This window comes from Amblyomma maculatum, chromosome 5, assembly GCF_055883805.1.
Source record: "Amblyomma maculatum isolate TAMU_Amacu chromosome 5, ASM5588380v1, whole genome shotgun sequence".
Lineage (NCBI taxonomy): Eukaryota > Metazoa > Arthropoda > Arachnida > Ixodida > Ixodidae > Amblyomma > Amblyomma maculatum.
The window spans coordinates 69036222-69094933 of NC_139348.1; the positions used below are offsets into that span (position 1 = coordinate 69036222).

Sequence of the window (58712 nt, forward strand, 5' to 3'; positions counted from 1 at the left end):
AATATCAGCTTTCATTCCGTGAATGAATTTTCTAGACTGTTAAAGTGATAAAACGCTGTCGCTCAAGCAATTATAAGGACCTTCAGTGGGATCTGTGGTGATTTAGTCATCGGATGATATCTGAAGTCAATTTATATATGAGGTGCACCATTTTTACACATACTTTTTGTCCAAACAAATTTTATCCAAGGGATAAAAAAAAACATTTCGGAGGCAGGCAAAGGAAACCAGATACATATTGCTGGAAGCTACCTTGAGTGCCAAAGAAAAGGTTTTGTTTGGAATCCTTAATTGACATTATTCACCCTAATTACTGATTGATGACTTACACAATAAATGGTGTTGCTACTTTGAAGAGTACCGGCACAAACCACGTTTGATTATTTGCGATAAAGAACCCTCACGTCTGCATTTTGAGATACAATAGAAAACCACGAAAATACAAAAATCAGATTCCCGGACAATACAATTGAGGACTTGGCTCGACAGCCCTGTGTAGCGTTAGACCTACAAGTTGCCAATGGTTTCTTCGTCCGCGCCAGCACATTTCTCCAACAAAACTGTATTTGTATTTTACAGATGAAAAATAGTGTTCCACTCATTTGTATCCTTACCGCTTTGTAGTCATTATCCGCATTCCAAAGGTCGGCGCGCTCATTATATCTCGAGACTTCATGTGCGCCAAAGGGCCGACGGGAAGCAACAATCGCCAGGATGTCACCCTTACTCATGCATGGGGCTAGCCATCATAGCGGCAGGTTGTTTTGTACGCTCAAAATCATGTTATGAGCAGCACAATTGAGGTGCGCGAATGGGCTGGTAACGGTTTCGGTATCTACATAACCCCGAATTTATAATTTACCTGCCGCTGGCAAAAAAGGCACAGATCAGGTTTCTAACCGCAAATATTGAAACAGGGGTTTCCGAACGTGCTCACCGACTCTGTAAGTCCTATTTATTGTCTAAAGTGAATATTTAGTACTTAAAGCGAATGCCCTTACTTCCCTACGTACAAAATAAAAATTTTCTGCGCTGTCCTAAGAGGCTGCCAGCAATGCGCCACCGGTTTCTATCGTCTCTTTCTAATCGTTTATTTATAACCCTTGGCTCAAGCTATGAGGCGCAGCATGTGTAATATCGTTTGAATAAAACCTGCAAGAGATCATATATATGGATAGATTTGTAAGGTTTACAGATTTCACTTTCAAATTCTACGGGAATCGCGTCACTGCGGCCTTTCTTGAAAATTGGCACCTAAGAGCGCTATATTCGTGGCTAAAATAAAGTACTCAACGTATTGATTCAGCTTAGCAATTGCAGCTGTAACAGAAAGTGAGGGCTGGCGACACCTATGGTGTGCCTAGCTTTAAAATTTTTTTAGATGGCACAACCGTTCGAAATAAGGAATATTAAAAAAAGGCCCTTGATATTGGCTTTCTCACAGCGTATTAGATAAGAAAGATAATTGAGGTCCCATGGCCATCTTTCCTTTCAAATGAAATTCTTATATGTGGTGGCCGAATATCTAGACACAAAAGAATTAACCTTAGCTTTTCAATATATGCGTAGTTTCCTCGAAAAAATTTTTTATGGTATATCTCTACAGGTAGAAAACGCTGTTTTTGCCATTTCAAAATGTTGCAAATTTGGATACCATGATTTTGTCATCTATTTTTTACTCACTAAATATATGCAGGTTTTACATTTACAAACACTGTTAGAAACCTGTTTTCTTTTTGCAGTTGAGTTATTAAAAAATCGCAAACTTTGCTTCAGGAGCGATACGCTGCAAAAATATTCATTTTTAACCTTATGTACTGGCATATGATGCTTTAGGTTGGTTGCACTAAATATGTTTTCACTTTCTGACGCATGTTCTTAATTCCAGGCAGTATCTGGAGCTCCGACCACTAGGTGTGTTCTCCACAACGCATCAAAATTGCCCAGAATTCGAAAACAGCAGTAAAGGGCAAATTTGCTGCAATTAAAAAAAGATCCTCTTCAAGTTTCTTTCAAATTCCTCTAAAAAATCTTCAGTGCCTCAAAAATATCACAGAGTAAAAAGTGTTGCGTTGTACTGTTTAAAAATATAACATTAGATATTAAACCGAGTGCTTGTGGTGTTAATGGCCAAATTCAGCCTGCATTCTTGCAAGATCCAATAATATCTTGGAATAGAAACTATTTCTCTACATTATATAGGTTCCATTCTTTATTTCTGAAAAAAATTGAAGCTCTAGATTTGTGTGTGTTTCTGCATATTTTTTTTGAAATTGGACAAAGGTAAGAAAATGGTACAATAAGGAAAACTAATTACAATGAAAGAAACAGCCGCAACACCAATTTTTATCAAAATCTGTGGAAGCAATGCAAAGTACTTTGTCAATATGAGTCAGTAAATATACACCCTTTTTCTGCTTCTGGGCAAATACTTAATATAGCTTAAAATGGTATTAATTCACTATTTCTGTCAATTTCATGGCAGAACGCAAGTGAAGGTTGAACGTTTTCTCTGTCCTGCATTCTCTTTTATTGCTAGGTGCAATAGTATTCTATCTAATTTATTAATATATTATTCCATTTCTCAGCTTTGACCACAAGGAAAAATACCATATTTTTGAAGCTGATTTTTCATTGTGTAATATTTATAATTACGATCATAAGCAAATCGTTTTGCAGCATAATAATTTTGGTGGCGTTGCAGAGAACACACATAGCAGCTTAGAGCTCCAAATTCTTCTTAAATTAACAATATGACCGGCAAAATAAACACAGAATGTTTTAGTGCAAACAACGTAACGCATCACGCCAGTATGTAAGGTTGAACATTAACATTTTTGTAGCTCGTTCTTGAAGCAAAGTTTGTGATTTTTTACTAAATCAACTGAATCAATGAAACACACTTTTAATACTTCTTATACAAGTAGACGTTACGCAAATGCGGTGAGTAAAAAACAATGGATGACAAAATTTTACGCAACCAGCCGGCCTCCAAACGCGCAACTTTTTGAAACTACAAAAACGGCGTTTTCCAGCTTTAGTGATAGACGTTTTTTTTTAGAGAATACTATGCCGCATCTTGCAAACCTAAGAGTCATTCCTTTGTGTCGAGACATTAGCCCACGACATATGAAATTTTAATTGAAAAAAAAATGGTCATGGCACCCCGATTACTGTTCCTGTCCGAAGACATCCATAGTTGTTTTCATTTCCTCTCTTCAAACAGGCAGGTTTAGCCAATGCAGCGAATAAAAATATCATCGCATATATTAAAGATTTGCGCGCTATACGTTATACCTAAAGCCACCTATATTGTCAAAACTGTCATCCGTTATTTGTAGCTGAAACAACATCACAAAATGGATTCGATTGCAAATTGTTCGCTAGTAAATAGACGTACGAGATGACACACGTATACTTTGGAGAATACAATTTAGGAAAGAGCAGATACAAACTACAGGCGAATAATGCTATGATATGGAGCATATGTATAACTCCGGTTAACAGTAAAAAAATCAACTTTTAACATATTGATATATTCGACAAACTATTGCATGTTCACATAGGAACACAATTAATGAGCTCATCCACGCATCTAATGTCTATGGGCATTAGATGTGTGGATGACTTCGTTTTATTCCAAGTCGTGCGTCACTCAAAATAACTGAACCAGGAAAAATGTATTATCTACACAATTTTAGTGAGTATACCACAAAATATAATAAGGTGCTTCATATATATCACATCACCTAGCAAGTGAAATGGGATAACAGAAGTAATCAGACTAACTCTGATCAGTATTTCGCTTTTGCGCAAACTTTTGCGCTATATTCGTGGCTAAAATAAAGTACTCAACGTATTGATTCAGCTTAGCAATTGCAGCTGTAACAGAAAGTGAGGGCTGGCGACACCTATGGTGTGCCTAGCTTTAAAATTTTTTTAGATGGCACAACCGTTCGAAATAAGGAATATTAAAAAAAGGCCCTTGATATTGGCTTTCTCACAGCGTATTAGATAAGAAAGATAATTGAGGTCCCATGGCCATCTTTCCTTTCAAATGAAATTCTTATATGTGGTGGCCGAATATCTAGACACAAAAGAATTAACCTTAGCTTTTCAATATATGCGTAGTTTCCTCGAAAAAATTTTTTATGGTATATCTCTACAGGTAGAAAACGCTGTTTTTGCCATTTCAAAATGTTGCAAATTTGGATACCATGATTTTGTCATCTATTTTTTACTCACTAAATATATGCAGGTTTTACATTTACAAACACTGTTAGAAACCTGTTTTCTTTTTGCAGTTGAGTTATTAAAAAATCGCAAACTTTGCTTCAGGAGCGATACGCTGCAAAAATATTCATTTTTAACCTTATGTACTGGCATATGATGCTTTAGGTTGGTTGCACTAAATATGTTTTCACTTTCTGACGCATGTTCTTAATTCCAGGCAGTATCTGGAGCTCCGACCACTAGGTGTGTTCTCCACAACGCATCAAAATTGCCCAGAATTCGAAAACAGCAGTAAAGGGCAAATTTGCTGCAATTAAAAAAAGATCCTCTTCAAGTTTCTTTCAAATTCCTCTAAAAAATCTTCAGTGCCTCAAAAATATCACAGAGTAAAAAGTGTTGCGTTGTACTGTTTAAAAATATAACATTAGATATTAAACCGAGTGCTTGTGGTGTTAATGGCCAAATTCAGCCTGCATTCTTGCAAGATCCAATAATATCTTGGAATAGAAACTATTTCTCTACATTATATAGGTTCCATTCTTTATTTCTGAAAAAAATTGAAGCTCTAGATTTGTGTGTGTTTCTGCATATTTTTTTTGAAATTGGACAAAGGTAAGAAAATGGTACAATAAGGAAAACTAATTACAATGAAAGAAACAGCCGCAACACCAATTTTTATCAAAATCTGTGGAAGCAATGCAAAGTACTTTGTCAATATGAGTCAGTAAATATACACCCTTTTTCTGCTTCTGGGCAAATACTTAATATAGCTTAAAATGGTATTAATTCACTATTTCTGTCAATTTCATGGCAGAACGCAAGTGAAGGTTGAACGTTTTCTCTGTCCTGCATTCTCTTTTATTGCTAGGTGCAATAGTATTCTATCTAATTTATTAATATATTATTCCATTTCTCAGCTTTGACCACAAGGAAAAATACCATATTTTTGAAGCTGATTTTTCATTGTGTAATATTTATAATTACGATCATAAGCAAATCGTTTTGCAGCATAATAATTTTGGTGGCGTTGCAGAGAACACACATAGCAGCTTAGAGCTCCAAATTCTTCTTAAATTAACAATATGACCGGCAAAATAAACACAGAATGTTTTAGTGCAAACAACGTAACGCATCACGCCAGTATGTAAGGTTGAACATTAACATTTTTGTAGCTCGTTCTTGAAGCAAAGTTTGTGATTTTTTACTAAATCAACTGAATCAATGAAACACACTTTTAATACTTCTTATACAAGTAGACGTTACGCAAATGCGGTGAGTAAAAAACAATGGATGACAAAATTTTACGCAACCAGCCGGCCTCCAAACGCGCAACTTTTTGAAACTACAAAAACGGCGTTTTCCAGCTTTAGTGATAGACGTTTTTTTTTAGAGAATACTATGCCGCATCTTGCAAACCTAAGAGTCATTCCTTTGTGTCGAGACATTAGCCCACGACATATGAAATTTTAATTGAAAAAAAAATGGTCATGGCACCCCGATTACTGTTCCTGTCCGAAGACATCCATAGTTGTTTTCATTTCCTCTCTTCAAACAGGCAGGTTTAGCCAATGCAGCGAATAAAAATATCATCGCATATATTAAAGATTTGCGCGCTATACGTTATACCTAAAGCCACCTATATTGTCAAAACTGTCATCCGTTATTTGTAGCTGAAACAACATCACAAAATGGATTCGATTGCAAATTGTTCGCTAGTAAATAGACGTACGAGATGACACACGTATACTTTGGAGAATACAATTTAGGAAAGAGCAGATACAAACTACAGGCGAATAATGCTATGATATGGAGCATATGTATAACTCCGGTTAACAGTAAAAAAATCAACTTTTAACATATTGATATATTCGACAAACTATTGCATGTTCACATAGGAACACAATTAATGAGCTCATCCACGCATCTAATGTCTATGGGCATTAGATGTGTGGATGACTTCGTTTTATTCCAAGTCGTGCGTCACTCAAAATAACTGAACCAGGAAAAATGTATTATCTACACAATTTTAGTGAGTATACCACAAAATATAATAAGGTGCTTCATATATATCACATCACCTAGCAAGTGAAATGGGATAACAGAAGTAATCAGACTAACTCTGATCAGTATTTCGCTTTTGCGCAAACTTTGTAAGTTTTTAGGCAGGCTTTTCCACCTATTATCCTCTTCTTAATACCCCTGCCACCCACAGGACACACATCTTCTGGGGGTTGTCGGTTTTCGCACCAGTAATACAACTCAATTGATCCATTTCTACGTAGAAATCGCTCCCAATGCGCATCTAAAAAAATGAAAGCATGTATGTGCAGGCTAAATCATTCACGCATGATAAAACAATATGATTTGAACAATAAAATCAAATGATCACACCCAGAGCAACAAGAAACTGGTGGAGAGATAGAAATTGAAGCAATGAAAGAAGGTTGCTTACTGAACAAAGCCTATCGCAAGAGGTCCTGCGTCTATAAGAATAGGCATAAAATTAAGGCACGTTTAAAGGTGCATGCAGCAGATGAAGTGATGCAGCGTTACCTTTCTTCTTCAATGCAGTGATAGGTATAAATATTACAGCAATTGCTAGGCATCTCAGGTAACCCCATTGAAAACCTCATCCAAGGTGCCGAGCAGCAGTGGCGTGTTATTTGCAGCTGTTAACGGAAAGACAGGCTATCCTATGAATGCATGCGCATTTCCTCCTTTTTGTACCTTGAATAAAAGCAACTGAACATTGAGTGTTGTAAGAGGTGCAGCGTCCCTAGGAATGGGGAACCAAATTAAGTTTTAGTAAACAGAGGTACAAAAAGGAGCAAATATGCCTGCAATAATAGCATGATGGCCTACGTTTTGATCAACAGTTGTAAACAACCTGTCACTGCCAGTCGGTTCTTCAGATAGGCTTATCAATGCCAGAGCTTAAGGCTAAGAGCAATATGAGTAATATTTATTGCGGTCACGGCCGTAAACAATTGTAGCGGAACACTCCATTACAGTAGCTATTCAACCGTCCATTTATACATATCGTTCATTAAAGAACCATGCACATCATATTAAGTTGCTCTTTTCTACTCCCAAATCATTTTCTATAGAATACGTAGATAGCTGCTTCGGTTTCAACATTTTCGCACGATGGCTATGGCGCGCACTTCATGCATACGGTACGGTACGTGAGATACGAAGAGCTGTAATTGCCGAACAGGCGGACCTGACGTCCTGTCCCATTTCGCCTGAAAGTGCGCGCCGTGATCGAGCGCTTCGCGAGCAATATATTGCGGACAATATGGTCGCCTCATACCGGCCGTCAATGTTTTGTACAATGTGTCCCGCGTACACGTTGTTTACTTTGCAGTGACAGGGACGCAGTGCACACAAGGCTTATGTGCCTTTTTGCTTGTACTGTTATTTTCCCCCGCTTTCGAAGCGCGTCTGCGAAATCGCTCTCCTATTGTCGCGCTTTCTGATAACGCCCTCACCTGAAGGCGGATGCTCAGAAGGGGGGCTTCGATTAAGAAAATTTTGAAAAGGGGCTGACTTTCTCTGTTCACGGCTTTCAATTCCTCAATATGATATTAGCCATTATAAAAGTGGAGGTTCATTATAACTCAATTATAGCCTAATCATCAAGCGGCATCACGCACATAATGTCCGCCCCACTGTAACATTCGCATGCACAGACGGCACGAACAGATTTCAAAACTTGGTCTGTACATCTCAAAACTAAAAAAAACTTCCCTTAACTCTTACCAAACTCCAAGCGAACATGGCTTCCTTCGCGCAGCAGAGACGCTGCCCAAAATATATGTACAAAGCCGGGCGCATAGTATCAAGTTACTAATTGATTGCGGCGCGCTAGACAGTCAAAAAGCTGCGCAAATGGCTGCCTGCAGTGTTCTGTCGCACGTTGGTGGCACACACACCTGTTATGCACGGCTCCTCTATTTAAGCGCAAAAGCCAAAAAGTTAGAACCCGTTTGGAGGAGAATGTGCGCATCTAAAAATACTGCCGCAGTGCTAACGTCCATGCACAATCGAACTGCAGACATTTTAATGGGTAAACCATAGGCCATGGATGAGTAGACTCCTAATCATACCTGGATAAACCACCGGGTAGCGTGTACTGCCGAAGTGGTTGGCCATATGTGGGTAAGCCATGGCAGCGGAGTGATAAGCATTGACTTCAATAGCTGCAGTGTTTTTTATGAACTTATAGATTGTAACGATCAAGTGGCTAGATTTCCGTGTTCACACTTCAGCACTCAAGAGTTGTAAATAAACGCTTATGCGTGATAAGAATGCAGACGGATCTAGTGATTTCGGCATGTGTGGAAAGCGACATTCACCCGTTTAAGTGAGCTACCCACAAAATCAGTCGAAAGCGTATATCAGCTAACTAGCGGCCAGTGCAGCAGTCGTGGGCTTAGATCGCTTGTGTATATTATATCTAGTCCTTTCAAAAAAATGCAAATGGTCGCCGAACATTCTCTTGGTAACGATATTTAGTATAAACTGTTTGCACATCGTAGAAAGCTTAGGAGCGGCAAAAAATTTGCGCGCCAGTCATATGCGAAGACAGCCGACAATCAAGCACTGATTCCTAGTGTGGGATGGAACACTGGCTTTCTCAGCCGTATTGCTATGGAGGCGATCAAAATGCAACAGGGCACATGCTATGCAATGTATGTGCGTCTTTCATCCTAATAAACCCAAGGCAGCTGAAACTAGTCTGGAACCCATCAGTATAGTGTTTCTCATTGACCATGAATTTCGGTACATGAATCCTGGAATTTTCTACATCTTCCTAAAATAATGCGCGCGATTTTATATGCCTCGTAATAATGTTGTAAATTTTGTTTCCTCATTGTTTTTGTGCAGGTGCCGTTAGCGAAAAAGTTGGGGTCGACGCTTTGGAGGCACACGCCTTTATTCGCAGCTGGCTGCCTGGTTCCTGTGACAGAATGGGTGAAGAAAAAAGGCATTATGCTGAAACCTCCCCAGACGAACCAAGCATGCCACCTGTGAATGCAATTGCAGGGTCAGCCCCCTCACTACGCCTATGAGTGTGCCCTCCCGCTCCCTGGCTCCTTCCACTTCCACAGAGCCCGCCCTGCACTGCCCAACTCTGCCCCTGCCCTGCACGCTCTGCTGCCACTCTGCCTGCCACTGCCCCGCCAGCTGCGGCTGTGTGTGCCCTCAGCGCTGGCTAGTAACACCTGCCGTCTAGTAACAATTGCAATAAATATCATCTTTTTGTGAACCCTGCCATTTTTTCGTGAATATCTACTGGTTGCTCATGAGCGGGAATTTGAATTATTATCGCCTCTCCTATTTGAAAGGCCATTATTGTCCCAGCAATAAGTTCGATGTGCGGTCACGAATATGGCTTGAATGCAAAAGGCTGCATTTTGTGGCCTGAACAGGCAGTGCCACAAAATGTGTAATCTTGACATCATCAATGGTACATGAATCGAGTAGCCGGTGTACCCATGAACCATTGGATCAATATTGGTATCGACAATATGCGGCATGAATGGAGTAGCCAGTGCACCTGCAATGGCTAACCATTGGTGTGATATTGGCATTGACAATGGGTCATCAATGGAATAGCTGGTATTATACAAATATTGGTAATACAATGATGGTATAATGCTGGACAGTATTGGCAAGAATCATTGTGCATGAATGGAAAGTCTAATATTGTGCCTACATTGGTGGCTCCAGCTTGTTTGAACGCTGGACCAGTCTTGGAACGAAAGATGGGCCAAGAATGGAGAATGTAGTAAAATGCCCAAATGCCAATAACAATCCAATATTGATGCCATTCTTTCCCAGTGATGAACTATTGTTGGACCAATGCTGGTGTGCTGCTTGGGTAGTGCGACAGATACTGCACCTTTCAATACTGTGCATCAAATATTACTTGCCCTCACATCGCACAGCACACGGACGCCTTTCCTTAGCACCTCCATCTATGCGCAGCCGCCAGCTGTCGAGAACCTACCCGGGAAATTCGGCACATTAGTCCAGCATCTTAAAATACGGACCACCACGGCTGGGCAGATATTGTTCCTGTTAGCACTCCTAGTTGTTTTCGTGATGTAGTCTATTTGAGCCATACTAACATTTATATATTAGGTATCCAATAATTACGTGCCTTGTAGCGGTAATATACAGCGTGTTTATTTTTTGCACGGGTGCATGCAACCGAATATTCCTTTTCCGTTGTCGACTATGGGAGCTCCTTTTCCATAGAAATTTTGTGACACCACTAAACAACGACTACTACAGTTCAGGTTCTGACACCCTGAAAATGTCCCTGAATTAAGCTGTATATGCAGATGCCGCGAGTAACGAAGATGATCCGTATAGGTGTGCGATTTGCAGGATACGCAAGCCAAGATAGGAAGACCAGCCAGGCTAACCTTGCCTGGGACTATGTAAATCATCGCCAGCCATAGACGCGACAATCTTTGGTTGCATGACAGACAGCTAAGCTCTGAAAAGTATGGTGATATGCACGCATTACTCGATCATTCTCTTCTCTGCCAGAGCAAGTGCACGTTACTGACTTCAACATTTTTTTACTCTTGCTACGCCGAGGATATCATAATTAGGCGTCCATTGGGACAGATGGCTTTGAACATTGCTACATTGGCGGGTATGTATCATAATTATGCGTCCATTGGGACAGATGGCTTTGAACATTGCTACATTGGCGGCTATGTGCCGTGCTGAAGGAAAGTATCGTTGTGCAAGCACTCCTGCAGACAGAATTCGAAGCGCACTGGTCAGAGGTATATGGGAACATGTACGCATCGAAATCTGCGACGCTCCACTGCCAAAGAAAGTACCATCCATTGTGGGTGCGGCTCCTTCAGCGCTCTTTCAGCCACGGCTTTTGTGAGCGAAATTAAGCAAGCCATACACACCTATATAAAATGATGAACCTCTGGCACCGCCAGAAGTATTCTACTCAACTTTGACCCCAATGGTAACACGAGAAATAGTTACACTCTGGGGTGCAACAAACGCTGTTAACCCAGGCAGCCCATACATACTCCAATACGAGGCTGTGGGCGCCGTGAACGCCTTGGAATACATACTGTGGACGCCGTCTTAGACAGAGCATGTGGGCAAAATACCCACACCGCACAGCTGACTTTACGGAGAGCACAAGGTGGTGCAGAAAAACCCTGAAACCGTATATATGAAACAATAACCTTCCAGATTCCTCAAGTCAGAAATCAACTCGAACTGCCTCTTCTGTGAGGTGGAAAGTTGGGCGAGTTGGTAATTAGACATGATTGAAAAAATACACTGAGGCAAAAAGGACGACGGCTAAACAATTAAAGCTTGTAAACTTTTAAAGCGCTTGTCCAGTTCTTTAAGTGTTTAGTAGTCGCCTTTTCTTGCGCAGCAACTTTTTTTTTTCAAATATGCCACTTATCTTGGCAAAAGGTAAATGTAAATCACTAAATGTACGACAGTTGGGCTACACTACTTGCACTACCTCTGATCTCTCCTTGATGCGTCATGTAATATAAAGGCCAGCGACGACCCGGATGTAAAGATCCGAGCCATGGCGTGGGGCGTGTCGCCCGGTGTCATCATCGGCGGGGTCGCGCCTACTGGCCACCTTCTAGCACTACCTACATTTTGCCCATGAAATTATAGCTGACTTATTTCTCGCTTAAAACATTGACGGCAAATTCGGCATTTTTTTTTTGTTTACCTAAGGGCCTTGCTTAAAATGTGGCAATATTGAAAATCGCTAGTGATTTTGTGTACTGTTTCTAGAGCTTCTTTATTACGACGAAGATGGCCTCAAATATCTTCAGTAACCGATATCACTCCGGCCTTGGTGAAATTATAATCAGGATGATATTTGCCTATTCCTTTTATAATATTTATTATATATTGAGCGTATATTTGCAATTAGAATATAATAGCGAAGATCGGTGCGTCTGTTTCCGAATTTGATATGCGACGATATTCAACTTGCTTATGTGGCACGATGCTCAAAGCTACCTTCTCTAGAAACAAAACGACTCACGCTTATGGATTTAAAGTGCCCATAGAAAGCCCACCTTCCCCCCACCCCTTTTTCTGCCAGCTGAACAGAATCATAGCATGCCGGGGCTCAAGGGGGGGGGAGAAACCTTAAAAAGGTGTTAGAGTTGATGGCTGCCATGAGGCTATTTCATCCTTCTCGACGGTCACAAATAATGCTGCAAGTGCGTCATCTGTAATCTCTTTTTCCACGTTCAATTTCTCTTGGATGACCTGGAGATTAAGGTAATATAGTTCTCTAACTATCAATAGATCTCTGTCTCATAGTTTGAAAATAATTAGATGATTACATTTACTTGCGCAAAAAATTGCTTATCGCAATTGTTTTTTTTTCCACTTTACAAAACAAAGCCACTGTGTGAGAATCCCTATTTACGTAGGTCAAGGAGTGTAAATTCACTACACCATGCAAAGCTCTAGATGTAAAAGCGGCAAGAAAATATTCCCAGAATTCGATTCCACGCGTGCTGCTGCTTGTCTTTTATGTGATTTCATTTGTCTCTGAAGAATTCTTAAACAGCTCGCTTTCCGAGTTGTTCTCTGGATTTTCCGAGAGAATAGTACGTAAAATTTCACCGTGTTCATGGAATGGTATTCAAACCTTTGTAGCATCGCTGTAAAAATAATTTTAAAGAGAACCGAAAGCTTTTGAATTCTCCCTGAAAGAGAAAGAAGTAATGTACAACTCTTTATTTCTAGAGCACGCTGTACGAAGGCTATCTTGCGCAAAAAATTGCTTATCGCAATTAATTTTTTTTCCATTTTACAAAACAAAGCCACTGTGTAAGAAACCATATTTACGTAGGTCAAGGAGTGTAAAATTCACTACACCATGCAAAGCTCTAGATGTAAAAGGGCAAGAAATTATTTGCAGAATTCGATTCCACACGTGCTGCAGCTTGTCTTTTATGTGATTTCATTTGTCTCTGAAGAATTCGTAAACAGCTTGCTTTCCGAGTCGTTCTCTGGATTTTCCAAAAGAATAGTACGTAAAATTTCACCGTGTTCATGGATGGTATTCAAACCTTTGCAGCATCGCTGTAGAAATAATTTTAGAGAAATCCGATAGCTTTTGAATTCTCCCTCAAAGAGAAAGAAGTAACGCACAACTCTTTATTTCCAGAGCACGCTGTGAGAAGGCTATCTTCGGTAGAAAACTCCCTGCACACATCTTCAGGAAGATTGTCCATGGTAGAGTGTCTGCCGGCATTCAGTTCTTGTATTTGGTAGTTCAATCCGAAGAATTATCTAAGCTTTCCTCCCTTCACTGGGGAGGCGGGCCCGGTTTCACTAAATGACCCAAGATAGGAGTACCGCCTCCTGCTGATAGAGTTACTGGAAAAAAATGAAAAGCATATATTAGTTCACTTGTTCTTCTACATTCTAATTCAACAGTGATTGGAAATATATTTACGGTGACTCGACTATGCTTACACAATGATTAAAACTGTACCAAAGCATTACAGCTGGAGGAAACAGAAGCCATTATTTTGAGCATTTTATTCGTTTTCTCAAAGTATTTCTGTACTCTGTTCCCATGAATATAGAAATAATGAGGAAAATATACGGTTGCATTTACAGAAAAACATTCAATGTCTAACTATACTTCGGGCTATAAAAGGGTGTGCTTAATGATTTCAATCACTCTATTTTCGATAAACGAGAGTTTACTCAGCGAATAGAGCCGCTTTCATTCGTACGGCCTGAATGTGGAGAGGCGATCATACCGGAGAGGTCGCTGGGGACAATGTTGAACGTAATCGATGGGACCTGCATAGCCGTATTCAGTGCGCAATAACATACAGCATGCCAGTACCTTCTGCTATAACACAGCAGCATAAGCAAGTTCCGGTAGGTATCTATTCATTCTTTTTGAAGTTTAGAAAGTAAAAACGTCTCGACAAAGCGTTTTAGCACACAGTTTTTCAAAAATTTGGAGCGGTTGCTTTAAGCTTACCAGCCGCACAATATGGCTTGCAGTGAATTCCCAGAACTCCAAATCTTCTGGAAATAATTCTTTGGTCCTATACTCTCAAATAGCTAGGACTTTCAGGAGTGTAGAAAAAAACAACTGGCAACATTAGTAAGAAGAAAACCTCCTGGGCTCCTAAGAAGAAGAAACCTACAAAACATTGGGCATACTACTTCAATGCCGTCTGCAAATATTCATTGGGTACTGATGTGTCCACTGCTTGTCGTCAAGATCAACACGGACTTGACAAAAGTGTTTCCTTGAATTGCCCCGTTGGTAAGACACCCGACTACTGTCCGGAGTGCCCGTGTTCGAACCCGACCTCGGCGGCTGCGTGTCGGTGGAGGCGAAACGAAGAGGCGTCCGTGTGCAGTGCGTTGTCAGCGCACGTTAAAGATCTCCAGGTGGTCGAAATTACTCCGCAGCCCTAGACTACGGCTCCTCTTTCTCTCTTTCTCTTTCCACTTTCACTCCCACCTTCCTTCCTTCCCTTACGGCGTAGTTCAGGTGTCCACAAAATTAAGTGTGACAGTACTGCGCCTTCCCCTTCCTGTGAACCAACAATTATTATTATTTGGTTTGGTTTGGTTTGTGCGGTTTAACGTCCCAAAGCAACTCAGGCTATGAGAGACGCCGTAGTGGAGGACTCCGGAAATTTCGACCACCTGGGGTTCTTTAACGTGCACTGACATCGCACAGCACACGAGTGCCTTGCTTTTCGCCTCCATCGAAAAGCTGCCGTCGAGGCCGGGATTCGATCCCGCGTCCTTGGGAACAGTAGTCGAGCGCCGTAACCACTGCGCCACCCCGGCGGGGTAATTATTATTATTTGAATTTCCCCGTCTGAGACGATTTCCTATGAAGGCGGAGCCTTTAATGCCTGAACGTTATAAGTAACAGTTGTCAACAGAAATGTCGCGCTTTTCAGTTGGTAGAAATGATCGCGACTTAACAGTGCTCGAATTTCAAACGGGGCCAATTGTACTTAGGGTAGGAACCATGCAACCAATTAAAAATATATGGTGTAGTGATGCTGCAAGTAATTGGGACACCATTTAGTTAACGGTTATGTAGCCATACAGCTTATTTACCTAATTAAAATATTTATTCAAAAATTAGTTTCCTAAATATACACTTAGTCAAGCGAGCCTGTACTTACAACTGAGCGAAGTGATAGTCAATTACATTATTGGGCGAATTGTCAGAGTAGTGGTAATTAGGTTATTAGCGCTAGTTTATGCTTGCTGAATCTGAACTATGCCATACTGATAGGTATGCTTCGTACTGACAATTGACTGAAGTATAATACACCAATTAGCTAATTAGCGTGTCTGTGCTAATAAGCAAGGTTATAGGCAACTAGTGAAAGTTTATGCTTAGAGAATTGGGCCTTTTTGTTGCCGGTAATTACGTCCTACGGCAAAATTGCACCAGTCTCTCATTACTGCATCCGCCTTGAAGCACTTCAGTGAGCCAAAGTGTCCCCTGAATTTTATGACACCATCGAACTCGACACCTAATAGAACCAGGCCATGCTTACAAGTTTCGCACGTTATAGTGTTGCTATCGCTTTGAATAGTTTCATATTTGGCGCGGTTTCTGTTCAAGTAAAAAACAGTAATCTGTAACGCACATTAACATGAAAGTTTATGAATCACACATCCCGCAACCAAAATTTCAAATTGACGCTAGAATGCTGCCAGATTTGCAATGGGTAAAATAAAAAAATTTATTCCATTGAAAAAGAGATTCGAATATAAAAGAGTAACAATATCATGAGTTGCTAGCCGGTAGCGCAATTGCTGAGGTGTTAGATTTAGTCACTGCAAGTATAAAAATCTTCCGTATAAGGACATAGTCAGAGTGGCTGAAATCAGTCAATAAGGTCAAAGCTGCTTCTTACTCGTCGTGCCGCTGTGAGATTTGATCCTTGGCTCAAAATGTCACATTCAGCGAATTATATGCAAATCTGTTGCGAGATGCCGTTCAAAAAGATTGGATTACTCAGCAGAACTCGCTCGATTTCGAAGCCTATATGTGCTCATGAACAGCTGTCTTGAAAGAAGCAATACCGCAGCTGATTTACATTGTTTACGTACGCGTCGCCATTGACTTATTTCAGTCACAGAAAGTAAATCGTTTGCAATCCCAATTGGCGACCCTGCCCTAAAGTCAATAACTGACTGTACGATTTGCTGCAAAGAAGCTCAAACTCCCAGCAGCTGACCGCCGATTTTATTCCCGTCAGCGGCCCAGAAAACACGAAATGCGCTTTTCTAAACAATCAAACATTTTAAATGGGTGTGGCTGCGTTTAAGGAGCTTTACATGAAAAGCCCCAATGTTTATTTGATTATTCCTGTTGTGCTATCTCCCCCCTTCACCAAATACCTGAATTTAAACCACGCCTTATTGCGAAAGGCAATTGCTCGGGGAAATGCGACGTATCATAAGCATCCAGGATGTTTCAGCAGGATATAACAGAAATTCAACGTGACTTTTCTATTTACCCTAAATCGTACACTCAATGCCTGGCAATTCCGACAACCTTACGTAAAAAGATAACAATTCGCTATTGAACAAGTACTTTCAGATTGAACGTGTTGTAATACATGAGCAGCATAGAATATTTGACTTTCCTCTGCTACGTACCTTTGTATGTCTCTAACATCGATCTATTACATACGCCAATAGACTTTGTGTTCTGGCGTTATTTGAAAATGCTTTTATTTCCGGCATAATTCACACGCAGAGATGTTGAGACGATGCTTCCTAGGCTTCTGCTATCACTGGCGTTAGTGGTGGTAATAACGTCGTACTTTCCATGCGAAGACCGGACGTTGAAGGACAAACATTACAGTTAGTCTAAAGCGTCTCTGACGTCACAGTCGGCAATATGAACTAGAAAATTACTCGTTATCATTACGGAGTAAATCTGAGCAACCGTGCTCGGAAGAAAATCAGCTTGGAGTTGAAAATTCGTGACGCAAATTCGTTGGCGGGTATCACAGAAAGCACGCTGTGTATTTCCAATGTGGGAGTTTTTACATCGTACATGGTGTTCCTTGCAGACAGGCGTTATATACAAAGAACATTAAAGTGAACTCAGATAATCGCTTCATTTCCTTAGCTTGACTGAGAACATAGCACACTAAAAAAGGCTGTAACGATAAAGCCGCATCAACAGAGGACGCTGCCCGACGGATCTTAAATGTTCTCGATCTCGCTGAGACAAAATACTTAGACTAAATTGGCTTCTAGCTCGCGTATATTGCATAGGCTGTGAATTAAAGTGAGAAAAGGTTTCATGGAGTCCGCCATCAGGTTCAGTAAACAGAAGGTAAATTAAAATTCAGGATTTTAACAACACTTTTTTTCTTGATTACTAGTAACTCCTGTCCTAGCCCGAAACATATAACGGCTTTGGAGTTTCCACGCCCAAGTTTAATGAATTCAAAAACGGTAGTAAATAGATAACACAACATATTTTAATGTTGTCCAATATAAAACAGTCAGGGCCCCAATATAACGTTTTTGTGGTGAGGAGAAATTGACATTTTGTGCACCTGTGATGCCATATGATGGGCCTTAAGGCCAGACTACTAATAATTACGCAAAGATGGCGCAAAAACAAGGTTTGCAGGATAAGTTTTATGATGTCTTCGACTCTTGGCACTCATGGAGCACGCATGTAGTACCTGACAAACCAACACCACTACAATCGCATCATGTTGCTGCATGCGCCGGCGTCTCTAGTTAGCAATAGCTCTAGACACCATTTGTGGGCACGTTGAATAGCCTCAGAGACAGATAACAGTCTTGGAGCTGTACAGGAGTGTACATAAAACTCCACGAGTACCGTCAGCCAAAGCCACTATTAGATTGTTAGCGGGGAACAAAATATAAGTGCACATTGAGGAACCGAACACCTAAAAGGTGCAAAAAGCTGGTCCTCACACGACAAACCTTGAGCTCCCTCATGGTGCTTTCTAACCGTTATTAAAAATGCATTCACGAATGTTGTACTGTAGATTTCCCGTCAGTCGCTTGCAGCTGTGAGTGACCACGGTTCTTAGTTGTAGGTTATACTGTGCGCAGCTTTTGACAGATAAAATAACTTATCAGGAACATTTTTGCAGCAGAGAATAATATACTGCCCCAGGTAGAGTAGGGCGCTGTGATTGCTCTTGCTCTGCACTCGGTGCCCTAATATCTCCTTCAACACAATTGTCTGTAATTGAAACGTATTTTTCTTACGCACCTATAACAACCATCGCCAGCGATAACATGAATCCTGAAAGGTTTTCCATGGCTATTCGGTCCTGCAACAAAAGAAGAAATGTTAATTTGCGTGCTGGTTTTTTGCGTACACTACAATAGGGATACATATTGCCTTCTTCATAGTATGATTCGATTTTAATCGGTTTATGGGTTAACGGTTTAACGAAGAGAAGTAACACAGCACACGACAGACGATGTATTTGATGCCTCCGAGACTATCGACCACCTGCGGTTATTTAACATGCACTAACATCATATAGCTCACAGCTGCCTTGCATTTCACCTCCACTGGAAAGGGGGCGCTGTTGTCCGGATTCGATCTTCCATGTCTGCGTACACCGGACAGTCGCTCTAACCACTCTGACAGCGCAACAAGGGAATCTTCCGATTTGAAAAGGTTATCAGGGCATAGTAATAGTGCACTCACTATCAAATAGTAGGCGTATGTAAGATCAAACATATATGATCATACTCTAGCGGGCACTGCTTATTTTGATGCCTCTGCACCAATTTCTCCGTCGTCTCAATAAAGTAAAAGGGGGGAAGCCTCAGTGCGCAGGTCGACACAATGTTTCGCTAGAATAGCGCTTGTTGTGTCGTCCTCTAACCTTGTGCTCCCGTCCACGTTCCGCGCTGTTACCTCAAGATACAATGTATCGACAAATGAACTTGGCTTCGTATGCTCAGACGAAGACAAGTCCACTTGTCGAAACATCGGTTCGACCTGCGAAATGAGGCTTCCGCCCTCTACCCATGTTCAGTGCTCTGTCATATGTGTTATCCATCTCCCACCTCTCGTAATACCTAGGCGATATGAAAACACTTAACTCCAGATTGTGGATACAAAATAGTTTCTTCCTCTCAGTTTTCTTATACAGAATCCTTATATTAAGAATTATCTGCGAAAGCGATAGCGTTAGTGTGTATGGAAAAGGGCTCTAAAACCAACTGCAAATCGTGTGGGCACATATCTGAAGCCGGCTTGGCAAGTAGAAATATTTTTCAACGCGGGTTAGCTACGCAGAGTCTGCATTTTGAACTATACGTAAGCCGGAGCTGATCTCATACACTGACAACAACCCAGGCGCACTAATCTAGCTTTCGTTTGTACCGCGGCATTTGTTACAATAACCGATCACGCATCGTGCTTTAATACTAGTATATTACGCGGTACCTTCGATGTTGTCATGTTAATCTAGTTAGATATATACTCAAGTTGTTCAAGCCAACCGTTAACGCATACCGCTCGTAATATGCATTAGAAGTAGCAAAAATGTATACCGTAATGATCTCTATCTCCAGCTTGACAGTACCTCTACCGCCTGAATGGAGATGTCCTCTCTCAGATTCCGCCAAATACCCAGTTAATTTGGGTCCCAAAAAACCTCACTAAAGTAAAGCGTTTTTCTTCTCCCTATTACGCTTGCCTTCATTCGGACTTCACTCTGTCAACCTTAGGTAGAAAAGGATATCCTGGATTAGAATTGAGTTTACTGGCTACGCCTTTGTCCGCTAGGCTGTTATTAGCTGATGTTATTTCGCTGATTCATTCGGCACACTTTCTCTCCTTTAACCCTGCACCCACCATTTTCGTTTTATAGTTAAAAGCGTGGTTATCAGTGCAGGTAAACTAAACCAAGTTTAGGCAAACAAACGTAAAAATAAACTACGTGCAGTGCAGCAAAGGTTCTAACCAGGAATTTGGCAGATATTTGCTGAAGGACTTGGTATGAAATCCCATCCGCGAACCAAAAGAGGAATGCCCAGAACACAGGCGCAATGAAAACAACACGAAGCGAGAAACAGAACGGCGGAGCATGATACCAATGGTAATTTAAAAACGGATGCCGAACCTCCTTTATCACAGCCGGGCTCAAAGTTGCCCTTTACGCACAAATAAATCACACTTGCACAACTTTTCCCAAGCGGATGTGTCTGGCCAAAAATCAAAGTTAGCAACAATCACATCCAAGAAATATACAGTGAAACACGACACCGGAGCCTACTATAAACTGTTTTTCAAACGGAAGCCGAACTTCCTCTTTCACACGCGAACGCAGCTTTCTCCTCTGCACCCAAACACATCACACTCGCGCACCTCTCCTTTCTCAAGCAGATGTGTCTGGCGAAGAATGAATGTTAGCCATATTCACGTTCAAGGTGACGTCCTAGCGCCGCTATTCTAGATATCATACTCATACTCGCCCTACAGCCTGTCATTAAGGGAAATCCTAATGTACGTTAAAGTACTCCACGTACTCCCCTACGTGCCGCTATAGCCGGAGTCGCTTTAGGACGTCAGGACCAACAAACCCCATCAAACTAATACTAAAATTGAAATCACAAGGGTGAGATGGCGCACATGCTTCGGCCATGGCAAGTTCGACTGACCCAAGTGCACAGCTTTCTGAATGTCAAACCAAACACATTAAAATTCGGAACGATGTAAGGCCTGTCAGTGATAAAGTCAGACTGATCTTCAATGGACGCGTGAGCAGATAGCACAATACTAGCGATCTCCACCAGCAACATAATCAATCTTAGAGATGGCAACCAATGATTGGTCCCCTTTCTTGATCTAGCCAATTGCTTAGAATCCTTGCTTTCATGTAGCATTATCCAATAATTGTAGCCCCAACGATCCGCAAGAAAGCTATCAACACTAACATTTCAGTGGTACTATATAATCTAAATTATTAAGTCTATTCTTTTATAACTGGTCTAACGTTTCACTCATTGGTATAGTGTTCAAAATGTATTTTTTTAAAAGCGATTGCAAAAACATTAGACGAAAACAATTGATGGAAGGTTCAAAACGGCCAACAAAACTCACACACAGCCTGCTGGGATTTGCTCGACAAGAGAAGTGTCTACTGAACTGATACCTGCATAGCTCGGTATTTATAAAGCGAAAAATTAGACTTGCCCACGTTGTCAAGATGGACCAATATATATATACATTGCTTTTACACAAAATATATGACGACGATCGCCATTTTTAAAGTGCCAAATCGGAGAATATATAGGGTTATTGCGAGGTCATTTTTGATTGACAGCAACAATGACGTTGCACAGTAAGATGTTATTCTCTATAATTACATTTATTCCGTTGGTGAGCCAATCATTGTATGTTTAACCTCTGAAAATGAGAGTGGCAAATTGTTTCAATTTAGATACAGAAATATGGGATGAAATGCTTTTATTTATTAGGGTTGTAACATTTGTACGCTAGACGGATTAGTAGATTGAGCCAGAGTGAATAGCCGCGAAATACCAGGCTGCTATGAATATATACAGATATGAGACTTTGTATCAACGCATAAGCTGCTGTTAATCGGCATTGCAGCATTCAATATGAATATTTCTCCCCTGTTTGGTGACTGCTTGAATGTCTTGTTTATTACTAAACGTTCGTAAAATATTGAGCATATAGCACTTTTAAAAGCGAACACTCAGTTCGCATCAAACCACAAGAAAAACGTAGCGGAGGGTCCTTAAGACCGATTATTTTCGTTGAAGGCAAAGCATGAATATCCGATCGTGTGTTCTTTTAGTCGCCAGTGTAAATCGCCATCGTGCTCTATCTTCTAACTTGGTTATCAATTCAATCCTGTGAGGTTAGAGAAAACGAATGACGCTCACCTAATGCCACTGTACGACAAACTGTAATGTCTCAGCTGTTAAATAGAAAGGAAGGGAAGCTCTAGTCTTACACGACCATTTCTATTGTCCTTAGTTGGAATTCGTGTCTCGAGATAAACTTCCAACTTCTAAAAGACGTATGCTACGTGTAACATGAAATTCCATGAGATAACTCGAAACTCGACGAATGCCTGCGTCCCGAAGTTGATACGAAAGTCCGAATTACTTCAAATTGGGGCGTTGCAACTGAAGATACATCTCCACCGATTATCATCTCTATCCTAATGCGGACTCCAGCTTGCCCAGTAGGCGGATGCGAAATGGGAAGTGAATTGGTATGACATCCCTGAAGAATGCAAAAAAGGCGGTTGTGTCAAAAGTTTGATACGAAATCACGAAATAATTCTCACCATTCTTGCAAATGCCATTCATATCGCACTTTTCTCACTCCGGAGGTGGCCCAGACGTACAATAGAAGTCATAGCCAACACTAAACGGTTTAAACCGAAACCGAGAATAGAAGATCGACTACAAATTATTTTTGGTCGTCGGTGAAAGCGGGTGGTGGTCTGAGAGTACTAAAGTCCTACACAACATCATCAGACTTAAGTATTCCGCCAAGAATCATACGTCTATAATAATTTAGAGAAAAAAAAAAAGACCTTTGTTTAACATTGGTGCAAAAACACTCACAGCTGCGTGGTTGCAGTCCCGTTAAGTACTTGTTATATGCTGGAAAGGTTCACTTCTTGCTAATGCTTTTTTGTGTGTTACTGCAACACAGTTCGCAGTGCTGAATTGCGCACATTTGTGTCTACAGAGCGAATGTTCAGGTCTTTCGTTGACCTGACCTCAGGTGACAACTTTGATAATGGGTGTTTTGGCTTCCATATAGGTATTTTGTGCTAGTAATTAGAGAAGAGAAAACTGCTAACGTAATAAAGCAATAGAGCTTTATTGAGCGAGCCAGGCATGTTTCATCTTATAAAGTGAATCAGCGAATTTAATTATTAAGCAGAATTGTTTTGTGTCAATTAGAGGTAAACTATTACACGCTGCTTTGAGCAGAGAAAATAAATCCAACATCGGTTGCGTGCCTAACTAAATGTCCAAGTCCTTTTCTAGCACTGTTGTCACCGTGTGACAACGTAATACAAGTTTTTTTTTTAAGTACGCGTGAAGCACATAGGGAGGTGCGTAACTGTACAGCCTTCCTGATGTTTAATAATAACACGGGAGCGCCATTATCGCTTTGAAAAGGTGCCAAGGCGAAGCAGAACGGCAATTTGAGGAGGCAGTGAGCACGCGCACCGCTCGTGCTGTGACAGTGACTATTTTCGCCATCGCCCAAAGCAACCAACCCCGAAGCACACTTTATGGCCGAAATGTGAGAGCATTTCTTTTGTGTTCTGCATGTGGGGTCATGTTTGTGGCTTTGGAATGGGCAAGTACCCAACGCTGTATGGACGAGGATTCCAAGAGGACGAGCCTCTTGGAATCCTTTAAGGAACCGACCAACGCAGTTTCCAAATCTAGTTTTGGTCAAGTTACTCTCACCCTTTTACACATGTGCTACCATACCGTAATGGAGGCACTCTACGTAGGGGCGCTTTGTCGTGAATGAAAATACGCCCCAGGATGAATTTTTTAATTACACAGTTTATCTAAAAGCCATGCAGTTTCCTTTTAAATTGCAGGGTTGCATTTCCGTGGACGGTAAATAGTAATTACTCCCATTAACCTAAGATACTTATCCACTAATGAAAGTCGCTCTCAGGTATTTGTTGTACCTAACAAGTGAGATTTCTTTCTTGGCCTTCTATGAGTTTTATCGCGACTGAGCGCTCCTCTCGGCATTGCTCGCTCTACATGTTGGGGGTAAAAATAGTTAGCCATAGTCATTTTGTGCTCAATTTCATAATAGCTGATAATGATTGTCGGAAACCATTTTTGCAGTAACCAGGACCGCGTATGCCGGGTGAGTCTCACACTATTAGCAGCCACCGTTGGCTCTCCTTTTCCCTCACAGCCCTTCTCATCGTCCTCATCCTCCAGTGCCCAGGGCTAAAATTAAACGCCTGTCAGTCTCACGTAATGTCGCCTGCAGCGACAAACATCCCCGCAGCGACCAACATGCCAGGATGCCTCTGTCCTAAATAATGCTTTTTGTTTCTCTCTAAACGAATGTAGGCAGTCATTAATAGGAATGCTGTTCTACGAAATATATCGCTTGTCTTAATCCCAAACTCCGTGTTCTCATGAATCACTCGTTCTTGTTAGGTTTAAATTGCCTGTCAGCCATGGCTTTCTGCTTCAAATATCCTCAATATTCTGTTTTTCCTAACCTTGTTCCGTAAAAAAATGCTATTTTTGTTTTACGTTTGAGGAAATAATTTTGGTTGTTTGTTGTGTGTTTCGTGTAAAAAATAAATTATTCTTGCACGTGTCGCTTGTTTCTTGATCTTGGAAAAAATATATACATATGAAGTTATTGAAGAGAAATCTGAACTGCTGAGGGAGTTGGAAAAATAGGTTCCAGGTTGTATGAAACATTTAAACTATTCATGAGCAGTACAATCGAGCAACTGCACTAAAAGCATCCAGCCTTTTGCGAACTTCATTGATTAGCGATTTAAGTTATTGAATCCCCGGGCAACTTAAATTCTTTCATAAAACCTGAATGCGGCCTTCTCCACATGCACATTGTAGCCCAAGGGTGTAAACTTGGAAACGTCCCGCTATACTGTACAGATCAGGACAGCAACATTATAAAGGAGCAGACCTGATAACATTTCATGAACTCCTTCACCATCCTTTGACATTGTTCTGTGTTTGAGTAATGTTGAAATTTAAAACGTTTTATGGTAATTACCCTAGAGCAGTTGCGTGTTTTAATTTCACTTATTGGATATTAAAGAATTCGTAGCCTCATTATAATGTCAGGCGTCTATTTTGATTTGATATCGCGAACGCCGATTGATGCATTCAAGTTCACTGCCTATTAAGATATATATAAGGAAACATAATTATAGTCAATGTCATTTGTTCTTTGTGCTTGCGACTGCAGTGGCAGGCTGACGTGAGTAGGTTCGATAAGAACATAACAGTGAAACTACAGTACCGGAGTCAATCGGATACTGATTTGTACATTGCATAATTCAATCCCTTATAAAAGCTGATATAATAGGAAACGAGCAGTAGCGTTATACTGTAAGGAGCTGATGCACTCAGTTTCACCGATCACTCAGTCACGCCGGATCAAAAGCGCCCTTTGGATCGTTTATATTGTCACAAGTTACCAGAATGCAACCCGTGCCAAAATCGAGTTAAAACACCCCAACGCGCGATTTCACGTGGTACGCTCATAACCACCCTACTTGCTACTCTTGCAAATTGCTTTACCCTGCTGCCTGCTTCTGGCTTCGCCATCTCCAGATTGCAGCAATACCTGCTCCGTCATCCGAATACTTACTTCCATCTTGTCAGTCTTACGTGAACAACAATCCGGTCGCCTTTATCTTTCCGCCATTCAATTCAAACTGACGGACGACCACTTTACCAGCAACCCGGCTCCATTTTTCCGATGCTTCATGGCTCAAATATTTTAACTAAGATCTTGGGGTGAAACCTGCGCCCCATAGAACTGTCCTTGACAAACTAATAACACACATTTATTCAAATATTGGTCATGCAAGTTTTTATCGTTATCATGGGCTTCGACGTCTTGTTGCAATCTCTTTAGTAAGTGTCTGTGTGACGGTCAATGCAGCGCCACAAGTTATAATATTTGTGTGGCCAAGTTGCCCGCATAAACGTTCTGCTGAGTTTTTACTGTGGTCTTGACTACAACGGAGGTGAGAATAGCTCCAATGGACGGAAAGTGTGCCCCTCTTTCAGTCAAGACAAATATTCAATTGCAGGTCTCTGGCATAAGCGCAGGAAGCCGTTAGAAGGATACCATGCATGAGCCGTGATCCAGGACTGCATTTAGACGGTCGTACTGATACCTTAGGATGGGATTTCCTCCGACGCAATTCTGCTAAAATTGATTGTGTTCCGGCTGCGGTTTCTGCTTTTACATATCCACTGGGAAAACCTGCTTATTCGATTCCCAGTGTTATAGCCCCGTAGTTAGTCATCGGCTGTCTTCTTTGCTCTAGAAGGCCTTTCTTGTACGCCTTCGTTGTGTCTCTTTTAGTTTACACGAAAATGTAAGCTGCTGTGCAGAAGTTCCGTAAAAGGCACACAAACTGACTGTAAGTTAAGAATAAATCTATGAGAAGAACAAACAGCAGATACCCAGGAAACTACATAGAGTTTAGTAGGGCACGTAAGCATGCAAGCTGGAGCCAGTCTCTAAGCTTGGACGCTTAGGGACAGAAACCTCATTGAAGTCAACACGAAGTAAAATAGTCCGTCGGCGAAAGCGCAAAAGCATTTCGTTATGTTTATCAGTATACCGGCATGCGAGAGGTAGTTCTTGACGTATTACAGGGGGATAGACGTTGGTACCAAAATCAGGAGAAAAAACGGCTGCGCCCGTATAGTCTAGTATTCTCCTTATGTGCTCCAAAAAGTGCCTCCAAAAAGATTTGAGAGCATGAAGAAACATGAAATGAAATGGTTTAAAAACATCGCAGTAAATGCATACACGATATCTGCGCATAAGACCAGTTTTGATGCACCCATCGACTGCTAATATCCACCGCCGATATTTAAAAATAAAGAGTTGTGCACCTGCAAAAAGTGCATTGCGCTCTTGATGTACTGGATGAGCTGAGGTCCTTTGGCGAGACTGAATCCATACACTGGACTGAATTCCACGCTGAAGAAAGTGGCGCCAATTTTGTTTTTCATAACCATAAATATCGAAGCCCAAATGTTGCTTTTGAGCTGAATGACGACTTGCTGTAGTTATAATTGCTCCTCATTATATTGGACATTGATTGCATACTCATTACAGAGTGATTTCGTTTATTATTTTTTCAGATTTGAAGCTCACGATATGCAAGGACAGTGACAGGCTCCTGCACGGCAAAGCGCTCCATACATGTTTAATTGCAGGACCACTCGAAACGGTTGCCAATAGAATCGCTGCCAATGTTTTTTCTTTCCCCCCAGAAACTCGCGCATGTTCCACGTGAGGGCGAACTCGGAGTGGCAGTTATGACAGCATTGCGCACTAAACCACCGTGACCCCTTTGTAATTGGCTCTCAGATTGTGGTCGGCATCAGGCCGTTATCTTGCGGAAAAGATTTCATTAGGCAGGGGAACATCCTTATGAACGCCTGCTCGAGGACCATGCAGACGGGGAATAGGCTACCATCAAATTCTGTTTTGCTGCACGATGTAGAAAATGAAAGGTCTGGTCGCCAATGTGTCAGAAAGCTCGAGTCATTAAAACAAAAAAGGAACAACCAGCCGGAAGATCACAGAAGCGTTTCTAATAAAAAAAGCAGACAAAAATACGTAAGCGCCCCTTGTGCTTCGTTAAAAAAAAACGTGCCAATCTGTTTGAGTGTGTGGCATCATTTATTGTTAGTTATTTGCACCCTTGCTTGTTTCAGGTGCTGTATAGGAATGAAAGTCTGAAGACAAATTAGATATGAAAGCTTTGATTGTTGATTACCGTGCCAAGATTGCCTTTTCGTTGCATCTCGAATCGATAATTGTTTATATCTTATGAGATACGTGCAGAAAAGCTCTCAGTTGCAGAATTGCTGCGTCCGTGTACCTACTCGTCATCGTCCCTGTTCCACTTCGTGCACTTCAATTTGAAAAGCGATAACGAAGATCGCCCATGAATCGTTTCTACGGGAAGATTCAGGCGCTGTAATGTGTGGGCACTGGTATGCACGGTGTGCAACTGCGTCCACTGTGGCTGAGCAACATCGCAGGCTTTGGAGTAGGGCAAACTTATATAGAGGAACAAATGGGCCCTCAAGATCATGCACAGAACGCTTTTATAGGGAGGCATACAGAGTCAAAAATTTGTCTAACATGGAAAAAGAAATAGTGGACTAGGATTTGTCTGGAGACCTCTCGTTCGGAGAGCCATCACAAAGAGTGAGTACGAATGTAACGCCTCGAAAAGACATAAGCAACTATATTCACGTCTAGGCTGGTGTAAACTAAGAGTCACAAGAAAGGCTCTTTTGAAAGAAACAGCTTTCGGCAGCGGGCATGGGAAAGCAGAGCCCTCAAGCCAAACACAGTCGATTTGAGCCACCTTCATGGATCGCTGCCTTGTCGTGGCGGAGGGGCTTGCGAAACTCGATGAAGTCGTGAGCTCTGCTGTGTAGGGCCACCCAAGATAGACAGGTCACGGCAGAGAGTTCTGACAAAATGCGATTCACTGAAGAAGGTAATGGCAACCCACTCCAGTATTTCCTGACAAGAAAACCCTATGACCAGTCGCAATACCATTAATGATATGGCGCCGGAACATGAGCCCCCCAGGTTGGAAGGCGTCCCACATGTTTCTGGGGATGAACGAAGGGCGATTCCTAGTAGCTCCAGGACGAATGAAGCGGCTGGGCTAAAGCCAAAAGGACGCTCAGTTGTGGATGTGTCGGGAAGCGACCGGAAAGTCCGATGTTGCAAGATGTATCACACAGCAACATGGAATGTAAGATCTATGACGCAAGGTAAACTGGATATCGTCAAGCGAGAAATGGACAGATTGAACATTGATATCTTGGGTATCAGCGAGCTCAAGTGGACCGGAATGGGAGAATTTAACTCCGGCGACCATTATGTCTTTTATTGTGGGCACGAATCCAAGAGAAGGAATGGGGTCGTTCTCATCGTAAACAGAAGAAAGGGCAAAGCAGTGCTAGGGTACAACCCCAAAAACGACCGAATGATTTCACTTCGGACCCAAGGTCACCATTTCAACATAACAGTTATCCAAGTCTAGGCACCGACCACTACTGCTGAAGAAGCTGACGTTGAGAGATTTTAGGCGGACCTACAATGCCTTATAGACCGCACCACATCATCAGACGTCGTTTTTCTCATAGGAGACTGGAATGCTAAGGTAGGGAGTGAAGAAATATCCGGAATTACAGGCAATTTCGGTCTTGGTGAGCCAAATGAAGCTGGGCAGAGGCTAGTAGAGCTTTGTCAAGAAAACAACCTGACCATAGCGAATACTCAATTTCAACAGCACAAGAGGCGCCTGTACACATGGACTTCACCGGACGGTCTGTACAGGAATCAGATCGATTATATTATTTGCCGGCAGAGATGGAGAAGCGCTATACAAGCAGTAAAAACAAGGCCTGGGGCCGATTGTGGCACCGATCATCAGCTTCTTGTTGCCAAGTTTAAGCTTCGATTGAGGAAAACGCAGAAAACTAGAAGGCCTTTCAGGTATAATCTGGATCAAGTTCCATTAGAATATGCTGTGGAAGTGAGGAATCGATTTCAAGAATTAGATCTAGAAGACAGAGCCCGAAGAGATGTGGACTCATGTTCGCGATATAGTACAAGAAGTTGCTACTAAGGTAGTTCCAAAGCAAAAGAACTGCAAGAAAGAAATCTGGTTATCTGAAGAGGCTTTGCAAGTAGCTGAGGAAAGGAGGATAGCAAAAGTTATGGGGGAAAGATAAAGATAAAGGTTCTCAATGCGGATTTTCAGGAAATAGCAAGGAGAAATAAGAATGCCTTCCTGAACATACAGTGCCAAGCAGTTGAGGACAACAGCCAATTAAGGAACACAAGAGCTCTGTATAAGAAAATCAAAGATATCAAAGAAAGCTTCTGTGCTAAGCTGGGCGTGATAAAGGACAAACAAGGCAAGGACCTCACTGAAGCCGCAGAGATAAAGAAGAGGTGGCAGGAATACACAGAAGAACTGTACAAGAAAGACTCGAATGTGCAAACCCAACATAAGACGGTTGTGATCACTGATCTCGAGCCGGGCATCCTGAAGAGTGAAGTTGAATGGGCCTTAGCCAGCCTTTCTAAGAACAAAGCTAGCGGAATTGATGGCATTCCAGCTGAGTTGCTTCAAAACCTCAACCATGACGCTGTTAACATTTTGCATACATTATGTCAGAAGATTTGGACAACCCTGCAGTAGCCGCAGGATTGGAGGAGGTCAGTTTACATCCCCATTCCAAAGAAAGACAGTGCCAAAGATTGTTCCAACTACCGCACGATCGCTCTTATTTCGGATGCTAGCAAGGTGATGTTAGAAATCCTCCAAGGTAGGCTGCAGCAGTATGTGGATCGGGAGCTTCCGGACGTGCAAGCTGGGTTTCGCAAGGGCAGAGGAACTAGAGACCAAGTTACCAACCTTCGCTGGATCATGGAAAAAGCAAGAGAGTTCCAGAAACCCCTCTACTTCTGCTTTATTGATTATGCGAAAGCGTTTGACTGCGTAGATCACAGCAGATTGTGGCAAGCTGTCCAAGAGATGGGAGTTCCAATTCACCTCATCTGTCTCCTCAGGAGCCTGTATGAAGGGCAAGAGGCCACAGTCAGAACTGGGCAGGGTCTTACTAATTGGTTTCCGATTGAAAAAGGAGTGATGCAAGGCTGCATACTGTCGCCCTGCCTATTTAACCTATATGCAGAGTGCATCATGAGGAAAGCCGGTCTTGACGAGTCTTCAGTTGGAGTGAAGATTGCCGGAAAATGTATCAACAACCTTAGATATGCGGATGATACCACTTTAATGGCAGAAAGTGAAGCAGGACTCCAGACACTTCTGATGCGCGTAAAAGAAGAGAGTGAGAAGTTTGGGCTTAAACTGAACATTAAAAAGACAAAGATCATGGCGTCTTGCCCTATCAAGTCCTGGAGCATCAAGGGACAAGAAGGGGAAGCTGTGACCGATTTTCTTTTCTTGGGCTCCAAGATTACCTCGGAAGGAGACTGCAGCCATGAAATTAGGAGACGCCTGCTTCTGGGAAAGAGAGCAATGGTTAGGCTTGACCGCCTAGTAAAGAGCAGATACATTAGTCTGCCAACCAAGATCCGTATAACTCGTGCTATGGTCTTTCTAGTTCTGATGTATGGATGCGAGAGTTGGACTGTGAAAAAGGCTGACCGCCGAAGAATTGACGCGCTTGAATTGTAGTGCTGGCGAAGACTCTTGAGAGTTCCTTGGACTGCAAAAGGTCAAATCAGTCAATATTGTCGACCATAAAACCTGACCGCTCATTGGAGGGTCAAATTCTAAAGTTAAAGCTCAGCTACTTTGGTCATCTGGTGAGAAGAGAGGAGTCGCTGGAGAAAGATTTGATGTTGGGAAAGGATGAGGGTCGCCGGAAAAGGGGTAGGCAGCGAACGCGATGGTTAGATGGCATCCTCGAGGCACTGCAGATGAAGTTATGTGATGTTAGGAAGATAGTGAGAGACCGGAAATCGTGGCGTGACATGGTCAATAGGGTCACGAAGAGTCGGACACGACTGAACGACTGAACTGAACTGATGCTACACACTCAGCCAGATTGGCACGTTTTTTTTCTTAGTGACTCAGAAGGGGCGCCTAAATAGTTTCATTTGCGCTTTGATTAGAAGCGTTTCTGCGACCTTCAGGCTGATTTTTATTTCATTGAAATTTGGATTTATTAGTTGGTTGGAACGTCTAGCGCTGGCAGTAATTCGGGCACAGCAGGATCGAATTACCAGCCACAGGGCACAGCTTCAGCGCGAGCGAGATGGGCGCCGGAGACAAGCGATGGTGATGGCGATGCCGCCGCATTGTTTGTTCTTCGTCTTCTTTACATTTCCCCCGCGTGAAGAAGTCGCCATCCTGGCGACTCACGCAGAAGGGACAACCAGAGGGTTGTAATACGGCTTGAGGCGGCTAACATGGACAACCTCACGGCCGCGGCGGCGGTGGTCGGAAGAAGGGCTGACTAGCACGATGATGTAGTTAAAAGGAGATGTGCGTCCCAAGACGCGATAAGGACCGTGGTTTTTTGTTTCTAGTTTGCTGGTGGCAGGAACGCATAGCCAAACGAAGCTGTCGGCCAGGAACGTTGGAGCAGCGATATCGCTATCATGCTGATTTTGTGATAGCCTTGAGTGTTGGAGGTAAACGTGCGAGCTAGCTGACGGCATTCCTGTGCCTTCTGTACAATATCGGACAAAGCACTGTACTCAAAGGCATCTGAATGGTATGGCAAAATTGTGTCCAGAGTACAAGATGGTTCACGGCCGTATAAGAGAAAGAAGGGCAAAAAACCATTTGTTGCTCGTGTGGCAGTGTTGCACGCGAATGTGACGAATCGCAGTACCTGGTCCCAGTTGGAGCTCCCAGATTCAGATTTAACTTACACTTCGTGCATGTCCCCAAGCGTACGGTTGAAACGCTCTCTGAGGCCATTGGTTTGCGGTGATACGCGGTAGTAGTCCGATGTATTAATTTGCAAGACGAGAGGAGCTCTTGAACTACTTCGGAAAGAAAGACACGACCTCTATAACTCAGTAGCTCGCGAGGGGCGCCGTGTCGAAGAATGAAGTGGTGCAGAAGAAATGGGCTACCTCTCGGGCTGTTGCCGCGGGAAGTGCAGCAGTCTCCGCGTAACGGGTCAGGTGGTCGACGGCGACGATGACGCATCGATTACCTTCGGCACTGCATGGTAGCGGAGCATAAAGGTCGATTCCCACGCGAAAAAAAAAAATAGCGCTCTGTTGTCGTTCCCATCCTGTGTCTATGTTTTGAAGTGCGCTATTTTGCTTTCCATGAAGATTTTCCAAATAACCCGTTCTTCCACCCTTGCAATCAACAACGGCGCTTGCGCCCTTCTGGTAGCCAATCTTCTTGCGTCTCCCGCTAAGTTGACCGAAGAGGAGTGCCTTGACTAGAACTCGTGTGGCTTCACATCCGCTACAGCGGGACCCGCGGGACCTTTTTGACCATTCTGTGAACAGCGCTCTAGAACCGCCCCACCGCGATCAACTTCTTAACCTTCTACACCAATTCCGCGCCTCCTTCGACATTCTGCAATATTCCTTGGGCCGCACGATGACGGTTTCCCACCTCATCGACACTGGCGCTCATCCACCTCTCCATCAGTGGCCGTATCGGGTGTCCCCGACTGTCTCCTGTGGCTCTAGTTAAGAAGAAGGATGGCTTCATACGATTTTTTGTTGATTATCGCCGCCTCTCCTCTCCTCTTGGTCGCCAGCCTGCGATGATGCATTCACGACGCTGCGCAATGTCCTGACATCACCGCCAATCCTAAGCCATTACGACCCTACTGCACCTACAGAACTTCACACCGATGCCAGTGGTGTCGGCCTCGGCGCCGTCCTCCTCCAGCGCAAGCCTGGCTTCTCCGAATAGGTTGTCGCCTACGCAAGCCGTGCTCTTACCAAAGCCGAGTCCAACTACTCCGTTACCGAAAAGGAGTGCTTAGCAATCGTATGGGCTATAACGAAGTTCCGCCCGTACTTATATGGCCGCTCCTTCGAGATAGTTACAGATCATCACGCTCTCTGCTGGCTCGCGTCTCTCAAGGATCCGTCTGGCCGTCACGGGCGCTGGGCTCTCAGGCTTCAGGAATACGACATCCGTGTAGTGTACCGCTCTGGCCGCAAGAAATCCGATGCCGACGCTCTTTCTCGGTCACCGGTACGTTCGCCTAACTCATCATGCCCTCCTCAAGCATCCTTGTCATCACTCACCATTGATGATATGCCTTTCGAGCAACGGCAAGATCCTTGGGTTTCTAACCTGCTAGATATCCTAGGCAGTACTTCCGCGTCTATGCATCCTCGGGCATTCCGCCGACAGGCCTCCCATTTTACTATTCGGGACGGCCTCCTCTACCGAAGGAACTACAACTCAGACGGCAGAAAATGGCTTCTTGTCATTCCGCGCCACCTCCGCTACGAAGTTTGTGCCCACCATCACACTGACCCGCAAAGCGCTCATGCCGGTGTCCTGAAAACCTATGATCGAATTCGTCAGAGGTTTTACTGGAGGGGAATGTACAATTTCGTTCGTCGTTACATTCGCTCTTGTACTGCCTGTCAAGAACGCAAGACTTCCCGCCACCCCGCTGGCCCTCTCCAGACTATACCGTGTCCAGCTCGCACGTTTGATAGCGTGGGAATCAATCTTTATAGTCCGCTACCATGCAGTGCCGCCGTTAATCGATGAGTCATCGTCGCCGTCGACCACCTGACCCGTTACGCGGAGAGTGCTGCAATTCCTGCGGCAACAGCCCGAGAGGTAGCCCATCTTTTTCTGCACCACTTCATTCTTCGACACGGCGCACCTCGCGAGCTACCTAGTGATAGAGGCCGTGTCTTTCTTTCCGAAGTAGTCCAAGAGCTCTTCCCGTCTTGCAAATCAATACATCCGGCTACTACCGCGTATCACCCGCACACCAACGGCCTCACGGAGCGTTTCAACCGTACGCTAGGGGACATGCTCGCAATGTGTGTTACATCTGAATCTGGGAGCGCCAACTGGGACCAGGTACTGCGATTCGTAACATTCGCGTACAACACTGCCACTCAAGCAGCAACTGGTTTTTCCCCCTTCTTTCTCTTATACGGCCTTGAACCATCTTGTACTCAGGACACAATTTTGCCATACCATCCAGATGCCTTTGAGTACAGTGCTTTGTCCGATATTGTACAGAAGGCACAGGAATGCCGTCAGCTAGCTCGCACGTTTACCTCCAACACTCAGGGCTATCGCAAAATCAGCATGATAGCGATACCGCTGCTTCAACGTTCCTGGCCGACAGCTTCGTTTGGCTATGTATTCCTGCCACCAGCAAACTAGAAACGAAAAACCACGGTCCTTATCGCGTCTTGGGACGCACATCTCCTGTTAACTACATCATCGTGCTAGTCAGCCCTTCTTCCGACCACCGCCGTCGCGGCAGTGAGGTTGTCCTTGTTAGCCGCCTCAAGCCGTATTACAACCCTCTGGTCATCCTTTCTGCGTGAGTCGCCATTATGGCGACTTCTTCACGCGGGCGAAATGTAAAGAAGACGAAGAACAAACAATGCGGCGGCATCGCCATCACCATCGCTTGTCTCCGGCGCCCATCTCGCTCGCGCTGAAGCTGTGCCCTGTGGCTGGTAATTCGATCCTGCTGTGCCCGAATTACTGCCAGAGCTAGACGGTGCAACCAACTATTTAATCCACATTTCAATAAAATAAAAATAAGCCTGATGATCGCAAAAACGCTTCTAATCAAAGCGCAAATGAAACTATTTAGGCGCCCCTTCTGAGTCACTAAGAAAAAAAAACGTGCCAATCTGGCTGAGTGTGTAGCATCAATGGGGCTGAAATTGATTGTGTTTGGGTGGAGGGCTATGCTTTCCCATGCCCGCTGCCGAAAGCTGTTTCTTTCAATAGCGCCTTTCTTGTGACTTTTCCTTTACACCAGCCTTGACGTGAATATAGTTGCTTATGGCTTTTGGAAGCATTACATCGTACTCACTGTTTGTGATGGCTCTCCGAACGAGAGGTCTCCAGCCCAATCCTAGTCCACTATTTCTTTTTTCATGTTAGACAAATTTTTGACACTGTATGCCTCCCTATAACAGCGCTCTGTGCATGATCTTGAGGGCCCATTCGTTCCTCTATATAAGTTTGCCCTGCTCCAAAGACTGCGATGTTGCTCAGCCACAGTGGACGCTACTGCACACCCTGCATACCAGTGCCCACACATTGCAGCGCCTGAATCTTCCCGTAGAAGCGATTCATGGGCGATCGCTTTTCAAATTGAAGTGCACGAAGTGGAACAGGGACGATGACGAGTAGGTACATGGACGCATCACTTCTGCAACTGAGAGCTTTTCTGCACGTATCTCGTAAGATATAAACAATTATCGATTCGAGAAGCAACGAAAAGGCAATCTTGGCACGGTAATCAACAATCAAAGCTTTCATATCTATTTTGTGTTCAGACTTCCATTGCTATACAGTACCTGAAATAAGCAAGGGTGCAAATAACTAACAATGAATGATGTCACACACTCAAACAGATTGGCACGTTTTTTCTTAACGAAGCACAAGGGGTGCTGACGTATTTTTGTCTGCTTTTCATTATAAACGCTTCTGTGATGTTCCGTCTGGTTGTTTCTTTTTTGTTTTTAATGACACGTGCTTTCCTAAGCCTTTGCGACCAGTCCTTTTATTTTCTACATCGAGCAGCAAAATGGAGTTTGATGGTAGCCTATTCCCCGTCTGCATGGTCCTCGAGCAGGTATTCATAAGGATGTTCCTCTGCCTAATGAAATCTTTCCCGCAAGATAACGGCGTGATGCCGACCACAATTTGAGAACCAATTACAAAGGGGTCCCTGTGGTTTAGTGCGCAATGCTGTCATAACTGCCACTCGGAGTTCGCCCTCACGCGTAACATGCGCGAGTTTCTAGTGGGAAAGAAAAAAGACTTGCAGCTATTCTACTGGCAACCGTTTCAAGTGGCCCTGCAATTATACATGTATGGAGCGCTTTGCCGTGCAGGAGCCTCTCACTCTCCTTGCATATCGTGAGCTGCAAATCTGAAAAAATAATAAACGAAACCACTCTGTGATGAGTATGCAACCAATGTCCAATATAATGAGGAGCAATTATACGAAACACTACAGCAAGTCGTCATTCAGCTCAAAAGCAGCATTTTTGCTTCGATATTTATGGTTATTAAAAATAAAAATGGCGCCACTTTCTTAAGCGTGGAATTCACTCCAGTTTATGGATTCAGTCTTGCCAAAGGACGTCAGCTCATCCAGAACATCAATAGCGTAATGCACTTTTTGCAGGTGCAAAACTCTTTATTTTTAAATATCGGTGTTGGATATTAGCAGTCCCCTTACAAAGTTGATGTGTGCATCAAAACTGGTCTTATGCGCAGACATCGTGTATGAATTTACAGCGATGTTTGTAGACCATTTTATTTTATGTTTCTCCAAGCTCTCAAATCATTTTGGATGCTCTTTTTCGAGCACCTAAGGAGAATACGAGACTATACGGGCGCAGCCGTTTTTTCTCCTGATTTTAGCACCTACGTCTATCCCCCTGAAATACGTCAAGAACTACCTCTCGCATGCCGGTATACTGCTAAACGTAACGAAATGCTTTTGCGCTCTCGCCGACGGACTATTTTACTTCGTGTTGACTTCAATGAGGTTTGTGTCCCTATGCGTCCACGCTTAGAGACTGGCTCCAGCTTGCATGCTTACGTGACCTATTAAGCTTTATGTAGTTTCCTGGGTATCTGCTGTTTGTTCCTCTCATAGATTTATTCTGAACTTGCATTCAGTTTGTGTGCCTTTTACGGAACTTCTGCACAGCAGTTTACATTTTCGTGTAAACTAAGAGAGACACAACGAAGGCGTACAAGAAAGGCCTTCTAGAGCAAAGAAGACAGCCGATGACTAACTACGGGGCTATAACACTGGGAATCGAATAAGCAGGTTTTCGCAGTGGATATGTAAAAGCAGAAACCTCAGCCGGAACACAATCAATTTTGGCAGAATTGCGTCGGAGGAAATGCCATCCTAAGGTATCACTACGACCGTCTAAAAGCAGTCCTGGATCACGCCTCATGCATGGCATCCTACTAACGGCTTCCTGCGCTTAGCCAGAGACCTGCAATTGAATATTTGTCTTGACTGAAAGAGGGACACACTTTCCGTCCATTGGAGCTATTCTCACCTCCGTTGTCGTCAAGACCACAGTAAAAACTCAGCAGAGTCTTTATGCGGGCAACTTGGTTACACAAATATCATAACTTGAGGCGCTGTATTCAGCGTCACATACACACATACAAAAGAAAATGCAAACAGACGTCGAAGCCCATGATAACGATACAAACTTGCATGACCAATATTTGAATAAATATGTGTTATTAGTTTGTCAAGGAAAGTTCTATGGGGCGCAGGTTTCACCCCAAGATCATAGTTAAAATATTTGAGCCATGAAGCGTCGGAAAAATGGAGCCGGGTTGCTGGTAAAGTGGTCGGCCGTCAGTTTGAATTGAATGGCGGAAAGACAAAGGCGACCGGATTGTTGTTCACGTAAGACTGACAAGATGGAAGTAAGTATTCGGAAGACGGAGCAGATATTGCGGCAATCAGGAGACGGCGAAGCGAAAAGCAAGCAGTAGGGTAAAAGCAATTTGCAAGAGTTGCAAGTAGGGTGGTTATGAGCGTACCACGTGAAATCGCGCGTTGGGATGTTTTAACTCGGTTTTGGCACGGGTTGCATCCTGGTAACTTGTGACAATATAGACGATCCAAAGGGCGCTTTTGATCCGGCGTGACTGAGTGATCGGTGAAACTGAGTGCATCATCTCCTTACAGTATAACGCTACTGCTCGTTTCCTATTATATCAGCTTTTATAAGGGATTGAATATTGCAAGGTACAAATCAGTATCCTATTAGACTGCGGTATTGTAGTTTCACTGTGTATGTTCTTATCGAATCTACTCACGTCAGCCTGCCACTACTGTCGTAAGCATAAATAACAAATGACATTGATTATAATTATGTTTTCTTATATATATCTTATAAGGGAGTGAACTTGAATGCATGAATCGGCGTTTGCGAAGGGAGTGAACGCGAATGCATGAATCGGCGTTCGCGAGCGGCGTTCGCATATGCATGAATCGGCGTTCGCGTTCGCGAAACCAAAATAGGCGCATGAATTTATATTGAAGCTGCGAATTCTTTAATATCCGGTAAGTTAAATGAAAACACGCAACTGCTCTAGGGTAATTACCATTAAACGTTTTCAATTTTAACATTACTGAAACACAGAACAATGTCAAAGGATGGTGAACGAGTTCATTAAATGTTATCAGGTCTGCTGCTTTATAATGTTGCTGTCCTGACCTGTACAGTATAGCGGGACATTTCCAAGTTTACACCCTTGGGCTACTATGTGCATGTGGAGAAGGCCGCATTCAAGTTCCATGAAAGAATTTAAATTGCCCGGGGATTCAAGAATTTAAATCGTTATTCAATGAAGTTCGAAAAAGGCTGGATGCTTTTAGATCAGTTACTCGATTGTGCTACTCATGAATAGTTTAAATGTTTCATACAACCTGGAACCTATTTTTCCACTCCCACTGCAGTTCAGATTTCTCTTCAATAACTACATATGTATATATATTTTCCAAGATCAAGGGACAGACGACGCGTGAAAGAATTTTTTATTTTTTACAAGAAACACACAACAAACCACCAAAATTATTTCGTCAAACGTAAAAGGAAAATAGCATTTTTTTACGGAATAAGGTTAGAAAAAAACCGAAGACTGCGGTTATTTGCAGGAGAAAGTCATGGCTGACATTCAGTTTAAAGCTAACAAGAACGAGTGATTCATGAGAACACAGAGTTTGGGATAAAGACAAGTGATATAGTTCGTAGAACAGCATTCCCATTAATGACTGCCTACCTTCATTTAGAGAGAAAAAAGCATTAATTATGACAGAGGCATCCTGGCAAGTTGGTCGCTGCAAGAGACTTACGTGAGACTGACAGGCGTTTAATTTTACCCCTGGGCACTGGAAGATGAGGACGATGAGAAGGGCTGTGAGGGCAAGGGAGAGCCCACAGTGGCTGCTAATAGAGTGAGAAGCACCCGGCATACGCGGTCCTGATTACTGCAAAAATGGTTTCCGTCAAGCATTATCGGCTATTATGAATTTGTTCACAAAATGACTATGGCAGCTATTTTTACCCCCAACATGTAGCGCGAGCAATGCCGAGAGGAGCGATCAGTTCCGATAAAACAACTAGATGGCCAAGAAAGAAATCTCACTTGTTAGGTACAACAAATACCTGAGAGCGACTTTCATTAGTTTCCAACCATCTTTAGGTTAATGGGAGTAATTACTATTTACCCTCCGCAGAAATGCAACCCTACAATTCAAAAAGGAAACTGCATGGCTTTTAGACAAACTGTGTAAATTAAAAATTCATCCTGGTGCGTATTTTCAATTCACGACAAAGCCCCCCTACGTAGAGTGCCTCCATTGCGGTATGGTAGCACATGTGTAAAACGGTGAGAGCACCTTGACCGAAAATGGATTTGCAAACTGCGTTATTCGGTTCCTTAAAGAATTCCAAGAGGCTGGAGTTGAACCGCAAATGAAATCACAAACAATGCCCTCGTCCATACAGCGTTGGGTATTTGCCAATTCCAAAACCACATACATGACCCCACAGGCAGAACACAAGAGAAATGCTGTCACATTTCGGCCATAAAGTGTGCTTCGAGGTTGGTTGCTTCGGGCGATAGCGAAAATAGTCACTGTCATAGCACGAGCGGTGCGCGTGCTCGCTGCCTCCTCAAATTGCCGTTCTGCTTCGCCTTGACACCTTTTCGACGCGATAACGGCGCTCCCGTGTTATTATTAATCATCAGGAAGGCTGTACAGTTACGCACCTCCCTATGTGCTTCACGCGTACTTAAAAAAAAAACTTGTATTACGTTGTCACACGGTGACAACAGTGCTAGAAAAGGACTTGGACATTTAGTTAGGCACGCAACCGATGTTGGATTTATTTTCTCTGCTCAAAGCAGCGTGTAATAGTTTACCTCTAATTGACACAAAACAATTCTGCTTAATAATTAAATTCGCTGATTCACTTTATAAGATGAAACATGCCTGGCTCGCTCAATAAAGCTCTATTGCTTTATTACGTTAGCAGTTTTCTCTTCTCTAATTACTAGCACAAAATACCTATATGGAAGCCAAAACACCCATTATCAAAGTTGTCACCTGAGGTCAGGTCAACGAAAGACCTGAACATTCGCTCTGTAGACACAAATGTGCGCAATTCAGCACTGCGAACTGTGTTGCAGTAACACACAAAAAAGCATTAGCAAGAAGTGAACCTTTCCAGCATATAACAAGTACTTAACGGGACTGCAACCACGCAGCTGTGAGTGTTTTTGCACCAATGTTAAACAAAGGTCTTTTTTTTTTTCTCTAAATTATTATAGACGTATGATTCTTGGCGGAATACTTAAGTCTGATGATGTTGTGTAGGACTTTAGTACTCTCAGACCACCACCCGCTTTCACCGACGACCAAAAATAATTTGTAGTCGATCTTCTATTCTCGGTTTCGGTTTAAACCGTTTAGTGTTGGCTATGACTTCTATTGTACGTCTGGGCCACCTCCGGAGTGAGAAAAGTGCGATATGAATGGCATTTGCAAGAATGGTGAGAATTATTTCGTGATTTCGTATCAAACTTTTGACACAACCGCCTTTTTTGCATTCTTCAGGGATGTCATACCAATTCACTTCCCATTTCGCATCCGCCTACTGGGCAAGCTGGAGTCCGCATTAGGATAGAGATGATAATCGGTGGAGATGTATCTTCAGTTGCAACGCCCCAATTTGAAGTAATTCGGACTTTCGTATCAACTTCGGGACGCAGGCATTCGTCGAGTTTCGAGTTATCTCATGGAATTTCATGTTACACGTAGCATACGTCTTTTAGAAGTTGGAAGTTTATCTCGAGACACGAATTCCAACTAAGGACAATAGAAATGGTCGTGTAAGACTAGAGCTTCCCTTCCTTTCTATTTAACAGCTGAGACATTACAGTTTGTCGTACAGTGGCATTAGGTGAGCGTCATTCGTTTTCTCTAACCTCACAGGATTGAATTGATAACCAAGTTAGAAGATAGAGCACGATGGCGATTTACACTGGCGACGAAAGAACACACGATCGGATATTCATGCTTTGCCTTTAACGAAAATAGTCAGTCTTAGGGACCCTCCGCTACGTTTTTCTCGTTGTTTGATGCGAACTGAGTGTTCGCTTTTAAAAGTGCAATTTCCTCAATATTTTGCGAACATTTAGTAATAAACAAGACATTCAAGCAGTCACTAAACAGGGGAGAAATATTCACATTGAATGCTGCAATGCCGATTAACAGCAGCTTATGGGTTTATACAAAGTCTCACATCTGTATATATTCATAGCAGCCTGGTATTTCGCGGCCACTCACTCTGGCTCAATCTACTAATCCGTCTAGCGTACAAATGTTACAACCCTAATAAATAAAAGCATTTCATCCCATATTTCTGAATCTAAATTGAAACAATTTGCCACTCTCATTTCCAGAGGTTAAACATACATTGATTGGCTCACCAACGGAACAAATGTAATTATAGAAAATGACATCTTACTGTGCAACGTAATTGTTGCTATCAATCAAAAATGACCTCGCAATAACCCTATATGTATTCCGGTTTGGCAACTTTTAAAATGGCGATCGTCGTCATATATTTTGTGTAAAAGCAATGTTTATACTTTTGTCCATCTTGACAACGTGGGCAAGTCTAATTTTTCGCTATATAAATACCTAGCTATCCAGGTATCAGTTCAGTAGACACTTCTCTTGTCGAGGAAATCCCAGCAGGCTGTGTGTGAGTTTTGCTAGACTGTTTGAACCTTCCATCAATTATTTTCGTCTAATGTTTTTGCAATCGCTTTTAAGAAAATAAATTTTGAACACTATACCAATGAGTGAAACGTTACACCAGTTATAAAAGAATGGACTTAATAATTTAGATTATATAGTACCACTGAAATGTTAGTGTTGATGGCTTATTAGCGGATAGTTACGGCTGCAAGTATTGGATAATGCTGCATGAAATCGAGGAATCTATTCAATTGGATAGTTCAAGAAAGGGGACCAATCATTGGTTTCCATCTCTAAGATTGATTATGTTGCGGGTGGAGATCCCTAGAATTGTGGTATCTGCTAACGCGTCCATTGAAGATCAGTCAGTCTTTATCAGTGACAGGCCTTACATCGTTCCGAATTTTAATGTGTTTGGGTTGACATTCAGAAAGCTGTGTACCTGGGTCAGTCGAACTTGCCATGGCCGAAGCATGTGCGCTATCTCACCCTTGTGATTTCAATTTTAGTATTCGTTTGATGGGGTTTGTTGGTCCTGACGTCCTAAAGCGACTCCGGCTCTAGAGGCGCGTAGGGGAGTACGTGGAGTACTTTAACGTCCATTCACATCTTGCAGCACATGTTCGTTTCACTTTTCTCCTCCATCGAAAAAAGGCCGCCGCAAACACAATTCGACCTCGCTTTCTTGGGCACAGCAGTCGGGACCCGTAACCGCTGAGGCACTGTGGAAGGATATTTCTCTTAATGACAGGCTGTAGGGCGAGTATGAGCATGATATCTAGAATAGCGGAGCTAGGACGCCACCTCGGAAGTGAGTATTGCTACCATTGATTCTTCGCCAGACACATCTCTTTGAGGAAGGAGAGGTGTGCGAGTGTGATGTATTTGGGTGTAGAGGAGAAAGCTGTGTTCGCGTGTGAAAGAGGAAGTTCGGCTTCCGCTTGAAAAACAGTTTATATTAGGCTCCGGTGTCGTGTTTCACTGTTTATTTGTTGGATGTCAGTGTTGCTAACTTTGAATTCTGGTCAGATACATCCGCTTGAGAAATGATGCGCAAGTGTTATTTATTTGTGCGTAAAGGGAAACTTTGAGCTCGGCTGTGAAAAAGGAGGTTCGGCTTACGTTTTTAAATTACCATTGGTAGCATGCTCCGGCGTTCTTTTTCTCGCTTCTTGTTGTTTTCATTGCGCCGGTGTTCTGGGCATTCCTCTTTTGGTTCGCGGATGGGATTTCATAACTAGTCCTTCAGCAAATATCTGCCAAATTCCTGGTTAGAACCTTTGCTGCACTGCACGTAGTTTATTTTTACGTTTGTTAGCCTAAACTTGGTTTAGTTTACCTGCACTGATAACCATGCTTTTAACTATAAAACGAAAATGGTGGGTGCAGGGTTAAAGGAGGGGAAGTGTGCCGAATGAATCAGCGAAATAACATCAGTTAATAACAGCCTAGCTTACAAAGGCGTAGCCAGTGAACTCAATTCTAATCCAGGATATCCTTTTCTACCTAAGGTTGACAGAGTGAAGTCCGAATGAAGGCAAGCTTAATAGGGAGAAGAAAAACGGTTTACTTTAGTAAGGTTTTTGGGACCCAAATTAACTGGGGATTTGGCGGAATCTGAGAGAGGATATCTCCATTCAGGCGGTAGAGGTACAGTCAAGCTGGAGATGGAGTTCATTATGGTACACATTTTTGCGACTTATAATTCATACTACGAGCGGTATGCGTTAACGGTGTGCTTGAACAACTTGAGTATATATGTAACTAGATTATTATGACAATATCGAAGGTACCGCGTAATATACTAGCATTAAAGAACGACGCGTGATCGGTTATTGTAACAAATGCCGCGGTACAAACGAAAGCTAGATTAGTGCGCCTAGGTTGTTGTCAGTGTATGAGGTCAGCTCCTGCTTACGTATAGTTCAAAATGCAGACTCTGCGTAGCTAACCCGCATTAAAAAATATTTCTGTTTGCCAAGCCGGCTTGAGAGACATGCGCACACAACGACTTGTCGTTGGATTTAGAGCCCTTGTCCCTACACACTAAAGATCTCGCTTTCGCAGATAATTGTCAGTATAGGAATTCTGTATAGGAAAGCTGAGAGGAAGAAACTATTTTATATCCACAATCTGGAGTTATGTGTTTTCATATGGCCTAGCTATTACGAAAGATGGGAGATAACACATATGACAGAGCACTGAACATGGGTAGAGGGCGGAAGCCTCATTTCGCAGGTCGAACCGATGTTTCGACAAGTGGACTTGTCTTCGTCTGAGCATACGAAGCCAAGTTCATTTGTCGAAACATTGTATCTTGAGGTAACAGCGCGGAACGTGGACGGGAGCACAAGATGAGAGGACGACACAACGACCGCTATTCTATCGAAACATTGTGTCGACCTCCACACTGAGGCTTCCCCCCTTTTACTTTATTTAGTGCTCTTTCATATCGCCTTGTATTTGAGTTCTCTTTATGATTAATGATGATGGACAGCGGAGAAATTGGTGCAGAGGCATCAAAATAAACAGTGCCCGCAAGAGTATGATCATATATGTTTGATCGTACATAGGCCTACAATTTGATAGTGTGTGCACTATAACTATGCCCTGATAACCTTTTAAATCAGAAGATTCCCTTGTTGCACTGTCAGAGTGGTTAGGGCAGTTGTCCGGTGTATCCAGTCATGGAAGATCGAATCCGGACAACAGCGGCCCCTTTCCAATGGAGGTGAAATGCAAGGCAGCCGCGAGCTATATTATGTTAGTGCATGTTAAATAACCGTAAGTGGTCGAAAATGCAGCGTCTGTCGTATGGTGTGTCGCTTCGCTTCGTTAAACTGTTAATCCATAAACCGAATAAAATCAAATCCCACTATGAAGAAGGCAATATGTATCCCTATTGTAGTGTACGCAAAAAAACAAGCTTGCAAATTAACATTTCTTCTTCTGTTGCAGGACCGAATAGCCATGGAAAACCTTTCAGGATTCATGTTACCGCTGGCGACGGTTGTTATATGTGCGTAAGAAAAATACGTTTCTATTATAGACAATTGTGTTGAAGGAGAAATTTGGGCACCGAGTGCAGAGCACGAGCAATCACAGCACCCTACTCTACCTGGGGCAGTATATTGTAACGATCCTTTTCCGTGGTTGAGTAGTTTGTCTCTGCTTTTGAAAGAGAGCGACTTGCGTAAGCGATAACTTTTTCAGTGCCATTTTGCCACTGAATCAGAACGGCACCGAGTCCAAAATTGCTGGCATCGGTATGGATATCCGTAGCGGCGTTTTCGTCAAGATGGGCAAGTATCGGGACGACCTGCAGTCGCCGGCGCAACTCGTTGAAAGCATATTCTTGATCATCTTGCCACGCAAAAGGAACATTATCTCGGGTAAGACGCGTAAGAGGCTCGGCAATCACTGAAAAATTCTCTACGAAACGCCTGTAATAGGCACAAAGCCCCAAAAACCTTCTAACGGACTTTTTGTCGCCCAACTTTCGAAGACGTTGCAAAGCATCCAGCAAATTCCTGAAGGAGGTCCAGGAGTCGCCGCCGCTCAACCACCGACAGATTGGCATTAATGTCCACAGTTGATAGAATGTCGGGTGCATTACATCTGGCTGGTGACGGCGGCGCCAGAGTACAGATGTTCCCTGGCTCAATAAAGTCGGCAACATACGCGATGGCCATTCCTTTCGCAATGTGCTGAAACTCGGTCCCGAAATTCGTAATCCAGAGCTTCGCACAACCATCCCGTAAGCGAACAAGTCCTCTTGCAGCGCAGATCCCTTTCTCAAGAAGCAAGCCCACGTTAGTCTCTGCCAGTACGTCTCGGTCGCATGGTGAGTCACTTTCTACCAAGACCATAATGCTGCACCGTGGCGGGACCGTAACGTCAGCAGCTGTAATACGTAAGGCGGACGTTGATGAACCGTCGACGCTAGATCTCGCAATGGCTTGGCTCGGCGAAAATGTCACTCGTGATTCTTGTAAATTAATTATCGCACCATTACCCTGTAAGAAGTCCAAGCCGAGTATGACGTCTCGCGAACAGTGGGTAAGTACAACGAAGTCGCAAACATAAACAAATCCGTCAGTTGCAACTTTCGCAACGCATCTTCCAGCCGGGGTAATAAGGTGTCCCCCTGGAGTGCGAATCTGAGGCCCAGTCTACTCGGTTAAAACTTTCTTCAATTTCCTGGCTAACCCACTGCTCATAACTGAATAGTCCGCCCCCGTATCAACTAAAGCTGTAATGAGACAATCGTCGATAGAAACTGGTATGTCCGAAACTGCGCACTCAGGTTCATCGTTACATGTCGCCGTCTGATAGCCGTCATCTTGTACTAAACTTGATGGAGGATGTTCAGCACTTCGCTCGTCAGCGGCCTCACCTCCGCAGGTCGCTGTTCCTAGTTTTCCCGAAGCCTCAGGGAGCGGGGGCTCGTCGAGCGGCTAGTGCGGGATGTAGAGGGCCGTGGACTTGGTGGACGATAAAGGGAAGAGGTAATGACGCGGGACCCGTATTGTGGGACGTCCGGTGGATTCGTATGCGTCGACAGGTAATACTCGATTTCGGGTGGTCGTTCACCACTCCGAGGACATCGTGCACGCGGATGGAAGCCACGAAGTCCGGCGCGGCGGTACGGACAGAACCTTAACATGTGACCGGCCTCACCACAGTGTTAACAAAGAGGCTGATTGTCAGGGGTACGCCAGACGTCAGTCCTTCGGAATCGTGCTTCGGCTAGAAGAGGAGGATGGCGTGGGCTAGGATCAAGAGTAGGGGGGTTCACTCTGGCTCTGGGAGAGCCGTACCCACTGTGCTGCTGGTTTGGATGCGGCACAGTGGGGTTCCCTCTTGGAGGATCACAGAGGTTATGCTGCTGAAGCACGGCCGCGTGCGTTGGCACACTCGGCGGCGGTGGCTGCACACCAGGCACAGACGGTTCCGGGACGACGGCTTGCCTCACTTCTTCGCGAACGACCTCCGCGAGTGATGGAAGCCTCGACGACGATGTTAGACCCTGTAGCTGAATATGTCTCAGCTCTTCCCTGACCACAGATCGAATCAGCTCCCTTAAGGCATCATCAGAACCGTTGATGCCGGAACCGTAGACGACCGGTGACATGGCGGGCACGCTACGGTTATAGTGCTGAGCCCTGTGTCGAAGTGCTTTTTCTATCGTGGTGGCCTCCGCTAGAAACTCTGATGCTGTGCCAGGTAGATTGCGCACAAGCCCAGCAAATAGTTCTTGCTTCACCCCGCGCATTAGGTGGCGCACTTTCGCCTCCTCTGACATATTTGGATCAGAACGCCCAAAAAGGCGGATCATGTCCTCGTAGAACATTCCAATGCTCTCGTTTGGGGCTTGGATACGAGATTTCAGCGCCGACTCCGCACGCTCTCTTCGGTCGTTGGCGGTGTAGGTCGCCAACCGCTGGCGACGAAAGAGGTCCCATGTTGATAGTGTCGTTTCGTGGTTCACGAACCACGTCCGCGCTGAATCTTCAAGAGCAAAGTAGACATTATAGAGCTTCCTTTGCTCATACCAGCCGTTGTAATTTGCGACCCGTTCGAATTGGTCCAGCCAGTCTTCAGCGTCCTCATAAAGCTCGCCATGGAAGGACGGTGGCGTTCGAGACTGGAGGACGACGAACGGGGGTGAAGACTCTCCGTTCGAAGCAATGTTCGGGTTGGACCTATGCATGTTGGCCACAGGCGTGCAGGAAAGAGGCCCGAACTCTGGCGACTGACCTCGAAGGCGGCGGCTGCAACTGCGATGGACCGGTGTCAAATCCGTGGTGGCTCTCGGTTGCCCTGGAGGGGTTGCACTCAGAAAAAGGGAAATCGTACCCAGCACCTCCACCAGAAAATGTAACGAGTACAAGGCAGCAAACACTGATCGGAACAGTTCCACGCGCTACACTCAGTTTTCGTCCTCTTTGTCCTCTGTTCTTCTTTGTCCTCTTTTCAGAGAGGCACGCGGCAATATTATTCTCTGCTGCCAAAATATTCCTGATGAATTATTTTATCTGTTAAAAAGCTGCGCACAGTATAACCTACAACTAAGAACCACACCTGCAAGCGACTGACGGGAAATCTAGAGTACAACATTTGTGATCGCATTTTTAATAACGGTTAGAAAGCACCATGAGGGAGCTCAAGGTTTGTCGTGTGAGGACCAGCTTGTTGCACCTTTTAGGTGTTCGGTTCCTCAATGTGCACTTATATTTTGTTCCCCGGTAAGAATCTAATAGTGGCTTTGGCTGACGGTACTCGTGGAGTTTTTCGTGCACTCCTGTATAGCTCCGAGACTGTTATCTGTCTCCGAGGCTATTCAACGTGCCCATAGAGCGAGTGCTAACTAGAGACGCCGGCGCATGCTGCATTATGATGCGATTGTGGTGGTGTTGGTTTGTCAGGTACTACAAGAGTGCTCCACGAGTGCCATCAGTCGAAGACATCATAAAACGTATCTTGTAAACCGTGTTCTTGGGCCGTCTTTTTGTAATGCTTTGTTCTCTGGCCTCAAGGCCCATGATGTGGCATCAAAGGTGCACAAAATATCAATTTCTCCTCACGACAAAAACGTTATCTTGGTGCCCTTTCTCTTTTATATTAGCCAACATTAATATATTTTGAGTCATCTATTTACTACCGTTTTTATATTCAATAAACTGTGGCTTGAAATTCCAAAGCCGTATTGTGCTTAGCCTATTGCAGGAGTTACTAGTAATCAAGGAAAAAATGTGTCGTTAAAATCCTGAAGTTTCATTTACCTTCTGTTTATTGAAACTGATTACGGACTGCATGCAACCTTTTCTCATTAGAATTCACTGCATATGCAGTGAATTCTGCCTATCACTGCCTATACTCGCGCTAGAAGGAATGTTGAAGATTCTTTATCACACAGAAGCCAATTTAGTCTATGTATTTTGTCCCAGCGAGGTCGACAACATTTGTGATCTGTCGGGCAGCGTCCGCTGTTGATACGGCATTTATCGTTAAAGCCTTTTTACTGTGCTATTTCCTCTGTCAAGCTAAGGAAATGAAGCCATTATCTGAGTTCTTTATAATGTCCTCTGTATTTACGCCTGTCTGCAATAAGCACCATGTACGAAGTAAAAAGTCCCACATTGGGTGGACACAGCGAGCTTTTTATGGTACACGCCAACGAATTTCCCGCACGAATTTCCAGATTTCCTTCCGAGTACGGTTGCTCAGATTTACTTCCTTAATGATAACAACATAATTTTCAACTTGCTCTTGACTACTGGGATGTCAGATACATTTTAAACTAACTGTAATGATTGTCCTTCAACGTCAAGTCTTCGCGCGGTAAGTACAACATTATTGTCACCACTAATCTCTAGTGATAGCAAATGTCTAGGAAGCAACGTCTCACCGTCTCTGCTTGCGATTTCTGCCTGAAATAAAAGCATTATAAAATGAACGCCACAAAACAGAGCATATTGGCGTATCCAATTGATCAGTGTTAGAGACATACACAGGTACATACCAAAGGTAAATCATATATTCTATGCTGCTCATGTATTACAACACGTTAACTCTGGAAGTACTTGTTCAATAGCGAATTACCATCTTTTTACGTAAGGTTATCAGAATTGCCAGACATTGACTGTACGAATTTAGAGTAAATAGAAAAGTCACGTTGAATTTCTGTTATATCCTCCTGAAACATCCTGGATACTTATGATACGTCGCATTTCCCCAAGCAGTTGCCTTTCCCAATAAGGCGTGGCTTAAATTCAGGTATTTGCTGAAGGGGTGAGATAGCACAATAGGAATTATCAAATAAAGATTGGGGCTTTTCATGTAAAGCTCCTTAAACGCAGCCACACCCATTTAAAATGTTTGATTGTTTAGAAAAGCGCATTTCGTGTTTTCTGGGCCGCTGACGTGAATAAAATCGGCGGTCAGGTGCTGGGAGTTTGAGCTTCTTTGCAGCAAATCGTACAGTCAGTTAGTGAGTTTAGGGCAGGGTCGCGAATTGGGATTGCAAACGATTTATTTTCTGTGACTGAAATAAGTCAATGGCGACGCGTACGTAAACAATGTAAATCAGCTGCGTTATTGCTTCTTTCAAGACAGCTGTTCATGAGCACATATAGGCTTCGAAATCGAGCGAGTTCTGCTGAGTAATCCAATCTTTTTGAACGGCATCTCGCAACAGATTTGCATATAACTCGCTGAATGTGACATTTTGAGCCAAGGATCAAAACTCACAGCTGCACGATGAGGTAGAAGCAGCTTTGACCTTATTGACTGATTTCAGCCACTCTGACTATGTCCTTATACGGAAGATTTTTATACTTGCAATAACTAAATCTAACATCTCAGCAATTGCGCTACCGGTTAGAAACTCAGGATATTGTTGCTCTTTTATTTTCAGATTTCGTTTTCAATGAAATATATATTTTTATTTTACCCATTGCAAATCTGGCAGCATTCTAGCGTCAATTTGAAATTTTGTTTGCGGGATGTCTGATTCATAAACGTTTATGTTAATGTGCGTTACAGATTACTGTTTTTTTACTTGAACAGAAGCCGCGCCAAATATGAAACTATTCAAAGCGATAGCAACACTATAACGTGCGAAACTTGTAAGCGTGGCCTGGTTCTATTAGGTGTCCAGTTCGATGGTGTCATAAAATTCAGGGGACACTTTGGCTCACTGAAGTGCTTCAAGGCAGACGCAGTAATGAGAGACTGGTGCAATTTTACCGTAGGACGTAATTACCCGCAACAAAAAGGCCCAATCCTCTAAGCATAAACTTTCACTAGTTGCCTATAACCTTGCTTATTAGCACAGGCACGCTAATTAGCCTATTGGTGCATTATACTTCAGTCAAATATCAGTACGAAGCATACCTATCAGTAAGGCATAGTTTAGGTTTAGCAAGCAAAAACTAGCGCTAATAACCTAATTACCACTTATCTGACAATTCGCCCAATAAAGTAATTGATTATCACTTCGCTCAATTGTAAGTACAGGCTCGCTTGACTAAGTGTATATTTAAGAAACTAATTATTGAATAAATATTATAATTAGGTAAATAAGCTGTATGGCTACATAACCGTTAACTAAATGGTGTCCAATTAATTGCAGCATCACTATACCATATACCTTTAATTGGTTGCATGGTTTCTACCCTAAGTACAAATGGCCCCGTTTGAAATTCGAGCACTGTTAAGTCACGATCATTTCGACCAACTGAAAAGCGCGACATTACTGTCGACAACTGTTACTTACAACATTGAGGCATTAAAGGCTCCGCCCTCATAGCGAAATCGTGTCAGACGGGGAAATTCAAATAATAATAATAATAGTTGATTCGCAGGAAGGGAAAGGCGCAGTACTGTTACACTTCTTTTTATGGACACCTGAACTGCGCTGAAGAGAAGGAATGAAGGTGGGAGTGAAAGTAGAAAGAGAGAAAGAGGAGCCGTAGTCTAGGGCTACGGAGTAATTTCGACCACCTGGGGATTTTTAGCGTGCGCTGACTACGCACACAACACGAACGCCTCTTCGTTTCGCCTCCAACGAAACGCAGCCGCCGAGGTCAGGTTCGAATCCGGGCACACCGGACTGTAGTCGGGCGTCTTACCAACGGGGCAATTCAAGGAAACACTTTTGTCAAGTCCGTGCTGATCTTGACGCCAAGCAGTGGACACATCAGTACCCAATGAATATTTGCAGACGGCATTGAAGTAGTATGCCCAATGTTTTGTAGGGTTCTTCTTCTTAGGAGCCCAGGAGGTTTTCTTCTTACTATTGTTGCCGGTTTTTTATTTTACACTGGTGAAAGTCCTAGCTATTTCAGAGGATAGGACCAAAGAATTATTTCCAGCAGATTTGGAGTTCTGGGAATTCCCTGCAAGCCATATTGTGCGGTTGGGAAGCTTAAAGCTACCGCACCAAATTTTTGAAAAACTGTGTGCTAAAACGCTTTGTCGCGAATTTTTACTTTCTAAACGTCAAAAAGAATCAATAGATGCCTACCGGAACTTGCTTATGCTGCTGTCTTATAGCAGAAGGTACTGGCATGCTGTATGTTATTGCGCACTGAATACGGCATTGCAGGTCCCATCGATTACGTTCAACATTGTCCCCAGCGACCTCTCCGGTATGATCGCCTCTCCACATTCAGGCCATACGAATGAAAGCGGCTGTATTCGCTGAGTAAACTCTCAATTAGCGCAGAGTGATTGAAATCATTGAGCACACCCTTTTCTAGACCGAAGTATAGTTAGACATTGGATGTTTTTCGGTAAATGCAACCGTATATTTTCCTCAATATTTCTATATTCATGGGAACAGAGTACAGAAATACTTTGAGAAAACGAATAAAATGCTCAAAATAATGGCTTCTGTTGGCTACAGTTGTAATGCTTTGATACCGTTTTAATCATTGGGTAAGCATAATCGAGTCACCGTAAATATATTTCCAGTCACTATTGAATTAGAATGTACAATGAACGACAAGTATACTAATATGCACTTTTCAATTTTTTCAAGTAACTCTATCAGCAGGAGGCGGTACTCCTATCTTGGGTCATTTAGTGAAACCGGGCCCGCCTCCCCAGTGAAGGGAGGAAAGCTTAGATAATTCTTCGGATTGAACTCCCAAATACAAGAACTGAATGCCGGCAGACACTCTACCTTAGACAATCTTCCTGAAGATGTGTGCAGGGAGTTTTCTACCGAAGATAGCCTTCGTACAGCGTGCTCTAGAAATAAAGAGTTGTACGTTACTTCTTTCTCTTTGAGGGAGAATTCAAAAGCTATCGGTTTTCTCCAAGATATTTCTACAGCGATGCTACAAAGGTTTGAATACCATTCTATGAACACGGCGAAATTTTATGAACTATTCTCTCGGGAAATCCAGAGAACATCTCGGAAAGCGAGCTGTTTAAGAATTCTTCAGAGACAAATAAAAACACATGAAAGACAAGCAGCAGCACGTGTGGACTCGAATTCTGAAAAATATTTTCTTGCCGCTTTCGCATCTAGAGCTTTGCATGGTGTAGTGAATTTTACACTCCTTGACCTACGTAACTATGGTTTCTCGCCCAGTGGCTTTGTTTTGAAAATTGGGGAAAAAAAGCAAGTGCGATAAGCAATTTTTTGTGCAAGTAAATGTAATCATCTAATTATTTTCAAACTATGAGATAGACATCTATTTGTAATTAGAGAAGTATATTACCTCAATCTCCATGTCAGCCAAGAGAAATTGAACCTGGAAAAAGAGACTACAGTCGACGCACTTGCAGCATTATTTGTGACCGTCGAGAAGGATGAAACAGCATCATGGCAGCCCTCAACTCTAAGACCCTTTTAAGGTTTCCCCCCACCCCCTGAGCCCCGGCATGCTATGCTTCTGTTCAGCCGGCAGAAATAGGGGGGGGGGGGGGAGTCTTGCTATGGGCACTTTAAATCCATAAGCGTGAGTCGTTTTGTTTCTGGAGAAGGTAGCTTTGAGCATCGTGCCACACAAGCAAGTTGAATATCGTCGTATCTAAAAATCAGAAACAGACGCACCGATCTTCGCTATTATATCCTAACTGCAACAATACGCTAAATATATATTAAATATTATAAAAGGAATACGCAAATATCATCCTGACTATAATTTCACCAAGGCCGCTATTTCACCAAGGTCGGAGTGATATCGGTTACTGAAGATATTTTAGGCCATCTTCGTCGTAATAAAGAAGCCCTAGAAACAGTACAGAAAATCAGTAGCGATTTTCAATATTGACACATTTTAAGCAAGCCCCTTAGTTAAACAAAAAACAATTGCCGAATTTGCCGTCAGTGTCTTAAGCGAGAAAGAAGTCAGGTATAATTTACTGGTATTTACGTATAAGGTATTTACTAAGGTTATCACTAATAGAATCAGGACAACCTTTGACTGCAATCAAGCAAAGGATCAAGCAGTGTTTCGGAAACGGTACTCTACTATCGATCATATCCATACTATCAATCAGGTGATAGAAAAATGCTCGGAATATAACCAGCCCTTATATATAGCATTCATTGATTACGAAAAAGCATTTGACTCAGTTGAAACCTCGGCGGTGATGCAGGCCATGCGAACTCAGGGGGTAGACGAGCCGTACGTAAAAGTGCTGGAAGATATATATAGTGGCTGCCCAGCAACCACAGTTCTGCATAAAGAAAGTAACAAAATTCCCATAAAGAAAGGTGTTAGGCAAGGAGACACAATCTCCCCAGTACTGTTCACAGCTTGTTTAGAGGAAGTATTCAGAGACTTGGAATGGGAGGAGTTAGGGATAAGGGTAGATGGAGAATACCTCAGTAATCTGCGATTTGCTGATGACATTGCCTTGCTAAGCAACTCGGGGGATGAACTGCAAATAATGATTGATGACCTAGACAGAAAAAGTAGAAAGGTAGGCTTGAAAATCAATATGCAGAAGACTAAGGTAATGTTCAACAGTCTCGGGAAGGAACAGCAGTTTACATTAGGTAGCGAAATACTGGAAGTAGTAGGAGAATATGTCTACTTAGGACAGGTAGTAACCGCAGATCCGGACCATGAAAAGGAAATAACAAGAAGAATAAGATTGGGATGGAGCGCATTTGGCAAGCACTCGCAGATTATGACTAGCAGCTTACCGGTATCGCTCAAGAGGAAAGTATACAACAGTTGCATCTTGCCTGTACTCACCTATGGGGCTGAAACGTGGAGGCTAACCAAGAGAGTTCTACTTAAGTTGAGGACAACCCAGAGGGCTATGGAACGAAAAATAGTAGGGGTAACATTAAGAGATAGAAAGCGTGCAGAGTGGGTCAGAAAAATAACTCAAGTTACCGACATTCTAGTGGAAATTAAGAAGAAGAAATGGACATGGGCAGGACATGTAGGGCGAAGAGAGGATAACCGATGGTCGCTGAGGGTAACAAACTGGATTCCAAGGGAAGGAAAGCGTAGCAGGGGGCGGCAGAAAGTTAGGTGGGCGGATGAGATTAAGAAGTTCGCAGGTGTCAAGTGGATGCAGCTAGCACAGAACCGGGTTAAGTGGAGAAATATGGGAGAGGCCTTCGCCCTGCAGTGGGTATAATCAGGCTGATGATGATGATGATTATGATGATAATTTACTGGGCAAAATGTAGGTGGTGTTAGAAGGTGGCCAGTAGGCGCTTCCCCGACGATGATGACACCGGACGACACGCCCCACGCCATGGCTCGGATCTGGACATCCGGGTCGTCGCTGGCCTTTATATTACATGATGCATCAAGCGAGCGATTTGAGGTAATGCAAGTAGTGTAGCCCAACTGTCGTACATTTAGTGATCTACATTTATCTTTTACCAAGATAAGTGGCTTATTTGAAAAAGTCGCTGCGCAAAAAAGGCGACTTCTAAACACTTAAAGAACTGGACAAGCGCTTTAAAAGTTTACAAGCTTTAATTGTTTAGTCGTCGTCCTTTTTACCTCAGTGTGTTTTTTCAATCATGTCTAATTACCAACTCGCCCAACTTTCCACCTCACAGAAGAGGCAGTTCGAGTTAATTTCTGACCTTCTGAAGCCCGAAAAAGTCTATTAAAACGGTGGAAAATGCAAAAATTAAATAGAAAACTTAAAATGAAGATAGCACAGGTTACGGCTGAAGCACAAGAGTATGCTATAAAGCTCGACAAGCAAAACTGGGTAGATTTGTGCAATTCGCTGAAAGGTACCCTAAGCACGGCTAAAGCATGGTCCATATTAATATGCATGATAGACCCCTCAAAAACCAAAACGGCCACAAGAAGTACCCTCCACACCATAGCCCATAAATACCCGGGCACAGATGCAGAGTTGATCACCGCCATGCCCAAGAAATACATAGGAGACCCTACTCCGGCTTGCCAAACTTCATATGAGGGTCAACCAAACCCCTCCCTTGACTCCCCCATAACGCTGGCGGAGATCTACTCAGCCGCCCTTACATTTACAAGAAACACTGCCCCTGGAAGAGACAAAGTTACCTACGCCATGATTAGGAACTTAAGCACCGAACATCTGCAAGACCTAACGAAGTACATCAACGAAGAACTGTGGGAGAAGGGACAGGTCCCATCAGCTTGGAGACACGCTGATATCATCACCATACCAAAGGCTGGAAAGCCACCGGCTGTGGAGAGTCTCCATCCTATCTCCCTCACTTCTTGCCTGGGAAAACTATGAAAATGTAGTCCACCTCAGGCTCCAAAATTACATCGACGAAAACAGCATCTTTTCTTCCTGCATGCTTGGCTTCCGCAAGGGACTCTGCACGCAGGATGCTTTCCTCCGGAATAGGGAAGAAGTCATCAACACCATACCTTGAAAAGGCGAAAATTTCATTCTGGCACTAGATCTCAAAGGAGCATTCGACAACATTAGCCACCAAACCATATTGCACGAATAAAAAAAATATCAACTGCGCGGAGAAAATCTTCAAATACGTGAAGACTTTCCTATCAGATCGCACAGCCACCATAGGAATTGGAGAGATCCGATCACCAAAAGTAGACATGCCGAACAAAGGTACACCGCAGGGTTCTATAATCTCTCCAATGTTATTTAACATAGCAATGATAAATTCAGCAAAAAAACTGCTGACCCGCAATGATATTGGCTTCACTTTATACGCGCACGACATCACCATCTGGACTACTCAGGGATCCTTGGCGCAAAAAGAAGAAGCTCTGCAAGCCGCTATAGACCTAGTCGAGGAATTTGCCGGGGAGAGCGGTGTTCAATGCTCCCCAGAAAAATCCGAACTTATCAGGCTACACAGAAGAAATTACAAGTACCCAGGAGAAATTCAGCTCTCTCTAGGAGACCACACAATTCAAGAGAAGGACAAGATTAGAGTTTTGGGGCTGTGGTTGCAAAGCAATTTGAGAGTGGATTATACAATCAAAACACTCAAAACCACAGTCAACCAAATTTACAGAATGATTAGAAGGGTGACCTGGCACCGGAAAGAGATGAGGGAGGAGGACACCCTCCGCCTTGTACAAGCCCTAGTCGTTAGTAGGATTACCTACGGGCTCCCATATCACGAAATTAGAAACACTGATAAAAGGGCCATTGACACTATAATAAGAGGAGCCAATAAAACGGTCCTAAACCTCCCGCCAACAACATCAACGGAACGCCTTTGGGCACTCGGAGTGCACAACAACTTCGAGGAGCTCAAGGAGGCGGTTCTAGAGAGTCAGAAACAACGCCTAACAACAACGCAGGCGAGTAGGGAAATCCTGTCAAAACTAGGGCTATGGCAGGCATTAAGAACTTCTGAGATCAAATCCCAAATTCCGACATCCACAAGAAACAACATCTATGCGAACCCGATACCCAAGAACATGCACCATGAGTTACAGAAGGGTCGAAGGAAAGCCAGAGTCAAATCATTGGAAAAACAATTGTCTAAAGACGCGGAAGTTGTCTACGTGGACATAGGGGCTTACGGCGAGCCTGGCAAGTTCATAATAGCTGCAGTTGACAACCAGAAGAGGCCAATTATTGAGGCTTCGATCTATGCCAAGGATTCTGCGGAAGCGGGGTCACTGGCAATAGCCATCACCATAAACACAAGACCACCAAAAGAAGTCATCACACGTAGTGACGGACCCCCAACCAGCCTCCAGGGACTACCTGGCCGGAAAACCTCACAGAAGTGCGTGTGCAATATTACGTTCGATCTCCCATACGCACACAATTACATAGACACCTGGACACGGAGGCCTAGAATGAAATGAGGTAGCGAATGATCTAGCCCAAGCTCTCACAAACCCGGCGGATCCCCATCCCTACCCCATCCCTCTCCTAGGACCCTACGGCGACAGGCTGGAATACCTACGGTTAAAAAGAAGAATTTTCTCACCACCACACAAACACCTTCCTTCCTCGGACGCTATAGACTGGAGGAAAATACAAACACATTCCCTAATCTTCACATTTTAAATAAGATAAGCCCAACAAAATACACGAGTTACTGTCACTGGTGCGGTGCAAGCCCCACACTCTATCACATCTCTTGGGAATGCCAGGACAAACCTGACCCAACGTTACTAGTGCCATGCCCGACACAC

The 58712-nt window shown here is 43.3% G+C and overlaps 1 long non-coding RNA gene across 1 annotated transcript; it reads right to left on the reverse strand.

Moving 5' to 3' along the window:
- Positions 1 to 13517: 13517 nt before the first annotated feature.
- Positions 13518 to 21455, reverse strand: LOC146188464 (uncharacterized). The gene is made up of 3 exons (XR_014707210.1): positions 21404 to 21455; positions 18551 to 18611; positions 13518 to 13653 (listed from the first exon to the last, which is right to left on the reverse strand). It is a non-coding gene; the product is annotated as an uncharacterized LOC146188464 (long non-coding RNA).
- Positions 21456 to 58712: the final 37257 nt, after the last annotated feature.